General features: G+C 32.7%; 2 protein-coding genes across 4 annotated transcripts; both read right to left on the minus strand.

Moving 5' to 3' along the window:
* Positions 1-28,447: 28,447 nt before the first annotated feature.
* LOC127737824 (monocarboxylate transporter 12-like) lies at positions 28,448-42,372 on the minus strand. 3 transcript variants are annotated; one of them, XM_052248760.1, is made up of 6 exons: positions 42,226-42,372; positions 36,023-36,269; positions 34,393-34,536; positions 32,653-33,552; positions 31,760-31,885; positions 28,448-29,926 (listed from the first exon to the last, which is right to left on the minus strand). In XM_052248760.1, the coding sequence occupies exons 1-6, from the start codon at positions 42,271-42,273 to the stop codon at positions 29,754-29,756; spliced, it is 1,638 nt and encodes a 545-aa protein (XP_052104720.1). In that variant the 5' UTR covers positions 42,274-42,372; the 3' UTR covers positions 28,448-29,753. The 3 variants fall into 3 exon arrangements, with proteins under 3 accessions (XP_052104720.1, XP_052104722.1, XP_052104721.1); XM_052248762.1 differs by lacking the exon at positions 42,226-42,372 and adding an exon at positions 38,332-38,691; XM_052248761.1 differs by lacking the exon at positions 42,226-42,372 and adding an exon at positions 38,255-38,691.
* A 17,251-nt stretch (positions 42,373-59,623) lies between these two features.
* On the minus strand, positions 59,624-65,587 carry LOC127737840 (short-chain collagen C4-like). Its single transcript, XM_052248784.1, has 4 exons — positions 65,090-65,587; positions 64,708-64,834; positions 63,216-63,284; positions 59,624-60,255 (listed from the first exon to the last, which is right to left on the minus strand). The coding sequence occupies exons 1-4, from the start codon at positions 65,096-65,098 to the stop codon at positions 59,774-59,776; spliced, it is 687 nt and encodes a 228-aa protein (XP_052104744.1). The 5' UTR covers positions 65,099-65,587; the 3' UTR covers positions 59,624-59,773.
* Between the last annotated feature and the right edge of the window lie 6,502 nt (positions 65,588-72,089).

Genomic DNA, 72,089 nt, shown 5'->3' on the forward strand with positions numbered 1-72,089 from the left:
ATAGACATAAGAAAACTAGTTGAACCACAGCCTTAGGTTCATGTTCCAATTGAGAAACATCTCAGGTACACTTATAGTGGACTGTTGAATTTCTTTACGGCTTAATTTAAAGACCGGCGGCAATATAGAGCTAGACATGCCGGTACTGTGTACCCTCTCGTGATTTCTGTAAGACAATATGTTTACTCTATATGTTTTTTTTGTTTTAGTCGCTGGGCTGCTGTTTCTTGACATACCACAAAAACTTCCCTTTATTCATATTCTAATCTTATTCAAGAATTTCACATATATTCATAAAATTCAACTTTTATTCGGGTGAAAGATTGCAATTGAAGAAAACTTTACAATGAATTTGAAATTTTTCATATTTGTTTATCTAGCAAAATGATTGAATTTATATTTGAAAGACGGGACATGTTATCTATATTTTGGTTAAAGTGTCCTTTCTATTCATCTCTCAATTTGTTTTACTTTTCCCTGATGAGTCTTTTGTAGATGAAAAGCGCGTCTGACATACAAATTTTAAATCCTGGTATCTATGATGAGTTTATTTACAACCACTGGGTCGATGCCATTGCTGATGGAGTTTTTCTCCCCGAGGGTGTCACCATCCCAGTAGTCAGCACTTCTGTGTTGACATGAATTATCATTGATATGGTCATAATTATTATTAAACTGTTTACAAAACTTTGAATTTTTGAAATACTAAGGCTTTTCTACCTCATAAATATATTTCTTAAGCTGTATTTGGCAAAACTTTTAGAAATTTAGGGTCCTCATTGCTCTTCAACGTCGTACTTTATTTTGCCTGTTTAACGTTTTGTGATTCGAGCGTCATTGATAAGTTTTTTTAGACAAAACTCGCGTCTGGCGCACAAACTTTCAATCCTGGTATCTATGATGAGTTTATTTCGAATATCTACCAAAATTAAAGTTTAAAAGGAAGCCACTTAAAACATGTATAATATGTTAAGTTACTGTTCAGAAATACCACAAAACGTTGTAGAAACCTTACAGTATAGCTATGATGATTTTTGTACAGATTTAAAGACTTTTTAAACACCTTGCCCTATTTCTTATGGTTTTATACTATTATATTGGCATACTTTCTCCTCGTAATAACCAGTATTTCATATTTTTGGGGGGTAAACGATTCGTTAGTTAGTAAATAACTATATATATAATATTCGTACAGTGTAGGAAAATTGATTTGACGAGTTTAGAAACAGAAAGAAAAGAAAGGCTCGCCGAGCTTTTCTCCTGTTTTGTAGAGAGTACACATACATTCGATATATATATTTTCCTACAATGCACGAATATTGTGTTTATCCTGCAATTTAACATCGATCTTAAGCGTATAGTTTTTCCCATCCCAATCGTTGAATTAGTTTTTGAATGAAATCGACACGGACGCGGAGCGCAATGAGGACTACAATTTGAGCTGTGATGTAAACAGTAATTTAAATATAATTGTTCGTTTGCTACAGAAGTAGGATAACAGGACACTATAAATCTCTAGTATATGTTTATATCGTCCTAAACATGGATGAAATATAAGTCTGCATTTATAAGCACAAAGAAATACAACATGCTTGATCATCCATGTTAATGAAAATATTTTATCGTGCAAAATTGGGTCAGAAACGACTCAAAGGATTAGCATTGATCCACGTGCATTGGTTTTTATACTTAGATCATGTTTATAATTTCGGTCGAAGAAATCCGAGAAAAAAATGAAATAAACATTTTGATAATCATGTGTAACTATTTGTTTTGTAGCTACAAAAAGAAGAAGAAGCAATTTATTCACAAAGAGCATTTAACAATATAAGACATTATTTTAGACAAAAAAAAAAAAAAACCAAACAAAAAACAACAAACAAATAATCAAGTATGCATACAAAGAAAAAAAACCCCAGAAAAACTATATACCCTATTGACCATAATATTAAAAAATAATTAAACATTTTGAAACTATGTATTGGTGAGGTGACATACCCCTGAAAATTTCTGGATCCGCCCCTGTATAATCTGTACACCTGTATTAGTGTAGTAGAAAGATATATTTTTAAGAGGTATATCCTCGTTAATAATGGCGGCATACGATTATTACCGCGTCCTTTCATACTTGAGATAAATAAATTGAATAAAATGTTCCGTGTTCTTTTGAAATTTTGATGTTTTTATTTATACAAGGGATTACAATAATTAAACTGTATTTTTCCGCTATCAGAACTTTCGATATGATATTTTAAAGAACATTGGCACAAATTGATTCTGTCTTTTTTTGTGCTTGCCGAGATATGTCAATTTAAACATTATTTTCCTTAGATCTTTGAGAACAATTTTACATACTCAATTATTTAAAGTTTATTCATTTCTGAACATTTTGATATGTGAAATATGTCACAAATTCCATAACCTGTTGTCAAAAAATAAGGTAAAGCGTATATAATGCATGTCCGCCATTTGTTTTATAGAGTATACTCAATAGATAGAAATCTAAAACATGTTTTTTTTATTTTAAAGAAAAACGTTCACACTGTTTATTTGAAGCGGTCCCTTTTGTTTGATTGGAAATACTGAAAAAAAATGTTCCTTCGTAACAGTGATTGTACTTTCACTTTCAACTTTCACTTGCAGTGTTGATTCAATAAAACAATAAATAAAATAAATGGTATCTTATTCTGAATTTATGTTTGAATAAAGTTGTGTTGTTATAGTTCTTGTTGTTATTTAAGAGTTTTGCGTGAATAATTTGCGATATACAGATGTACGGCAAGCCATAACCACTTTGATTGATTAATCCTACTTTATCTCAGATAAACAAGGATTAATTCAGCTTAAGATGAGTAAGAATTGTATTTTACTTTCGAGTTGTTTTTTTCATTTTAATGTTGCTTGTGAGTTGAGACACCTATTCAGCGTATCGGTAAACCAATTCGTTATGGTGACCGTAAAACTTGTGAAGTGTTGATTTCTGTCGTTCTTCTGCCTTTTTTACTGTTGGAACAGTTTTTATGTCCTGCTAACAAATCAAAATTGACGGCGGCAAATCTTCAACTGCAGTACTGTTATTCCGATTCTAATGCATTACAAAAAAATAATATGATGGAGCTTGACAAAAAATCAAAAAGAAATTTGAAATTAAATAAAATACCGCAAATTTAATGAATGATTTTGATGCACAAACATGACATCCTACAGATGAAAATTACCACACTGAACGTTACTACGTTACTTTTACGATTCAAAGCGGCGTTTTTGGGGTAGGTTTTAATTAATTTTCGATTATGTCGAAGTTATCGAACATTTGTTGATCAAATCAATTCAATATAATAGCTCACTCCTTAGTTACGACATGTCAATTATGAATTTGACGGTACATTTTAGCCAATAAAAAAATTGTTTCATAAAAAATGAATTAGAATAGTCGTTCCCTAAGCAAGAAGAAATAAATAAATTAATCATTTCAAGTATCTTACTAAAATGTTATATTTAATGACGACGTAAATATATACAAGTGACCTTTCGACAGCATTAATTAATGTCATTCGACACAGAACCAAATGTTGACGGGGACCATGGAAAAAATTATACTTTCGAATGATGAAATCAGCTGTTCATAATGGTTGTTTATGATTTTCTGTGTCACCAACAAACGTGTATATATTCTGTGATTTTATAATCATATATTGTCCTACATTTCAATGTATCTCAAACAGAATGATTCAAAGTTACATTTAAATTAAAACGTAGACTATATATCCTGTCAAACAAACCAAAATAGCTGCATAGAATACACAAAGGCAAATAAAATCTAAAGCGTTTGCCACATCCTTCCCCGTTATGTTAAAATCCATTTCATCATTCTGTTTCTTGTGATCTTCAATTGGTAAAACAACATTACGTTTCTTCTTTAACCCCCATTTTGCTAATCTCTTCAATGGGGAGATGATTTCCTCTGCAGTTTCCTCAAAATAATATTTAGAAACAACTATGACACTCACCACGATAAGACCACTAAGTGAAATTATTGTTATCATGACAGCTAAAAGTATGCACATTGGATTGGAAGATGTTGGAATAGCGGCTGACACTAAAGTTAAAAATATGGCATAGGAAAGTAATATTGTCATTGCTAGAGAAACACGTTCACCTGATTCCACTGGAATAACGAAGACCAAGGGATTCAAGAGAGCAAACAACAGAGTTGGTAAAATCATCATTACGGCATAATACAAAGGTTGACGTTTGATTTTAATTTTTACGTTGAACGTGCTGAAATCGTTCTTGGTCTCAACAAATGTTGAATAATCCAAAAGGGTCCAATCCGAATTCGGGGTATACCAGTCTAACCTTGCTTGGTCAGACAAAGAAGAAAATGTTAACTTGGATGTTGATAATCCCCAGTTAAAAAACAATAAATTACATTCCTGTGTGTCAAAAGGAAATTTTGCAACATTTGTAGGACACTTCGCCCTCATTATTCCTCCTGGGCTTGTGTAAACATGTCCAGTGTACAGTAGAGTAGAATAAAACATAACTCCATTTCCAATAGGTTCCATTTCTTCTACTCCATTTGCAAGAAACATTTGAGGTGTCCAGATGTCAGATGGGTCTATCGTTATACTAAACAAGTTGTCAAAAGACCAATACTCCCACTGTAGTGCTGGGTCAGTCCAATTAAGTAACATAGCTCCCATAATAGAAATAGTTTCGTCAACTTCGTTCATGGATATGAAAGAATTTAAGTAAAATCCTACCCCAACCTCAAGTTGTAGAGAATGGTCAGCTAATGGCATTATCCTTTTGGTGTAGTTTGTTGACAAATGTGAATAAAGATTTTGAACAGTAACATGACTTTGACATTTTAATCCAGGAAGAACAATTAATAACACAACTAAGAATGTCATAGTCGTGCCCTTCATTATTCCGTGATAAATAAAAATTCACATAAACCAAATTTTCACTTTAGAATACTGCCCTGAAGTTTATCTCAGCTGATAAAATGTAGTTTGATAAATACCAATAGGGTATGTCAAATAGTAATTATCGTCCTCTTTTAATTATAATGGATGACTACAAAAGTCTGTAAACAATCCAAATGCATGCTTAATTTGTGTAAACAGTTCAAATGAATCGCTTCAATAACATTTTGAAATTATTTCATATTGAACTTTCAAATTCACTATTAAGAAAAATAACTAAGTACTTAATAAAGAAATCATCTCTTGACTGAAACAGTTAATTTCCTTTTATTATAAAATGTCACACTTATCACTTTACGATATCGAGTTCAAAGTATATAATGTCTTACTTGAAATAAGTTATTGTTTAAGCAATATTGAAAGGTCATATAGTGTAACGGATGACAAAAAAAGAAGCGAGTAAGCAGGGATGTATTTATTGTCCTCTACTTTGCTTGTGGATACTTTAATTCAAATACTTACGTAAATTATATAAGCCTATAACAGTCCATTCTGTAAAATATTGGACAGTTCTTAGGCCGCAGCTCTCACCCCATATGGAATTTACTGACCCCATATATATCGTATTAGGTTACTAGCACACTGTGCAAGGAAGTTTTCTTACCGTCTATCTAAACATGTGCTATTTAGACTAGTGTCCAAGTGATCAAGTCTTCAATATAAAGAGCATTCTTCCATTGGTCTATACAAAAACAAATGCCAGCAATAACAACTTGTAAGCTTCATCAATTCTTCGTCTGTTGTCCGGGCGAGACGTTTCAGATTTTTCCTCAACGCCGTGTTGTTTTTATAAAGTAACGTTACACCACTACTAACCCCATATTAAATATACACGGTCTCCACGCTGTCGTATTTAACCCTAGAAATATCTATGTCACAGATAACCATGAACAATTATGTTCCAACTATCGTAATTGTAATCCCGACCCTTTTCACTCAATCATGACATCACCATGAGAGTTATCACCAAATTGGTGGTAATCCGGACCACCTCAGATCGACCCAGATTTTGGCAGGATTCGTATAGTTCAGTATTTAGATTGTTATGTGATGTTTTGTGTACTTGTTTGTCTTTTCGTTGTTTTCGGTTTGTGTCATGGCGCTGTCAGTTTTTCTTTCAACTTATGAGCTTTGAATGTCCTCTTGGTACAAACTGTATCTTCTGCATCTTTTTGCTTTTTTTTTATTGTGGAAAACATAAACGAGGATCTGTCGAAGAAATTGTGAAGAAAGACATAGCTGTATTTGATATGGATTGATATGCCGCGCCTGCGATAAAGAAAGGAATATTGACTAAAGTTTTGTGCGACCGCACGTCAACTAGTCTGTTCCATATAAGAATAAACGTTTAGTTTAGAGTAGTCTGCAATAAAGATGTTCTTACATCAGCTGGAGTACCCATGATCATTCGTTATGTAAAAAAGAAATAAAAAATGCCAAGTTATATTTTTGAAAAAAGATTTCGCGGTTCATTAAACATTATAATACGATAGTGCGAGCGGGGCTTGGTGTCCTATTGATATTTATCATTTTTGAGAACTAGCTTTATTCTAAGTAAAATTGTTATTTTCCTTTTTTTTAACTTTCTGAAGAGGGACAGATCAAATCGAAGATTTTCCACTGACAAATTATTTGTCATTAAATCAGAGGATTATGATCGTTGTTTAGAAATGACTGTCAGTACAAAATATCATTAAGGTGGTTAAGACGACAACCATAACATATGAAAGCCTAAAAAATATGAAACAACAAAGCCTTACTGCCCCCTTTCTACCACATATATCTTCTTTCAGCAACCAGAATAAAGGTAAATGAGATAGACGAGATGTGGTTATCTTTTAAAAAACAATACGTAGAGATATCTAAATGTGATGGATTGAGTCAGGTCTTCACCAATTATTGTGTCTGAGCTACTATTGTTACTGTTCTAGGGCTATTTTCACAAAAAGGTCTTACGACCAAAAATCGATCGTAAGTTATACTGAAATGTTCATGACTTACGAGTATTTTTTCTCGTAAGAATTTTAGTGAAATGAGTCGCTTTATTAGTCAGGTGTACCAAATACAGATATCATGAGAATTACTAGTCAGAGGCAAGCTTGGAATATTACTACCCGGACTCCTCTGAGAAACAGAAGAGGTAGTATTTAGCAATTATTCTCCGCAATTCAGAAAATGGCAGAGATAAATCAGGGCCAATCACACCTGTGACTTTTTTTACACATCCGATTGCAATGCATTACATCCAAACCAAGTTCCAAGTTCTTTCAACACACACTACCTGAATTTGATTAATACAAACTCTTTCAATCTACTGTCGTTAACTGTTCAGTATAACAAGCAATTCGAGGTGTATAAGTCAATGATCCAAGTCTTAAATTATGACATCCACAGCCATATATTTTGTTGTTCACCCGCCTTAATCTTCGTCCGACATAAGTGCTCGGCCATGACACTGGCCTGATTTGTCTGAAAATATCTAATCCGATTTGACATAGAATTTAACTAGATAGCTTTTTGAATTTATTTTATTAATTGATTAATAATATTCTTGATATATTATTTCATTCTTTGAAATAAAATTATTTAAAACATATACTTAGAAAGATTAAATAGATAAATTTCATTTGTTGCGTTAAATTTCAGTTATACCCGTAGAGGGGTTAAAAAGAGCTAAATTCAAAATTACTTGCACGTATCCATTTAAACTGAAAGGCATGTTATATTGACTTATGTAAAGACTCCAAAGGTTGTTGATCTGTGTGTGTCAAGGACCGTGATGATGCTATTCTGTTTACAGGATACCTCTGTTTGGACGCTTATCTGCCGTTTCACACAGAAGCCATACCTTCCACACCATTGAGTGGTTCACGTTGCGTTGTCATTCTTATAATTTTGAAATATGTTGTAGTCTTAGGCGAGTTTGCACTTTTATATAAAAAAAAGTTAAGCAAAGTTATAAAAGTTTTAGAGTAGGTACACTTTGTCATAATTTGATAAGATTGGATGCATGCCATGATAAGTGAAATTAAGAGAAATAAATCCATATAAGAATAATAAGTTCATTATTCAAGCCATGCTTATAATCACGAGTAAGATGTTCAAAGTTGGATTTCTTTTTAATAAACTTTGAAATGTGATAATCGTGCGGTTCTTACAATGTCATGTTACTCATTTTTCTACATAAACTGCCTTTTGTCATGCCTCTCTTAAAATAGTTAATAAAAAATATATGTCATCATGATGGATTCAGAGATAAATCATATAAATACACAAAATTGCGTCCTCTTTGGTAACCTAAACGTTAGCACTAAAAATACACGACGTCGCTGGCTGACAATTTCGACGTCTCCTGCCAATTTTGCCTGCAAGGTTATCGGCGTTATTTTTCAGGTGTATATATATTGCTTTAATATTTCGACCTACCTTAGAAAAATAATATTGTTTCGGAAATGTGTATCATAAATATCCCTCTCTATTTATTCTTTTGTTTTGCTTTTTGCATATAACAATATAAGACATTATTTAGACACAAAACCTTGGATTTACAAAATTTCTATGTACACTTGTAATTTCCGTCATACCTTGTCGTTTCATGATAATTTCATAAACTACAAACTGTTCTGTTCAAGAACTATTATTGATGATAATTAAATGTGTTAAAAGAGAGGCGGAAGATACCAAAGGGACATTCAAACTCATTAGTCGAAAATAAACTGACAACGCCATGGCTTTAAAAGAAAAAGACAAACAAACAACAGTACACAAAACCCAACATAGAAAGCTAAACTTAATACATTTATCAGTAGTTACACATGAAAAAAGATCATTCAATCAAGATTCATAAATTACTGTCATAAAAGCTTATACCACTTTTCTTCGCATTAATAAAAGCACTATGCTTATATTTTCATTATGGGTGAAATTGAAATCCAAACTCTTTTTCTGAAGTATACATTATCATTCCATTGGAAGGTGTTAAGAATATTTTACAGCATTATAAGAGGTTTGTTTTGGTGTTTTTATATTTTATGCCTATAGTATAGTGTCAAGTGCTTTCCTTTATTCTTGTATTTATTCTATCATTCGTTCTTTTTTGTACAGTTATTTATTTTACTGTTGGAGATAACCAGAGAAGATGCCTCGGTTTGAGATAGACCTAGGAAAACTAGTTGACCCCAGCCATAGGTTCATATTCCAAGTGAGAAACATCTCAGGTACAGTTATTGTTGACTGTTTAATTTTTTATGGCTTGATTTAAAGATCAAATTATCCAAAAATCAAACTGTTATTCGGGTGATGATTACAGTTGAAGAACACTTTACAATGATTTTGGAATTTTTGATAATTTTTGATCCAGTAAAAATGATTAAATTTATATGTGAAAGACGTGACATGTTACCTGTTTTTCCCCATGATTTTGGTTTTGTTTTAAGTGTCCTTTTTATTCTTCTCTCAAATTTCCAATATCTACTAAAATAACAGTTTTAAAGCGAGCCACATAGAGCATTTTTAATATGGTTGGTGAATGTTCAGAAATACCACCAAGTGTTGTAGAAACCTTACAGTATAGCTATGATGATTTTCTCGTACAGATTTAAAGACCTTTTAAAAAGATTCGGTTAAAATCAGAATACTTTCCATGTAGCGTTATTTTGTAAGTAAATAACTATATATGCAATATTCGTACTGTGTAGGAAAATATAAAATGTATTGACGAGCTTTAGAAACAGGGAAAAACGAAAGTCTCGCCGAGCTTTTCTCCTGTTTCGTTGCGAGTACACATACATTTTATATTTTCGTACACTGTACGAATATTGTGTTTATCCTGCAATTCAACATCGATCTTAAGGTGGCTCGGCCCTTTAACAGTGCGCATATTTTAACGCATGTTTCTAACGACGAGCTCCTTGGAAACGGTCGCTTTGAGGGGTTTTCTCAAAAATAGTTTTGACGACATTTGAACGCGGGCGTGTATGAAAGCACCCTTTCCCGATATCAACAAACCATGCAAAACGTTCTACAAAACATGAAATACGTACGGTCAGAACTACAGAGTGGTTTGTTCATTTTTCACATAAAAAGGACAGAATTATACATGATATATTAAAGCATAACATTAAAAAAAAAGAAAATATAAATATTGACATGTACGACGGTATCTGGTGCGTATATATATATATATGAAAATATTTTGCCAATGACTCAACGTTTAACCGTAAATAAAGGATAGCGATCGATGTAAACAACTACATGTCACCTTACGGCTTCATTGGCGGATCCAACACTTTTTGTAAGGGGGGCCCACTGACTGACCTAAGGGGGGCCGCTCCAGTCATGCTTCAGTGATTCCCTATATAATCAATCAAATTTTTCCCACAAAAAGGGGGGGGGGGGGCCTCAGGACCTATGGATCCGCCTATGGGCTTTCAAAAACAAGTAAAACCCATATAGTATGCTATTATAGTATAAAGGCATCGGGGTTCATCTGCACGCTATAAATAATAAATAAATAAATAATAATAAATAAGCGTTTTTTAGAGTCGGCAGAGTATACAAATAGAGTCAACATGAGCTCTAATGAGCTTTTATCCGTTTTATCCGTTTAGCGTATTATAACATTTTGTTACTGTCATAAATTTCTTTTTTACTTGACATATCTTCATTTCCAAGTATTGGTGGGATCTTATTCTGGAGTATGTGAAATATTTTCCCACTGCAAAATTTTGATAATAGTTACGTATTTTTTATTTGCCAAAATTTTTTGAACATAACAATTCTGGAGTATGTGAAATATTTTAACACTGCAAAATTTTGATAATAGCTAAGTATTTTTTATTTTCCCCAAAAAAATTTTGGACATTACAATTTTCAAACAAAGACTAAATACTTGACAGTTACACATAACATTTTTATTTAAAGATTTATATACTTTATCAAATAATGGGCACGAAAAATATATCTAACAAATTTTCTCGTATCATGATTCTATGATTTTTGGAACTCTAGTCCTATAGCATGAGACCTCGGGGCCAATGTTTTCTATTTATGATATTTTCCATTTACTTATTTCCATATTTGTTAATTTGTTAATTTTGCATTTTCTGTTGTATCTTTCAATATGCCAACGGAGTTCGCATTAAAAAAAAAGAGGAAATATCAGCGTAAAATATTTGGTTTGACCAAGTCGGGATTTTGCCTAACACATCCACAGTCTACCTGTCAGTTCCAAACACTACCAGTTAAAAGACATTATATATAAACAAAATCTATACTACTTACTAGGTTCAAGAAAAGTTGGCATTGTAATTTTAAAACTCCGACCAGTACACAGGAACGCTATATTAGTCGGTGATATTGCCAAACTCTAACTTTTGTCTTACTTTTTGACATGAGTTTTTTTTCAAAAGGGAAGCTAATAAGGAAAGTTCTCGATTTAAAAAAAAAATAAAGTGCAGTGTGTCATATCGGCAAGAAATATGTATGATAACTTTTTTAATGATGTGTGAACACTGGTTTGACCCACCTGCTAGCTGCAAAGAAACGTAATTATCGGCCTATGATGATAATATGGAGATGACTTTTAAATTTGAACTTTGGTGGATAGTTGTCTCATTGGCAACCTTATTTTCATATCGCAGGGTACGGAAATATGACTTCCCTAATCTGACAGATAATCCCTTGCTATGACAGGGTGTTCATACATCTGGATGTATAAATACCTCGGGGGGGGGGGGGGGGGGGGGGGGGGGGGGATCACTTCAATGCCTAATTGATTAGGGGTGCCGCTGGGGACCACCTTTTTCATATAATTTATATTTCAAAAATGTATCACTTTTCATATATTGCGTAAGTAAAAATGTAACCTTTTCCCTATAATGCTTGGGTTTCATGTAGTGTAATGTAAGACTAGAATACCAAAATGTTACAAGAGAAAATTTGGTTGATAAAATCACACCCGGGAACACCAAGAAAGATGACAGACGAAGAAGTTATGGAAACTTTATTGACCTTATCATACATTTTTGATAGTTTTCCCGACCTATTCATATATTTTCAAGCTTGAAAAGGCGACCTATTCCAACGACACTTCCTATCACCTTGAATATAGGAAGTGATCCCCCCCCCTCCCCCCCCCCCCCCCCCCGAGATAAATACGCAGCCTCGTAGGGTAAAATGGAGGAACTTCGTCCATACCAAGCATGCATTGTCCATTCATTTTCTAGTGGCAGCAGTCCATATAATTTGTGTTAACAAGAGTGCACAAGCTGAAATGTCTCACCTGCTTCACTAATCATCATTCATGATTGGTTTTATGTTGATATTCCTAAAGATAAAGTTTTACTACAAGTATCAGAAAAAAATAATATTATCAATGATCATGAAAATGATCAGATAAACCAATCCAGGCCAGCCTAACATAATGGCGGAACCAGAATTTTTCATGAAACCAAGTAAACTAAACATTGACCAATGAACCATGAAAATGAGGTCAAGGTCAGACGAACCATGCTAGGCAGGCATGTACAGCTAACAATTCTTCCATACAACAAATATAGTTGACCTATTGCTTATAGTTTAAGAAAAATAGACCAAAACACAAAAACTTAACTATAACCACTGAACCATGAAAATGAGGTCAAGGTCAGATGACACCTGCCAGTTGGACATGTACACCTTACAGTCCTTCCATACACCGAATATACTACACCTATTGCTTATAGTATCTGAGATATGGACTTGACCACCAAAACTTAACCTTGTTCACTGATCCATGAAATGAGGTTGAGGTCAAGTGAAAACTGTCTGACGGGCATGAAGGCCTTGCAAGGTACGCACATACCAAATATAGTTATCCTATTACTTATAATAAGAGAGAATTTAACATTATAAAAAATCTTAACTTTTTTTTCAAGTAGTCACTGAACCATGAAAATGAGGTCAAGGACATTGGACATGTGACTGACGGAAACTTCGTAACATAAGGCATCCAGATCTTCCACCTTCTAAAATATACAGCTTTTAAGAAGTTAGCTAACGCCGCCGCCGGTTCACTATCCCTATCGGGCTATGTCGAGCTTTCTGCGACAAAAGTCGCAGGCTCAACAAAAACCATGAACATGAGGTTAAGTTCAGATAGACCCAGCAAGACAGGCATATTTGTTTTTCATTCATCATTTGTACATAAATCATGCCGCTAGTTTTCTCATTTGAATTATTTTAAATTGTACATTTGTCATTTGGAGGTCTTTTATACCCAACTATGCAGTATAGGTTTTACTCATTGTCGAAGGTCGTATGGTGACATTTAGTTGTTTATTTCTGTGTTATTTGGTCTCTTGTGGAGTGTCTTATTTACAATCATATCACATCTTTTTACTTCATATTTCAATATATACATTTAATAATCATACCATACACCAAATATAATAACCTATTGATTACACAATGTAGCATGTTAAAAGAGGACTTACCATTGACCAATGAACCTTGCAAATGAGGTCAATAACAACTGCCAGACAGACATGTACTCCTTACATTTGTGAATCATTGCATACCTATAGTTTATCTACTACATGTACTTTTAGTATTAGAAAAAACACAAAAACACAAAAACATGACATTTAAAAATGACCTATTGCTAACAGTATCTGATAAACAACCCTAATCAGGCAACTTTAACCTTGATCACTGATCCATGAAATGAGGTTGAGATCTTTGTAGCAATCTATATCATTTGAGTGCATATCTAAATTTACAAAACAATATTAATCTGGATCATTGTGATGCTGTAAATTTAGAAATTATTGTGAGGTTTTTATTAATGCAAAAGGTTGAATATCACAATAATAAGAACTTGCATTCTGAAAACTGAATTATAGATCTTTATGCAGATTTGTTTTTGTAATCGCAATAATTAAACTCGCAATTTAGTCCATTCGTCAAAAATCGCAATAATAAATGCATGCAATAATTTCTGAATTTACAGTAGGTAAAAATGTTGTCAGTTAATAGTGAGACACAAGTTTTCCCAGACAATATATAATTCTTTTGTTTTTTTGTTTGGTTGCTGTCTCATTGAACAAAACTGTATTTTATTTCTCCTTTTATCCAGAAAATATAACTTTTGAAATAGAAACTGAATAGCATATGGATGGAAAACAACTGCCAAATGTTGTAAAATAATTCAAGTTACAATTTAGGTCAGGGGTTGATGAGGTAAAAGATGAGGCAAAGACATGTTCATTTACCACAACTGCCACTTGGTATTATGTTTTCCAAAATTTACAAATCTCATAGCTACCTTCTGTATCAAAGACAACTGCATATATTGCAGTTTGCATATCATGAATTGTGTTTGCAGCAAAATTCACTACAGACAGCAAAAAAAATTAAAGTGACGCCACCAAAATTCAAACTTGATCTGTGTTTTATGATAATAAGCATTGTGTATAAGTTTCATAACATTTGGTTGAGGCAAAACTGAAGTTAGAGAACGGAAACTAAAAATTTTGCAATTTTTCCATTTATAAAGGGGCATAACTCTAGAACGGTTAAAGTGACGCTACCAAAATTCAAACTTGATCTGTGTTTTGTGGTAATAAGCATTGTGTATAAGTTTCATAATATTTGGTTGAGGCAAACTCAAGTTAGAGAACGGAAACATTTTGGGACATACGGACGGACGGACGTACGTACAGACAGACAAGGGTAAAACTTAATGCCCCCTCCGCTTCGGCGGGGGCATAAAAATTAATTCAGCTCTATTAAAATTAATTTTTTGAAACATTTTTTATTTTTATTCATCAAATGTCCATGAGATCAAATTTATAAAACATTTATTAGTATTGTTAATTTCAATATACTAGTAATTGTTGACATGAAGACATCATGTACATGTATAATTATTATCTGATCAGCTCTATATTTTCATTATTTTTATATCAATATTAATCTTCAGTGCTTTTTATAAGACTCAATAATCTGTACTCATCATTGGGACATACAGGTAGGTAAAGTAGGTCTTTTTGATCTTGGATTTTTTTTTATGAATTTTGACCGCACTAAACATGCTAAAGCATATAGTTCCAAATTATAATTGATCTTGGCTTCCTAAGTGGATTCTGACAACACATTGCAAATAGACACCAAGTGTAGATGATCTTGGGTTCTTTCATATGGATTCTGACAGTACTTTGATTATACATGTAGTTCCAAGTATTGTTGATCTTGGCTTCTAATGTTGGTTGTTCTTAAGTTTCAGCACTTTACATATAGTTCCCAATTGCAAGACAAGATGATACTGGCTTCTCCTGTAAATTCTATCAGTACTTTGCCAATAGTTTCCAAGTAAAGTTGAACATTCCAGGATCTTTCACAACAAATCACTCCTTCCTCTTACATGTACTTAAAGCCTGAAATTAAATGTCAGAGTAATTCTGCCAGAAATTCAACCATGATTGACATTTAAAAGCACAATCTAATTCATATTTTAAATATAAAATGGGGAATGTGTACATGGGACACAGATGATTCCCCCGCTTGCATATAAAGTTATAAAGGAACATAACTAAAGAAAGGTAAGAGTGACACTACCCAACTTTTTACTTGATCTGAGTTTTGTTGTAATAAGTAATGTGTTAAAGTTTCATAACATTTGGATGAAGCAAACTAAAGTTAGAGAATGGAAATAAAAAAATCAGCAATTTTTCCATTTGTAAAGGGGCATAGTTCTAGAACAGTAAAAGTGACACCACCAAAATGAAAAAAAATTCAAATTTGATCTGTGTTTGTTGGTAATAAGCATTTTGTATAAGTTTTATAACATTTGGTTGAGGCAAACTGAAGTTAGCGAGCGGAAACCAATTTTGGGACGTACGTAGACAGACAAGGGTAAAACTTAATGCCCCTCCGCTACGGCGTAAAAAAATGAAGAATTTGTGGCAACAATAATGAGCAAACAAAATAAAAGTACATGCACAGCAAGTGTAAATAGTGATTTTGTTTTTAAATGTTATATACAGACTTTTCGGGGCATGCTGTTTCGCTGCCAGGGACAAGTTATTTCTCTGCCTAAAAATTCTGAAATGCAGTGGAGCTACATTTGTACTCCTCGTCAACCAAATCATGCTGAGGTGTCTTGTACCTTGTTTGGAATATGGGATACACAAATTTTGTATTTAAAAATACTAAGCACAAAACAATAATGAATTTTTCAACTTAAATGTATGCGTTATTTGGTAAACAAGATAAGCCCTACGTGTATGCATGGTATGTTTAAACCTGATACTTAACGTTATGAAAATTTTTATACCAAAGAGAGACAAATTGTGATCAAGACAAATCCATCAATAAAATGTTTACAAATTAGGCCATTCATATTTTCAAAAAAACTAACGAAACAATCGAACCTCATGAGCGGGTGGACAGGGGTAAGGGAACATGGGAATGAGGGATCAAGAAGCGAGAAAAGGGGGTATTATATGCATGTCCGTTAGTAAGCCTGGTCTGAAGTGAAAATAAAAGTAACTAATTTGGTAGAAGTAAATCTAATACAAAAACCCTTTGATCTCGTGTGAGTCACTTTATTTTTTAACAATAAAAATAAACTTAATATATCTTTATTTTATTGTGTTATCGGTTATAGAACTATACTAACAAAAGCATGATTTACATGATTTAGATTAAAGGAAGGGTACAAACAGACTCAGGGTGCGAATGTAAAAGGGATGAACGTGAATTGGAGCGAACATGATTTTGGGTGAAAAGACAAGAATTCGAAAAGAGAGTGGGGGGATGAATAATCTGAGAAATATATTTTGCCATTTTTTTGCCTGGAGCAATGGGGATGGAAGTAGAAGTTAGGGGAGAAAATTTTAGAGTAAAAGGGAAGAGAAATAGAGGATGGGGAGTGGGAATCATGTTGGACTACATGAACCCCTGTCGGAGGGAAGTTATGCCTTTAATGCTTTATATGGGGTACACCATTTTACTAGTCATTAAACACGTTAACGATAAATATTTTACTCCATTTGACCCTAACGTGGCTATGAAATTAGATTTTACGAATGACGATATAAAATCAAGACTCATTTGACGCTAACGGTAGATGCTGAAAATCATGAAAATGACCATGCATCCCCTCCACTTTGTCTTTGACTGTTTGACACCGATATTTTTCAAAACAGCCTATACATGTTCAAAACTTGCCAGTTAACCAGTTAACAGGTTAAGGGTCAAGTAAACACATCAATAAGATACCAGCCATAACGATTATACATAGAACAGAAATTTAGCCCATGCAAGGTTTCAGCCGCAGTGATTTTCAACAGTAGCGAGTATTTTGAGATAACCCCGCACTTTGTATTTTTCGTGATACTGATAACATTTGGCTGTCTAATATATTAAAATCTATGTTTTCTTATGTAATGACTCTACCTTCATCGTTGTCTATTCGCCACTATGTCTGTTATTCATGCACATGGTCGTATTTAACAGTGCAGTGTGCTGCTCAGCAATGGCGACCCTGAAATTTCTGTTGTCCGATTATGGCGACAAATTAGAGGGAAGCAACTCGTGCCAGACAAAATTACCGTATTTCACCAAAATAATCAAAATTTCGCTTTTTTATAACAAACAGTAAAATGTTAATCACATTTATATTCAGCTATCGTTCATTGATATAATTACAAACATTATTTTATTCAAAGACATCAATAAAAATTCACAAGAAAGTAATAAATGGAGTGCATTGAAATCAGGCCTCATAGGGTAGAGGGGTTAAACAAAAGCTCGTAACTTTTTTAAAAGCCTGGTGACCCCCATTTTATTTTACCTTAAAATGCTCGAAAAGTTCATAGCTTTGACATATCCGTTTTTAAAAAAAATCTACCGGTGAAATTTTACGAAAAATCGATTTAACCAATATTTTTAGCCTTAAACTGAAATTAGAAAATGCCAAATTTAGACATAAATCTGAAAATAAAAGGATTTTAAAGTCTAAAACAACCAAGGTGAACGTTTACATTTCAAATTTAATTGTTTTTTCACATAATAATCATACTGACATGGTTCTAAAAGTCTTTGAATTTGATGTAGTCGTTATTGTTGTAAGGGTGGAAACGTTTGGAAATAGGGTCAAAATAGCACATTTCGCTTCCATTTGAGGGGAAAACGAGCCTGGTGACCCCCTTTTTTTTTGGATTCAGCATAAAAAAATCTACAAAATATGTGAAAATAAAAAAATTCTACCGGGGGTCCTTATTGGGGTGAGCCACCTTAAACGTATAGGTTTTTCCATCCAAATTTTTGAATTTGTTTTTGAATGAAATCAACATGGCTAAAACGCGGATCACAATGAGGACCCCAAATTGAGCTGTGATGTAAACAGTAATTTGAACAGGAATGAACGTTCGCAACAGAAGTAGGATAACAGGAGAGTAAAAACGTCTATTATACGTTTATATCGTTCTGAACATGGATGAACTATTTTCCATGGAACATATAGCAAACAATAATGAATTAATCACTGTCAAATTCAGTAGTTATCAGCCCAAAGAAATACAACAGGCTTGACCATCCATCTTAATGAAAATGTGTTTACGTGCAAAATTGGGTCAGAAACGACTCAATGGATTAGCATTGATGCACGTGCATTGTGGTTTATACTTAGATCATGTTGACAATTTCGGTCCAAGAAATCCAAGAAAAAAATGAAATAAGAATTTTGAAAATCATGTGCAACTAAAACTGAAAAACTTGCATACTGTTTATTTGAAGCAGTCCATGTTGTTTGATTTGAACTACTGGAAAAAATATGTTCCTTTATAACGGCGATTGTACTTTCACTTTCAACTCTCACATTGAGTGTTGATTCAAAACAACAATATTCTGAATATTCTGAATTTATGTTTGAATAAAGTTGTTTTGTTTATATTTCTTGTTTGATAGTTTTAGTTTTGCATGAATAGTTTGCCATATACAGATTATGGCACGCACTAACCACTTTAATCAATTATTCCTACTTCATCTCAGATAAACCAGGATTATCTCAGCTTAAAATGAGTAGGTTTTGTTTTAGCTGCTACCTTGTCTTTGCTTTGCTGCTGATTTATGTTTGGATTTTTGACAGAATTCATTTTACTTTCGACTTTTTATTGTTTTTTTTAATCTAAATGTTGGTAGTGAGTTGAGACACCTACACAGCGTATCGGTAAACCAATTCGTGATGTTGACCGTAAAACTTGTGAAGTGTTGATTTCTGACGTTCTTCTTCATATTTCTGTTAGAACAGTCATTGTGTAAAGAGCAAACCAAAGCTAACAAACCAAAATTGACGGCGGCAAATCTTCAAATGCATTTGAAAAAGAAATATGGGCTGTTTTTGACAATACAATGCACATGCATCAGGTACTAGCTTCATAAATTCATGCAAAATTACTGAAATCTTCACAATTTTAGCATTTGTGCTAATTTTAAGACGTTTTTGTCTAAAATGGAAGTGGCTGCATTTGTGTTCAGTCTTAATATTTAAATATATGTTGCATTTGATGATAATACATAATATATATAAAGGTTGAGACCGAACACAAATGCGGCCACTTACATTTAAGACAAAAACTATCTGAAAAGTGACGTTTTATGGCATATTTGATAGATTTTCCATATTAAAGCTTAAATGTGAGCGTCTTTAATGACCAAATCAGTTCAAATCTTTTACATAAACTAATGGAATCGACTGAAGTAGACACTTAAGTGTCTAAAAAATGTCAAAAATCTTTTATCAGATGTACTTCGAATTTGAGGCCAAAACTAGCTCTTACCGGACCTTCTCCTTTGAAATAAAATAAAATTCCGCGAAACTTCATGATTGATTTAGATTCATAAACGTCATGGCCAAACGTGACATCATACAGATGAAAACTACCACACTGAACGTTATTATCATACTTTTACGATTAAAAACGGCGTTCTTTGAAGTAGGTTTTGTTTTATTTTCGATTATATTGTAGTAATCGAACATTTGTTGGTCCAATCAATTCAATTTGACTGCTCACTCCTTAGTTACGATATGTCAATTATGGATTTGACGGAAAATTTTAGCCAATGAAAAAAAATGTTTCATAAAAATTGCATTAGAATGGTCGTTCCATAAGCAAGCAATATCAACAAATTTATCATTTAAAGTATCTTGCAATTCGTTTGATGTGTTTGAGCTTTTGATTTTGCCATTTGATAAAGGACTTTCCGTTTTGAATTTTACTGGCAATTTGGTGTTTTTGCTATTTTTACTTTTTGCTAAAACGTTATAAATAATGACGAGGTAAATTTATTCGTGTGACCTTTCGAAAGCGTTAATTAAGGTCATTTGACACAGAACCAAATGTTGACGGTGACCATAGAAAAGGATCAAATTTCAAATCATATATTGTCCTACATTTTCATCTATCTCTAACAGAATTATTCGAAGTTACATTTAAATTCAAATGTAGACGAAACATCCTGTCAAACAAACAAAAATAACGGCATAGAATACACACAGGCATATCAAATCTAAAGCATTTGCCATATCCTTCCCCGTTATGTTTACCTCTATTTCATCATTTATTTTCTTGTGGTCTTCCGTTAGAAATACAAGTTTACGTTTCTTCTTCAAACTCCATTTTGCCAATCTCTTCAATGGGGATATAATTTCCTCTGCAGGTTCCTCAAAATAATATTTAGACACAACTATGAAACTAACCACGATAAGACCACTAAGTGAAATGATTGTTATTATGACAGCTAAAAGTACGCACATTGGGTAGGAAGATGTTGGCATAGCGGCGGACACGAAAGTTAAAAATATGGCATAGGAAAGTAATATTGTCATTGCTAGAGATACACGTTCACCGGATTCCGCTGGAATAACGAAGGCCAAGGGATTCAAGACAGCAAACAACACCAACCATCATCCCTGCAAAGGCTGATGCTTGATTTTAATTTTACGTTGAACGTGCTAAAATCGTTCTTTGTCTCAACAAATGTTGAATAATCTAAAAGGGTCCAATCCGAATTCGGTGAATACCAGTCTAACCTTGCTTGGTTGGACAAAACATACATTGTTAACATTTGTAGGACACTTCGCCTTCATTATTCCTCCTGGACTTTAGTTAACCTGTTCAGTGTACAATAGAGTAGAGTAAAACATAACTTCAATTCCAATAGGTTCCATTTCATCCACCGCGTTTGCAAGAAACATAAGAAGTGTCCAGATGTCAGATGGGTCTATATGGTAATACCATACAAGTTGTCAAAAAAACAAGACTCCCATTGTAGTGCTGTGTCAGTCCAATTCAGAATCAGAGATCCCATAATGGAAATAGTTTCGTCAACTTCATTGATGGATATGTTAGAATTTAAGTAAAAGTCTACCCCGACATCAAACTGTTGAGAATGGTCAGCTTGTGGCATTAATCTTTGGGTGTAGTTTGTTAACAAATGTAAATAAAGATTTTGTACGGTAGCGTGACTTTGACATTGTATTCCAGAAAGAAAATATAATAACACAACTAAAGATGTCATAGACGTACCCCTCATTATTCCGTAATATATGAAAACAATTCGCCTAATCCAAATTTTCACTTGAGAATACTGCCCTGAAATTTATCTCAGCTGATAAATGCCTTCTTATGACTCTGAATTTTATCACCAAAGTCAACTTAGGAGCGCTGTGATTGGCTGTAAGGGTACAATATATTTTTTTTATTTATCTATGAATAACTGCAGTGTGTATATTTACAATATAAATTTTGAAACCCATCGTAATATTTTCTTGAGAATAATTCGAAAAGACTTAAAAAATTTCATAAATTTGATGTAAAATGACGGTGGGCATGGATAACATAAACAAGTTCCGTTGGAAGATGGTCATGATACTATTTGACTTCAATTTCTAAAACAGAATAATAAAGTACTAATACCACACATAACTGTCCAGGTTTTTATCATAAAAAGTGGTAAATTTAGAAAATGTTAGTATTGTCGCCTATGGCAGAATAAATACTACCGTTTTCCCTGGAATTGATCTCTTTTTTGTCGGGGCTTTTCAGACAGAAAGAGGTTGTTACCAAACGATTGTTCTTTATCCAAATATTTATAAATTTCAAGAATTAAGGAGCTCGAGTAACTATGTTGTTCTTGAAAAAATATGTAAATTTATAAAAAAATATAAATGTGAGGCTCGCTCCTCCTGGTTAGTTTGTAATTCAGTAGTAGCACTTTATATATATATGTCTATATTGTTCCCATGTGCCTTAATATTAATTTAATTGTTTATATATATATATATTATGTGTAACTATGTAATTTGTAGTTAATGAGTAAAAATATCGATTCATTCATCAATTTATTTTGATATGAAGTATTTCTACATAGTCTATCATGAAATGCGTTTGATATTTAATTAAGTTTAATTTATTGAATATTGACCCTTCGTGAATCGACTCTTTGGTGAACACTCACAAATACAGAAAGGAAGGCATATGAATGATGCGACAAATTGAACATACCTGTGATTATCTGTGGCAATATTTTCCTTTTACGTTCACTTAGTCATGATAGTTCCATAGTAATGATACTACATTATGTTTACTATTAATGACCCTTTGTTCAGTAGCTACATGTATTATAAGCATCATCACATTAGAATCAAAATATGAAGTCATCAAGTTATTCTCAATTATTCTACAAAATTGTGGTAATACAGTCAGCGTTGATAGATTAATTGATGTAGATGTAACGCGTCGTCGCATGCAGCGGCTGTGTCGAAACGAGATATAATTAATATAATATGATTAAATATAAAGCAAAAAGCCTATAAGTTATGTAAATTAAGGCGACTATATGTAGAATTATAAACAAATGACAGAAAGCTCATTAAAAAAAATTAAAACATAAAACAACAACTTGAGAAAGCAAACAGGTCTTTACGACGTGCAAGCGATTTTCAGATCTATCGGACAGTCACTTCTTGTTTTACAACACTTTTATCTTTATTTTTTATTCTCACTGCGCATGGAATTTTTCGTCTATGTCGAATACCGAATGAGGGTATACTTTGCACCATCTTTTTTTGTGCACCGTCTTGTTTTGCACAATAACATATAACGTATAAGAGTTTGTTTAATGCAACATTTTCCCTCACAATAATGGTCAGGTAAAGGTTGGGAACTATAGACCTTTTAGTATTTTTCCAGTGACGTCAACGTTTAGTTGTTCTTTTGGAGGGCAATAATACGGACAATATAAGAGCATGTTATAATGTACTTTTTGGCATATTTTTCATCTTCTCGTCAGCCTTCTACATCAGGATATCCAGGATTTGTTCGAAATACAGTTTTTATGATTCAACACTGGAGATAGCAATTGGTGACAGCATACTATCGTTGTTCTCTTGGACTACTTTGACTGCTGAATCATTATTTGCTATTGTTAAAATCTGAGGCATAGAGTTTGATAAAAATAAGAATTTGTGGTATGAGTGCTAATGAGACAAATCTCCATCCATGTCACTATGTATAAAAAGTTAACAATTATAGGTCAAAGTGCGGCCTTCAACACGGAGCATTGAATCTGCTTTAAAACTCATAGCATGGATGAAGGCCGTACTTTGACCTATAATGGTTTACTTTTACAAATTGTGACTTGGATAGAGAGTTGTCTCATTGGCACTCATACCACATCCTCTTATATCTATAAATACTAATCTGAAAACAAACAATGTGTAACATTAATTTAATACATTTTTGTACATGAAAAAGAAATACAATGTATTCTATGGACAGTGGTTGATAGTATTTTCTTATATGCTCCTTTTCAATTTAACTTTGATAGCGCAATGTTAAACTACACTGACAACATTGATTTGTGATAATTAAATTCAGGAGGAGGTTAATGTAAAAGAAAGTTTGATTTAATAAATTGGTTTTTCTCCACCAGATGAAACATAATTATGATATAATACAGGCAGTTGCCATAGGTTATAAAACAAAAAAACAAAATATTTGTTTCAATATGGATGGAAATTTAATATCAAATAAGAAGAGGACAAATTCAAAACTCTTGAATGTGCCTATTGGTAGGTAGCTTACGTTCACCAATGATAATTCTAATATAAATGTCAGCAATCAATGATCAAAGAAAATACGTAAAAACTAGTCCAAGTCCTCTCATAAATTTAATAAATAAATAGTTTGATAGTTTAAGAAGATGCGGCGCCGACAGATCTTAAATTTGAAACAGTTAAAGTCTCTTGTAATTTTAATGTTATCGAAATTATTGAACCACTGCATGTATATATACTAAACTAAGTCATGTATGCATGTTTTTTAATATCTATTATGAATCTATAACATATTATCGACAAATAATAGTTCACTCAGTGATTGTTGATTGCAAGCTAATAAACTTTCGAGTGTTTTGCCGCAGTTAACTGGATCGTGACATTGATAAGCAATCAACACAGAGCAAGGGCAGCACGTGACAAATAAGTGAGCTTGATTTTATTTATATTTTCCATGCGTTTCCATTTGATTCCTTAATAGTTGTTAAATGATTTGTTGTATGTAATTTTTTTTTAAGAATCAGTTATTACAATTTACCTTCAAGCGCACGTTTGTTTACATTCTCCCATCACGATTTCTAGCTCGCACTTGCGCTGTGCGGTGGCCAAAGTTCTAGCGAGAGGTCTTGTAGTTAAGGTCACTGCATACGGGAAAATATCGGCAAATTAGGTTACGGGAAGACAATAACTCAATAGCAATACATTTATGAAAATTTTGATAAGATAAAGGATTTTCTTTAACAAGAAAGTTCACGTACACTTGTTGTATAGTAAAACTTAGCCATTCAAGTATGTAAAACATATTCAACTTTTAAAAAAAAATTTAAGTTTCGTATGACTTTAACATATCCAGCTCAATAGTGATTTGACTTCATTTAATAACACCAATTTAGATGCCATGCATGCAATTAATGATTGCAGGTTAATGCTTCTATTGCTTTAAATATATGTGCCTGTATTTTCATGCTGATTGTAACATTTGTTTACTTTCGTGTGATTATATTTTGTGTAATGTATGTGAATGTCAGCATTGTTTGAATGGCATAACACATCTTTCTTCAATTCTCTATTCTATTTAGAAATTATCAAGAAACAAAACTATATGACAAAAGGGATTTCAGCTTCCGTATCGTGAACTTTCCATTTCTATGTAGCAACATTTCAGCAGTGCCATACAGTTGAAGCAATATTTTAGAGTTTGAGTTTCTTTACAAAGGGTTGCTGCTTACAAGGAAGCTATTAGATACAGGGTTTCAAGCAGTAAAGTGAAAGTCGTTCCTTCCAAAGATTTTCGGACGCCATCAATCTTGAGCCGGGTGACTACTTTGACTTATATCGAATATCTGTGTCACAGATAACAACGGATACGTTCCAACTATCGTGACTTTTTTCCTTGATTGTGACATAACCGTGAATTAAAACTTATCATCGAATTTGTAGTTACCATGATTTCTGCTTAACTTTCCTGAGCACCTGTGATCACCACCAGGTTTTGATGAGATTCGTGTTGCTCAGTATTCAGTGTTTATTTGGTGTTTTGTAGGCTTGTTTGTCTTCGTTGTTTTTCGTTTTGTGTCATGGCGCTGTCAGTTAGTCTTCGACAGCATATGCTTCAACAAAGTATTCAGAGAAAACTTGCAAAAGTAATTTGTCAAAATGCACTCCAGAAAAGGATTTTATGGAATAGAAATAGTAGTTCTTTATGGCAAAGAGATCATGATTGAAATATCAGCTGCATGAAAGCTGTCAAAATTAGGACAATGTAAATAGCTCTCCACCTTAATTGTTATTACACTACTTGTCTGAAATCTAACTTCATTACCAATACAGATCAATGAAATTTAACAATAGATATAAATCTATAAAATAATCTAGTACGAAATGAAATATAAACTTTTAAGTTAATTAATGAACAAAGTTTTCTTTAACATAACAATAGATTGCAAACCAATCTCATGAAACCTAGACAAGTTCATATATCATTATAATAATATTTCTTTATACGCAGTTAGTTTGTACAAAGTTTGTCAAAATAAGCTCTAAAACATCGCTTGTGTATTAATGACTTGTAAGAGAATAATGCGACTTCATGTGAATCCGTATTCGTGTGACAATTTTACCCGTTAGCTGAACTAGGCGTGTTCGTCTATTAAAAGGAAAAGAATGTCAACATTGAAAGTGTAAAAAGGATGAACCATTTCGTTGACAAAAAATCATTCTTATACAGGTAAAAACGATGATTAACTTTTTTTTAACCTATAACATTATATCAAACAGACCTAGAAAAATCCTATTGCACGTGGTCGCTATCTATTTATATTTATATTTATGTTTATATCGGGTTACATGACAGTCGGCAGTCTTCGGATTGCATCTTGATGATTTATAAGTTGTTAAAAAATATAAGATTATATAATCTTGCCGCGTCCGAATAATAATTCTTTCTCAACAACAATTTTTCTGTTTTAAATTGTCATTGGGTTGTAGTTTCATTGTCGAATACACATATTTCATATATTTATATAATTACATTACATGTATGTTTCACGAGAATCCGTTAGTTTGATTGGCTAACAACAATCGTGTCATTCAGAAATTAACCTTCATATCAAAATGAAATGTTACATTCGTGTTGACACGTGCTTCCATAAAAAAAGTGTATGTTATATTCGTGATGACACGTGCATCCACAAAAAAATGCACAGGTAAATAAAAGAAAAACTCGATAAAATTTTTTTATGGTCTTATTAGCATAAAAATGTAATTATAAGAAATGAATGCTTCTTTTTGTAATTTTATTCGGGTGTAAAGGTGTTGATCGTGCACACATATTTACAATGAAGCGTTTCCGTGCATTATACAAAATGTGCTTCGGTCAACACTTTTACACCCTAATAAAATTACAAAAAGACGCATTCATTTCTTAAATGAATATGAAAGGAATAAGACAACGTAGATCGAGTGGAGTAACTATTTTCACAAACATATTAATATGCATGTACATGTAATATGATGTCGGTGGTTGTCTTATTACCGATGTTAACTATATGGGACTGAATGTTGTCTACTTTGTTGTTCCTTCTTTCATTCGTCAACTAAGTCATTATGATTTGTAAAGAATAAGGAAAACAGCTAGTTTAGCAGCTTTAAAAGCAGACTCGTTCTGGTACTGTTATGCATCGCAGTTTATGACCAAACTCAGTATAGACTCGTCTAAAATTGCATTTAATTGATTAATTCAACAACACTTACCGTTACCTTGATATGTTTTCGTTAAATAATCCAGAATTTTCTTAATATACTGCCGAAATTTACCTAATTGAAAGGAACTAACTTTAAATAAATCAAATATAAACGGTATTAACTGTCTTTTCCTAGATTTTGATATTTCAGTTTTACACGGGAAACGCTACACAAAAATGTACGACAAAAGGAACGATTTTTCGTTCCCTATTGTTAGTTTTCCTGTTTTGGACGCTGATTTTCCTTTGGCACCATCTTACGGTGTTTATATATCACAACTTGTTCGCTATGCCTGTGTTTGGAGTGAAGTTTTGGATTTCAATGAACGTAATCTATGTATTACTAGTAAATTGTCAAGTCAGGTATTTCTTTACAACCAATCACTTAAAACCTTTAATAAATTCTTCCATGGATACAAAGATTTGGTTTGGAAGTTTGGCTGTACTTTTAGAAATTTGGATAAGATCCGTGTAAACGTATCGATCCTTTAGATAAACTTATTCTAAAAGGTTATCAATTCAACTAACTAGATCTTTGAATATTGTTTTTATTGGTATAAATATTGATTTTATTATCAGTAAATTAAAATCAAACTAAATAATATTGTTATACACTTAAGCACATTCATGGCTCTAAAGTCTGTCGATACTTGTTTCTTGGCATTGCACAAGGTCATGTTTTCTCGTACTGTAAATGACGTCTTTACACTAAATCCACTGGATGTTTGATGTGTACTGATTGATATTTTAGTTTAAGTCTAAGATGCATGATTTGTTTATTTGTTGTTATTGGCTTTGAACAAGCTGTCAATAACTGCGAGTACTCTCAGATCTGTACATAGTGTCTTTTTTTTGAGGGATGTTTAAATACCATCCCACGTCGAATCTGCGTTTTTTTTTGATGTTTTTCTGCTTTGTATCGATCTGATGAGTTAAGCTCGTTTCGACTGATTTTAATAGTTTGTTCTTATGTTGTATTGTTACCACTATCTCAGGTTAGGAGGAGGGTAACATCTCATTATTCTTAACAACCTTGATAAGACCTTTTCAGTTCACCATAGATTTTGTCCCCAAGGGAGGTGCCTAACACCCTTCATCTCATTAATTGTTAGTTATATTTAAATATATATATATATTTATTTAGAATCTACCCCTTTACAACGGGGGCACTTGCGGACGGGGTATCCACAAATGCGTCTAACATCATATGCAATGAATATATACAGACAAGTAAAAATATTCATATAACATTTTCAGAGTTAAAAATTGGTACATTGTAAAATAAGTTAATATCCCAACCCTTAACCATATGTATCCTCATGACAAAAACTTAACAATACACCATATATTTTGTCCCCGGGTGTCGTGTACTAGTACTTTACTTGAGCGAGTTCTTTGTGTGATATAGATAAAGCGGAGACATATGTTTAAGTACACGTAAAAAGTGCCACCTTTTCATTTTATAAATACATCATGTGTAGCAAAATAAGTAAACCTATTCAAAAGAATATAAATTTCCCAAAAAGCAACACCTCCTATACTATTGTGATTAAAGTATCAATATAAAAGACCCTGGTAATTATTTTTGTATTGCCTTTAATAGATTTCTCACAACAATTGATATAGAGTTTCAGATAAATATACTTGTGCAATAATGTCAAAAGAAAGTGATGAGAGGTTTTTAAATTAATCATACAGCAAAATCAGAAAACAGAATAATATACACATGTAGATTTACGTGGGGGTGTCTTAAATAATCTACATGTACTATTTCATATAAAGACAAAGCTATTTAATTCAAAACCAAGTTTTTTCGGCGAAGAGGGGGAGATGACACAAACTGAAGATCAGGATTAGTAAAAACCCTAAGCTTCGGAACAGCAGTTTTATTCCCGTGCTTGATATTAAAGTCACAACGAGACCTTCAACATGCAGACAGGTCTGGAGGAGATTTACAGAATGCAGAATAGTGACCTAAAAGATAAAATGAGGGAAAAATAAAATATAGAGAATAACGGGATGCAAAAGTATAAAGAATAACTGGGAAATAAAATAATCTGGTAATGCAATACTGATTACAGAAATGAACGATTTACAAAATTAATAAATCAGATGATTACAGTTCAATTTAATAGTAAAATAAGTTTCGTGATAATTTTACAGAATAAGCGTTATCTTTTAAAGATAAAGAAAAATGGCCCAAAAAATTTAAGAATACAGAAACGAAGAACTGCCATCCAGACCGTCATGCAGAAAAAGCTGAAAGGCTCGATTCTTACAAGACTTTAACATAGCTATTGAGGGTATCTTATGCGATAATTGTATTACTAAAAATATTACAAATGGCTGATCCGTACTTAATGTTCGATTTCGTTTTGACCTTTCATTCGAAGAAGAATCAGATAATTTCTGAAATTGTCAACAGTATGTTTTCTCTATAACCTCACACTCAGTATCAAGCATTAATGTTTGTTTGATGAAATATTTGCGTGCTACTGGTATAAGAGATACTAATAGTCCACCAAATATTAACACAGCGCCGATTGCATAGAAAGAAGTATTGTAATTCCCAGTTTTGCTGTAAAGCCACCCTGAAAAACAGAACTTTTTATCATTTATAAAGAATACAAAAAGAATGACCATTTATAAAGAACAAAATTAGTTTAGAGAGAATACTTCCACGTATATAAACAACACAATAGAACAACTTATATGATGAATAGAAAACAATTGTGAAACTCTTATTGCAAATTGGCTTTCCAATCGTTTGATGTCGACGAACGTGGTGAATGTCAATCCCTTTCTAATCGTTTGATGTCGACGAACGTGGTGAATGATAACCCAGAAACTCGTGCTGTGAAAACGGAAATCATTTATTGATAAATTTATAAATAAAAAATGTTGGTGTCTTTGAAAGATCTAAGACAGCGACAACATAGTGAATTTAGAGACAGAATCGTCGTAATGATCAACATGCAATTCCTGATGGTGACCGTTAAACTTCTGCATATATCCTTGTTTAAAATGTCGTCATCTGTATTCATGTCGTAATAACGTTTTTGTCCGTTACGGAATTCGGTGTTGATTTAAGATCTCCCATAGTCTCTGTTATATACATAGTTAATAGACCCAGGAAAAATTAAAGTTTATCATTTGTGTATTTTTGAAGACAGTATGTTGACCTTTATATGTCTTTTTGCGTATTTCTGTCGTTTCCTACTGACGTATATCTCGCGTCTCATTTTGTTCGTTTATAGGATCAAAGTAAAGAAACAAAAGTATTTGATCTTATCGCAAAAGTAGTTGCCTCTAGAACACCTCAAGGTTGTCTTAATAATTTCATTTAATGATAAACTCACTTTAATTGAAGAATACAAAATTAAATAAGGGTGAATGGATATATTTATATCCACTTGAGGATATTTTTTTATGAATGTGAAAAAAAATCAGAAACAACAAACCTCAACGGCAACACACAAAATAGATAATTACATCTGCAATTACAGGAAACTGCAGTAAAATAAAGATAAGATTTAAAAGGAACCACTTGTCAAGAACAACCCTTTCTTGTAAATTTATAGGAATTCATTAAGATGACATTAACACACATACACAAAGATTAAATATTGATAGAATAAAGCTAAAGTTACAGTAACTCACAGTATAATTCAGTGAATCTTTAAAAATGCACCACATGTCAAGAATAACCTTTCATTCAAAATTTGAAATAATACATTAAACGCACACACACACACACTGCAAATACTACATTTTTCAAAGCTTTAGTCATATGATACTTCAAATTTGAAGAAAATTTCTATGTTTTATATACTTGAATGGTTAAGTTTTAATATAAAACACGCGGACATGGACCTTCTTTTCTCTATCTTATCAAAGTCTTCAGATATGTACTGCTATTGAATTATTGCCTTCCAGATCTCTAATTCGCCGATAGCGTATCCGTATGCTGTGACCTTAACCATGCGATCCCTCATTAACATTTCGGGAACCACACAGAGCAAATGCAAGGGAAAAACGCATGGAAAAATATAGAAAAAAAATATACATCGCTCTAGAGTACATAAATTGTAAATCTTTTACTTATTTTCCACGCGCTCGATGATTCTGTGTTGATTTTTTATTTATTAAGGTCACGTTCGGTAAACGTCGGCAAAACAACACGAAAGTTAATTACAAGGGGAAGTTTTCACTGAATTTGATATTTTTGTCGATGATATGTAATGGATTCTTAATGAATTTAAAAAATCGTGCATAGAGGATTTATTTTAGTATATATACATGCATTGGTTCAATAATTTCCTTAACATTATAATTTTAAGGAACTCGTTTCATATGACTTTAAAAAAAAATAAACATTACAATAGTAGTGCATTTTTTGGTGAATTAAAATTTATTTAATTTACCTGCAGCTGGTGGTCCAATAAATGATGCTATTCCTTGCACCATTATGACAATTCCTAAAGCATTACTAAATTTCTCTAATCCTAATAAATCTATAAGTATTATAGCATACAAACAGACGAACACACCTGAAATAAAAATTGAATAGCTTGCAAACATGTGAAGAAGTGTAATTTGAATTGGATGAACATTGTAAAAGTGCAAGTACTCCGTATGATGAACATGTAACAAAATCCCATCCTTGTGGACTCTGTTGGATAGTTGTCTCATCGGCAATCATATTACAACTCCTTATTTCATTACATACATTTGTACATATATATACATGTGTTTAATAAGTCTCGTCATGCTCATTTGCAAATTAAAGTCATATAACAATCCATACATCGTACCGTATAAAAGTTAAATTTAATTTTTGATCGAATATTGCATGTTCTTATACTCTTTGACGTTTTATATCTTTGATATCAGTTTTAATTTTTTTGGTTTTATTTATTAACAGTTTGGTATAAATCGGGGCGGCCATTTGTGTTTCTATATCTGGTGTACACGCGTTTTCACAGTAGAACTCATTTTGTCCGTCTTTTTCTGTTGAGGTCTCACTATCGCATATGATTCAGATTGAACACATATAGGGTATATTGGATCCAGGGAAGCGTTTAAAACTCAGATTATTCAGTACATTTGATACAGGGAAGCATTTAGAACATAGAATATTTGGTATATTTGATTTATTTTCTTTATAGTGACTAACTGTTTAACATGAACAAAATATAAAGTTCCGATTTAAATAAAATTGTTACTTGCAATTATGTGAGATTAAAACCATTGATATATTGAGAAGAAAAAAAACATGTGATACTTTTTGAAGATTCACGGAACAAATAAATCTTACCACTAAAACATCCAAACAACGCTGAATAAACCATCAAATATTCCACACTGTCATTAAAAGGATTGATAATAGTAGCCAATCCACAAACCACCATTGAAGTGCTGTATAACAGCAGACGATTGACCCACTTTCGGTCTGCTAACCAGCCAATCACAATGCGACCAGCCATGTTTGCTATTCCAATAACGGATATAAAAAGGGCGCTGTCAGATTTACTAACACCCTTTTCCTGTGATCGATCAGGCAAGTATATGTATGGAGCATTCAAACCAAGCATTATAATGAAGTTAGAAAACAAAAAAATTATAAAGATAAAATTTTTGAATAAAGAAAAATCATAATATGATAACGCTGACTTAAGTATTCGTGTGAACGTATGTTCTTTTGGTACATTTTTAAAATCTCCCTCTTCCTTCGGACATAAATTACTTTTGCAAATAGCTGACAGCACTATTTGCTTATTAGCAAGAAATTTCTCTGTTTCTTCGAAAAGTTTTGCATCGTAAGTTTTAACAGTTAATAAATCAAAATCACAAGTTTTGCTTACCTCCGAAAAATTATTTGAACTGATATCATAGGCAACATTTTGAGGTACAGAATATAAATCTGGATCAGAAGTTTCCTCTGTATTTATACAAATGTATTTATCATTGTCAAAATGGTTTACATGCGGTCTCAATAACGAAGCGAACACTGCTAGGTTTAGAACTATTCCCCCAAGAATTAGAGTTGAACCTTTCCATCCATATTCATTTAGAAGTCCTTCCACAATCGGTGCAAATATAAAAGTTCCAACACCAGTTCCACAAACAGAAATACCCATTGCAAATGATTTCTTCTTTTCAAAATAGATACCAACAGAAACGACAAAAGGTAAATATACCAATCCAAATCCAATCCCTGTTGAAAAAAGTAAGGTCAGTGTAATGTATTAATATTATTAATTTAACCACATTTTAGTGACTATAAAATTTACTATAGGGTATTTGTTCATTGTTGAAGGTTGCTTAAATATACATCATTTGGACTCTGGTGGTGGATAGTTATCTCTGTGGAGGTCATACCATACATTTGTATCTCATTTTTTTTTTATACACATAGCATTGCAACGTGTTAAAGTTAATGAAGATGTGACAATAGATAAGATATGTTGGAACCATTTTAATCTTTTTGGAAGCTTTTGTTTTAAATGTGTACAATTAATTGTGCTGTTTTCGTGGTAGTCTTTCTCTTTTATTAAATATATTTCTGTTGATTCAATGCATTTCTTTTGCTTTCTTATTCGCATAGGAAAGGATATCTGGTTTAGTCATTTGATAACATTTACGGTACCAACTTCAACTTGTAAAACAACACACTAGTTCAAACAAAACGATCATAGAACTTGTAAAACACCACACTAGTTCAAACAAAACGATCATAGAACTTGTCAAACACAACACTAGTTCAAATGATCATAGAGATAAATCGGTAGAATGCTAGGATTTGTAATCCATAGCTTTGTTAAATTGTTCAACAGAGATTGACATTCCGATATCGATCCTTGCATACATGTACACTGAACACTAAAAAGAGTGTCGTGTGCAAAGCATGTTTACATTTACAGATATCCCAAACGGTTTATACTGTAGTTTGTTAAGTTTATTTTTGTGCCTTGTGGTTTTTATTTTTGGTTCAATACCTAGCTCATTACTTTCGAGCATTTTTATATGACTAATTACATGTAGTTTGGAAAAGTACCTGAAACAAGTCCAAGTGAGACATACAGAAAATAAATATTTTCAGTAAATCCACTAGATATAAACCCGATCCCAGCTATCAAAGATCCAATAATGCTAATCATCCGATTCCCATGCCGGGTTGACAATACACTTGATACTGGACCTATACACACACATGTATTTTTATACTTAAAACAAATTTAATATGTTAAATAATACCATAAAAACCAATTTAATAGGTTAAATAATACCATAAAAACAAATTTAATAGGTTCAATCATAATCTGTAATAATACTATAAAAAAGCAATATAATATTGCATATTCTCCAGTTTTTTTTATATCTAGAACATATGCAGGATAATTTATTGACAGTTTTTTCAACGACATTAAATCTTGTTTGTCTATAAACACAAATTCAACGTTATCAATGTTTGAACATTTTATTACAATGAACTTTTTAAATTTTTCAAATCCCTTTCACTTTTCTTTTCGATTGTCACATTGCCGAATGAGAAGGATTAAAGGATTTTACTTTCAAGAACATCACGACAGATGCCACACAGGAACTTCTTACTCTTCCGGAGTACATACGATCAACCTAATGTGCGTTCCTTTTATTCAATCTTGTGTAAAGTTTTGTTATTGTCTTTTTTTGCCCTGGTTTCATTGTTTTATTGTACTTATTGTTTAGAAGAGTCTTTGGTAGGCTAAACGCGCTACTAGCGTACATAATTATAAGCCTGATATCATTGATGAGATTTTATATGTCCAAAGAATTAAAAAAAAAAATGTTCTCCATTTATAAATAGCCGGAATAATATCACTATAACTGTGCGTTTTAATTCTAACAACCAGCAATTTATTACATTAAAAGTTTGAACATATTTATTCGTTTTGGTATTTTAATGTAAAATCAAGAGATATACAGAAATGACCAGTAAAACATACAGATAACAGACCCAAAGTTGTTTAAAATAAATAATAATTTAAGATAAAATGTTAATTCTAACGACAGATCGATAAATATATCAAATTTCGACCAGAGAACAACGCTTTTGTGAAATAAGTCTGTTTAGACATTTGTCTAACTTAGCAAGTAAACATAAATATAATATGTCTGGAAAATTATGACTTTGTCCATTGTATCTAATAAATGAAAATATTTGTGATTAATTGTTTTGAAAAAAAAAACTTGTGACGTTAACTAGCTGACATTTTAATGTGCCCTTTGGGTGTTTTAATATTTGTGTTTGTATCAGAAATGCTCCTATATTTTACAAGGAAATTTTATAACAATTTTGACAGCATTTGTTTGAGTTGTTTGTGTTGTTGATAAATTAATTTTTTTATTGTTAGTGAGTTTTTGCTTCGTGGTTATATTAATTTTAGATGAAGAACAGCAATAAAAATCCCGTACCTTTGGTTTGGATTTAGTTAAGAGTGCATGTAGGGATTATATGTCATGATTCATAAAAGATATATCAAAATTACCTGGATCGAACTTGATAACGCGATTTTATATAAATCAAAAATAGCAAATTTTCCAATGCCGCAAAGAGTAATTCCTTGTATCTTTGATGATGTTTTTTACAGAATAGTTGCACTTTTATATGATTTTTAATAACTAAATAAACAATAAGTATTTACTCGATACCATCAAAGTTCCAAAGGTTATTGAACTGATCCACGCAGTTGCTGCTTTTCCTGTCTGAAGTTCCTCTGACAATTCAACAAACAGTATTCCAAATGAGTTGAGTATTCCAAAAACAATAAAGTTCATCATGAACGCTGCAAAAACAATAACCCATCCGTATCTCCCATCTAGAGGCCTTGCAATACCAATTTCCACTTCTTTACTCGTTTTGTCGTCAGTGGGTACCATTATTCTCCTTATCTGTAAGATATTTCAACATAATCTCTTTTTCAAATCCTCACAAGTGTGAAAGCTATAATATACCATGTACATTTAACGTGAGGATACCCAAATTGCACCTATTTAGACACCTACATTTTTTTTTAAAAGAGACAAACGTTCATCTGGAGTGCATCACTTTTCTGAAGTTTTTATGTGTGAAGAAATAAATACACAAGAAGCAGTGTCAATCGAAATGTTAGTTGTCTGTTGGAAAATATTGACTTTGACCTGCTTTAAATTGTTATGTCTTTGAAGAAGTTGAGTCTCAAATACTTAAATTATGAAACTACGACTGTTAGTTAAACCTAATGACGTTCATAAATGTGGAATGTTAGGTGTCATAGATCTAAATTTGATTCACAACTTTTCCATGGAAATGCTTGTATACAGTATCATGAATTGTCTTTTCTTTTGGTTTATATTTTAAGTTATTTGGAGTCAAGTTAGGCTATTGATATTACCGTTGAGTTGAGAATAGTTACCTGTGTCTTTATCTATTCTTGGGTCATCAGAAATTACATTAAAATTTTACAATTGATTATAAAAGTAAAATATATTAAAATTATACATAAAAGTAGTATTGGGTATGTATGTCAATGACACAGTAACTAATCAACTAAATAGAACCCAACCCAGAATTTTAAATAAACCGGCAACATATATATATATATATATATGTAGGACTCTAAAATGCGAGGGTATCTAAAGTGCGATGGTCACGCTAAAGTGCGATGGTCTTTGATAAAGTGCGATGGTGTCTCACGCTAAAGTGCGATGGTTGTTTGTTTGCAAAAGTACGATCATGGTATTTCACTTAAGTGCGATGGACCAATAAGGTAAGGTTCGAGGGCTTGAAACGTTATAGTACATGGATGTTAAAAAATAGCATTTTTTTTTCAAAAGCTAGTATGCTCAGGTATAACATATGTGACGGCCTTTATAATTTACCGGTAGGCTTACGTAATTGTTTCCAAATTTAGAAGACCGACCAGGTAATAATTGCAAAAAAGTCATTTAGATGTCACAAAATACTATATTTCCTGTAAATGTTTTTTTTTAACAATTCGGGAGTATTACCGGGTAAATATTTGGATAATTGGTGTAGCAAGCCGTTCAAATAGTCTATCAATAATCTGAACACCTCCCCTTACAGTCGTCATTACAAATACAAAATTCGTTCATTGTCAGAATATACGTAACATTTTTTTGTAAAAGCTTTAATGTAAATGCGAGAGAAATGCGAAGTTCGCCGAGCTACATTTACCTCCTTTTTCGTAGCAAGTACAAATACATGTTATATTTTCCTACAATGTACAAACTATGTTATAATTTACGATTGAAAACATGAACCTTTATTTTACCGATGTTATTTTTCAATAAAATCGACAACATTTTAACGGGGACCGCAAAGTAAACTGATCTAAACTGCAACGTAAACAATGATTTAATCAAAAGTATTCGTTCGCTTCCAATAGAAGCAGGATACAGGAGACCTATGTGTATACTATTTTGTATCTATATAGTAAAATGGTCGACTGAAGGACACATTGTCAAGTCCTTCTTCCAGCACCCGAAAAAAAACCCAATTGCTTCAGCAGACAAAGCACAGTAAGGTTTGAAATAAAGTCATGGACATTTGGTTTAAAAGTAGTTAATCAAATATTTTTAATTTATCTTCCAGCATGTACATTTTTGGTTTGTATAAACGACTGTTAATGACCATCGTACTTTAGCGTCTCCATCGCACTTTAGAGTCCTACATATAAACCTAGTGAACGATCTTTCTTACGAGGGCGTTGGACCGCTATGAAAAACTTTACTGTACACAGTAAATAAATTATGCATACACCTAAAAAGTGTACAAAACAACACCAATATTAAAAAAAAAGGAAACGGTAAATATCAATTATAATATATATATGGTTAACTTTTAACATATCATTCGAGCTTTCTCTAGCACTTACCTCCTAAATACATGTTGTAAGTCTTCTTAAATGAAATATAAGTTGCTCAGTATGAACCCGTCTCTTTCTATACTTACACTAGTGGCTTTTAAAATGCGTATAAACTATTATGTATTATAATAATAAACTATTATTCCGAACCTCAGAGTGAATATAAATAAATTCACTGAAGGCATATTTAACTGCCCTAAAAGTGTTTACATCTTTTTGGTCCTTTATGCTCTGATGGCTAACTATCTTATTGACAATCCCGCATCAATTTACCACAATTACTCCTCGCACAATTTAAAATTGTTTAGTGACTGGAGTAAAGATATTTTTCGCCTATTCTACATGGATTTCTTGTTGTCTCTTTCATACGATGGCCGAAGTGAGCCGACAAAAATACTTTTTAAAACTTGTATAGTACTCTGTACAGAAAGTTTGTACATAGTCCGCATAAAAGATAGTACTCTGTACAGAAAGTTTGTACATAGTACTATCTTGTTGTTTTACTTCCGGATAAAAAGATAGTACTCTGTACAGAAAGTGTGTACATAGTACTATATTGTTGTTTTACTTCCGGATAAAAAGATACTACTCTGTACAGAAAGTTTGTACATAGTACTATCTTGTTGTTTTACTTCCGGATAAAAAGAAAGTACTCTGTACAGAAAGTTTGTACATAGTACTATCTTGTTGTTTTACTTCCGGATAAAAAGATAGTACTCTGTACAGAAAGTTGGTACATAGTACAACAAGTTATTTTACTTCCGGGTAAAAAGATAGTACTCGTTCAAACAGAAATTTTGTACAGCTTAATTCATTGTTTTAATTGGTTTTTTTTTTATTGAAAACAAATCGTTTGATTTATTCATTTAAAATAAATAGTGATATGTTTCATAAGATAAAAAATCAGTTATGCTTTGATAAAAGTCGTTAAAATTATTCCTGAGAACCCAACCTCACAAGAGCAGAGTTAGTTGAGCCTAGATATTTGATTTATCGACGTATTTTTATCTGGTTCTTTCATCATGTTCATTGACTTTCATGATAAATTGTAAGGGAATACCAGATATAAAACAGTCGGTAAATTATGGAACGCCATAGCTGTCTTATGTGGCATTTGCTATTAAATGCTGTGGATATTTCATTTTATGACGGTGCTTTTGTATTATATGATGGTGTTTTTTTTATTATGTGATGGTTCTTTCGTATTATACGATGGTGCTTTTTTATTATAAGATGGTGCTTTTGTATTATATGGTGGTGCTTTTTTATTATGTGACGGTGCTTTTGTATTATAAGATGGTGCTTTTTTATTATATGGTGGTGCTTTTTTATTATGTGATGGTGCTTTTGTATTATAAGATGGTGCTTTCTTATTATGTGATGGTGCCTTTTTTATTATATGATGGCGGTTCCGGTGATCAACGTGTGGCGTGTATTTGAAAACAGACACGGGTCAATTGCTAATAAAATATGAAAAAATCTTATATCAAGAAAATCAATTAAATCTTAAAAAGTTTTTAGGGATTATTATGTTTGAAATAAAAAAAATCAATTAAATATAATTGATAAATGAATTTATCAATATACCGGAATTGGACAACCCGCTGACCCGGCATTGTTTTCGGCGATATATCCGTAATAAAAATGGCGGGATCTACGAGCATGAGAAAAATATTAGAAGAGTTGAAGTTACACATTAGAACTTTACTTTATCATTAACTCTAGGTGTTTAAACTCATCAAACATACCGGGTTACTTGCACCAAGTAGTAGCAAATGTCAGCATTCCAGGAAGATTTTATGATGTCAAAACTCATCAAAAATACCGGGTTACTTGTACCAAGCAGTAACAAATGTCAGCATTACAGGAAGAAGACGTGATGTCAAAACTCAAAATAACATATTACGATCAAATTATATTAGTTATGTTTCGCAATTTTGTTTTAGTTTTATTGATGCACGTACAATTAAATTTCAAAGTAAAAGTTTTAAGCACAAACGACAAAAACAGACGAGACCTACAACCATTTATTTAACCTACCCCAAACATTATCAAATTTAAATACAATGCAATAAAACATACAAAACACATATTTACTCACTCAAATCGCTCTTGCTCAAAATATAGAATAGTGTTATTAAAAAAAGAAATACAGCGAAATATACAAAATCGTAAGCCCGGAAACCGCACAACTGCGATGACAATGAACAGGAAACCTGTAAGGATACACTTTAAATCAAAAACAATTTTGCTAAATGCCCAACTGAGTCCCTGATAGAGGAAAGAAGAAAATCATACGATAAAGGATGACGGAAAGAAACTACCTATCCATTATGGAAACAAATATAAACCTCAGACATAAAAAAAGATTGGTGTGATAGTTTTCAACATGGAAACTATCACATGTTTCAAACAAACCTAGAAAATTCAACTGAAAGAAGGATCATAAAATATACAATTTAAGGATCATATGAAATCAATTTGGCAAAATAACTTCAATGACGTCTAAGGATTACATATTACATATTTATATGGAAAAAAGTTGTTACCATCCAGCAAAACCATAAATGAAGCAATCAGGTCTGTGTATCCTGTCAAAATGAAGACCCACCCACGTTTAATAGATGTGACAAAAACAACCTTATTTGGCCATTTAAACTTTTTTTTATTACAGCGTCACTAATAAGTCTGTTGTAGTTGAAACGCGCGTCTTGCGTTCAAAATTTTATTCCTGGTTTGATGAGTTTAATTATATACAAGCGGACGGCATTTTTTATGAAATGCATGTATAAATTCAGCATGATCTTTGAATTTGTGTTTTAAAAAGTTATTTGAACCTTTGCATTCTTTTTTCAAATGTAAATGCAATAATAAATCACATTTTAGACCATCAAAAGTTGGTGTATTACTCGATTGATTGTTAGTGTTAAACATCACTTTCAGCACTACTGGCTTTATAGTAGCGGTCAGATTTTATTTTTCCGGAATGTCTGGAGAAAACCACCGACCTTCAGCAGGAAAAATGGCTATCCTAGTCAATTAAGATTAGAGTCGCACGCATCTGCCATGTGCGGAGTTCGAACTCACAACCTCAAGGTTGACAGGCTAGTGATACAATAGATGAGCTAGTTAAACCACGCGGCCAACAGGGCTTTTTTTTAAATTACAACATTAAACCTAGACTCTCCTAACCTAAAACATGCCCGTCATGGTCTGTTTTCGAAAGAACCTGCTAGGACATCTGAAAATAAATTTATTTGCAAAATGTGCTTTCTCATGCAATAAGACATAAACATAGATTCTATGAATGCATTTCCTTTGATTTGAACATTCGTATGTGTATAGAAAGGGTTTTATTCTATAATTTGAAATACCAACATTTGAAAGGCATATTTAACCTTAATCTCAAATAATAATTTCTCATCACAAATACTAACGTACATTAAATATGTATTTCTAGCTTCGGTTTAATGTCTTACTTGAAAAGAATATAAAAATAAGATGGTGTGGTATGATTATCAATGAGACACCTATGTCACCGTATGGCCTTCAAAAATAAACAAAATCCAATACCATATAGCAAGCTATAAAAGGCCCCGAAATGACAAATGTAAATGTAAAATAATTCAAACGAGAAAACTAACGGCCTGAGTTATGTACAAAACACTGTCTGTTTGTTTACATTTTACACCATACTTGCGCGAAAAAAAAACGTGATCACGATTGAAAAAACACAGGAAACCTGTTGTGTAAATAGCGTTTTTGTGTGCTGTATTTTCTTTATTTGTGACGTCTCATATACAGGTATTGAAAAGTCAGTTCATGTCTGTGAAATTAAATGACAAAACTATTTCCAATCTAATAATTTTGTTAATTGTCTAAAGAATACATATAAAAATAAGAAGATGTGGTATGATGACCAAGCGACGTAGAAGTTAATTAGCTTGCATGCTTTTCCATTTGAAATATACAGATCCTACCTGTAATGACCATTTCGTAGATAAAACAATGGAAGAGTAGAAGTACATCTATTATCAGCTAAAGTTCGGTAGACCCCTGAGACACACAAGTACATAATAAATTGTAATGTTGCGTGCACTGTACGTGTATTGATTATTACTACACTACATATGATTACAAGTATATAAATGAAGTAATTATAAATATACATTGAGTCTTATGTCTAAACAGTATGACGTGTACAAATTATTTGTAACGATTGATACAAAACTGTGTCAACGTAGTAGTGTAAATAAGTAATGTTATATTACACAATCAATTCAATCTTTGATCTATAACAGGTGATATTAATGCAATGAGCTATAGGTTACAATTTGTCAAAGATTCAGCTTTTGAAAAATTAGTTTGTTTGAAGAAAAACTCACAGCTCTTTCAGTCATACTTACATTTCATTGAGGTTCAATATAACCTCTGAACAAAAACTGCTGTTAAGGGAGCAACCATTTAACTTCCGGGGGTGGGTTACGGTTTTTTGTCTGAGTCAGAAAATTATTTTTTCTTCGAGTGATTCTCATATTTTTTAACTTATTTTACTGTTACTTACTACTAGTTTTTGTTATCGTAATTTTGAGGAAAAAATTGACATTCTCTAAGGTACTTCCGGCAAAACATGATTCTGATATTTTACAGGGCTAGCAGCAATATGAAAACACAGTAAAAAAATCAATATACTAATGCACCAAACCCTCCCCCTAATGTGAAAGGGGTCCCTTCGGGTATAAATAACATAGGAGACTTTCTAGAGTTCGGATGGTTTATTACCAGAGAATATAAACTCTGAAAAAACTAAATTATAAACATTAATAATAATCCAATATAACATAGAATATCTTATATAGAAATAAGAAGATGCATATATTATATCACAGACGATCATAATTTGGTTTAAACAATTTCTAATACCATAGTGTTACTATAAACATTAAGTACACATTTACTATAGAATGTTCATTCATTTAAGAATTGAATCCTCTTTTTGTAAATTTATTGGGGTGTAAAAGCGTTGACCGAAGTACATTTTCCGCGCTTCATTCTAAAAATGTGCGCACGGTCAACGCTTTAACTACCCTATAAAATTACTAAAAGAAGCATTCAATACTTATAATTACATTTTTTTGCTAGGATCATCAAAACACGATTTCTATCAAGTTTTTCTTTTATTTACCTTTGCACTTTATTGTGGAAGCTCATCATTTCATTTTGAAAGGAAGGTTAATTTCAGAATGACGCGAGATTGCCGTTAACCAATCAAACATTAAAACGTATTATAATGAACATACATGTGATGTAATTATACTTTAATAAACCGGTTTCTGTGACCGACATTTAAATAGACGTGTTAGGAAAGTCAATACGATTTTGACGCTGATGTTAAATACCAATACCACTACATGCTATAGTGGGGACCATCTCAAAAAGCACAGCTTATCATTCATTAAAGTTACCTGTATGGGTTTGTTTGATAATGCTGAGATGATTTTTAAACAATAAAATAATAACAATTTAATGATTCCGTGATACACCGAGGAGGCTCCAGCAAAACAACATGATCATTAATAATATTATTATCATTAAATTGCATTGTTTCATAGTAGTGATCGATTAAGTTTAAGATCGTTGTTCCCCCATTTCTTACTCTTTTGTTGAACGACTACAAGGATAATCCGCAAAGTGATCAAAAATAAATAAATAAAACAAAAACCGCTGCAATCACATCACATCCAAATCCGATTTTTTACTCTACATCAATCTTTGTATAAAATGTTCGTTTATTTGAAATTTATCAAAAATAAACTTTTCATGTCGGAGCCTTTGATAGCTTTTACGCGGGATGGGTTTTGCTCCTTGTTGAGGGTAATACGGTGACGTATAGTTGCAAACATTTACGTCATTTGGTTTCTGGTGGATATTTGTCTACTTTCGCAATCATACCATGTCTCCTTATTTTATATCATTTTCTAGAATGGGGAAATGTGTAGCTTTAAATTCTAATAAAAAAAAAACTAGAAATTTGTGTACTTGACAATTAAAAAAAAAGAATGAAACAAAAGCGTATCAATTTGATTATCTTTATCTTTTTATTTTATCTAGAAAGGTCAATCTGGCAATTTAATGTAACACTGAAAAGGGATAATACCTAAAACACGTTAAAATGTGTCAATCAATTATTCTAGTTTATTCTAGTTCACATTTAAACTGACATTTTCTTTCTATCAACTTTTGTCGGTTAGTTTTTCGGACAGAAGAGGTTATCGAATTTAGTTTTATAAGATTACCACATTTGGGCACTATTCAAGCTTGTTAAATTTACGTTTCAGTGAAGGATCGAAAGTTTTTTTCTCTTATTATCACGGCTTACTCCACCAACAAAACAGAACACTACGACTTTAAAATTAACATATTGTTGAAAGTGGCGTTTTGACGTTACGCACGATATTACGTCTCAACTGGTAACGTCCAAATTCGACGTTTTACACCGATAATCGAGGATATTGTTTATTCGTTGGTTTATATAACATGTTTCAAACATAATAAATTACACATCAAGCGTATGATCTAAGTAAATACTGACACAGCAGACCAAAGCCAATTAACTTATAAAACCTCAATGCGTTGACCTGAATAGACCAATTGATAAGAGAATTACTGGCGTGAACAATGATTAGAGATATACAACTAAATATAAATAAACCTTGACCGCAGATAATTGATAGCTATTAACGACCACTCTTATGAGAACGATCACAGACACTATACCATAATTACAAAAGTAGTTATTGTTGATATAAAGCCTGTAAACGTCCAGCAGGAAGTATTTCAAGATACCCAGTCTGATATTGTTGAAGTACTGAAAAAATATAAAACATGATAAAATAATTATTTTTATTATGCAAATATTTGGGCTTAAGGGCAACACGTTATGTTACAGAAAACTTCCTTGGCGTCATTGAATAAAAAGCGATGAATGTAAACTAACTGACGCCAACATTATACTTAACTATTCGAGCAGTGTGCGCGGCACACTGTGTGAATGCTTGAGGATATTTTTTCTCTAGTATCATGTAATTCACTCAGTTCTGTCATATTGTAAATCAAGAACAAAACAAATTACATGCTACCTGCAGTTGACACAAAGCACACAGTATGTACATAAAATGATAGTGTGTTCTCAGATAATTAAGGATAATTTGCCGCTAAAATACTGTGCCTGAGCTAGCCACATATCTTTGACAGAAATGCGTCACCATAGGGGTATTTGCATACACGTGTGTGTACGTCTACCAGTCTACTTGTCTCAGAGTACTTTAGCAAGCCGTTCCCGAGCGGTATAGCCTTACTTGATTTTCCACGTGGTACCGCATAAGAGTAAACCTTTGTGGGCATAGACCGACGTGAAATAGAGCTGTTGAGCAATCAAGATGAGACTATTCCTCGTTAAGGTACGTAGGCACCCTAACTACACAGAAAATGTTCATAAATGTCTGGCCTTAACATTTATAATAGTAACATAACGTGAACCATAAAGACACAACATCTTCGTAAAAATTCGGCGGTGTTGGGGCGGCTGGAGGGTTGATTTGAATTTTTGCACTGCTACTGCTACTAACTAATTAATGCAACTGACTGAATAAGCCTGACAAAGATTGAAAATTAACACGTGCACCAAGTTCATGAGACGGTTAAGAAAACATTGCCATCTCTACCACAGACGTCATAAAATTAGTAATAAAATGTGTATCTTCCACCTAAATAAAACAGAAGCCGATTCGGACAGAACATGAAACACTAATATAAACATCAATTAAAAATTTCTAATTTATATAACATGTTTCAAACATAATAAAATACACATCAAGCGTATGATCTAAGTAAATACTGACACAGCAGACCAAAGCCAATTAACTTATAAAACCTCAATGCGTTGACCTTAATAGACCAATTGATAAGAGAATTACTGGCGTGAACAATGATTAGAGATATACAACTAAATATAAATAAACCTTGACCGCAGATAATTGATAGCTATTAACGACCACTCTTATGAGAACGATCACAGACACTATACCATAATTACAAAAGTAGTTATTGTTGATATAAAGCCTGTAAACGTCCAGCAGGAAGTATTTCAAGATACCCAGTCTGATATTTTTGAAGTACTGAAAAAATATAAAACATGATAAAATAATTATTTTTATTATGCAAATATTTGGGCTTAAGGGCAACACGTTATGTTACAGAAAACTTCCTTGACGTCATTGAATAAAAAGCGATGAATGTAAACTAACTGACGCCAACATTATACTTAACTATCCGAGCAGTGTGCGCGGCACACTGTGTGAATGCTTGAGGATATTTTTTCTCTGGTATCATGTAATTCACTCAGTTCTGTCATATTGTAAATCAAGAACAAAACAAATTACATGCTACCTGCAGTTGACACAAAGCACACAGTATGTACATAAAATGATAGTGTGTTCTCAGATAATTAAGGATAATTTGCCGCTAAAATACTGTGCCTGATCTAACCACATATCTTTGACAGAAATGCCTCACCATAGGGGTATTTGCATACACGTGTGTGTACGTCTACCAGTCTATTTGTCTCAGAGTACTTTAGCAAGCCGTTCCCGAGCGGTATAGCCTTACTTGATTTTCCACGTGGTACCGCATAAGAGTAAATCTTTGTGGGCATAGACCGACGTGAAATAGAGCTGTTGAGCAATCAAGATGAGACTATTCCTCGTTAAGGTACGTAGGCACCCTAACTACTCAGAAAAATTTGGGGAACGATATTATATATGGCCAAAATAAAATATCATAGCCCAAAACGAAATATGTAACGTTATGTTGCCTGCCCAAGTTGCATATTGAGTAACCCCAAAATTTGAAGATGTTGTGCCTGATGAAGCCTTGTGTCTTGTTAAAATTAAAGTTGATCTAGAGAAAAATTAATGTCAATAAAAAAATCCTTAACCACAATATTGAGATCAACGTGAAAAGAAAAGACACAAGGCTAGGATGTAGGACATGTTACAAAGTTATAACCGATCGCGGATTTAATATCCGATTTAAATGTTCTACTGTAGCGTTTAAAACAATCTGATTTCCAACGTCCCAGTGATTGTATCATGCTGTCCTCAATACCTTTAGAACTAGCGCTAGTGGCCGCACCTGATCGAAAGGAATGTCCGCTATAATCCTTTTCACTATATCCTAATGCCATGAGGATTGTTTTAAGCTTGCTTATAAAATAGTTCCAGGAAACTGGGTTTCCGATTTCTTCAACAAAAAACGAATCATTGTGCTTTGCGTTTATAGATTTCGTCTAACACTCAGCAGCTGGAATAGCAATTTATACGAAAAAGCGATGTCATCAATCCTGAACAATGAAATTATAATACCTTGTCGGAAAATATCTGTGTAGCTTTTAAATTTATAGTTACTTCGCTTTCTGAAACAAAACATCTGAAATAGCAATTAATACGGACAAGCGATGCCATCAATCTTGAACAATGAAATTATAATGCTGCTAGCCGCGCCTGATTGAAAGGAATGTCCGCTAAACTCGTTTTGTCTAATTGTGTAACTGGACAAAATATCTCTATGCAGTCTAAATGGACTTCGGTCGGACAATAAATACTATTCTTGTAGTTGATACAATGTATTTGAAAAAATTACGTCGGTGAAATAGTAAGCTAACAATATGTCAAATGTAAATATAAACAGTGATGAAGATAATTGTCAGCAAAAGTTCTAAATTGCAGTTTTTCACACGATCGTATGTATTTAGGCCTCTTCAATAACTTCAGTTGATGTCAGTTCTTCACATAAATACGCTATAAGTATCACTTATCCAATTGGTTGAATGAACAACAGACAAAGAGCTTCTCCTCCATATTCCAAATATGAAATAAAGAAAACGAATGTAACTGTGTGCACAATATCTGGTATCATTTAACATACTAAACCTTACTATGTAATAATCAACCAAATTACAAAAAAAAAACAACTAATAGTAAGTAGTAAAATAAAATAATAGTTTCAATCAATCCAACCATTACATACACGTGTATCGTGACATCTGAACTTGTGATGAGTTAGATGTTTGCCCTATGTTGAAGTGTCAGTGTGACTTTGAGATAAAGGACGGCAATAAAAGCATATTGTGATATTGTGTCATGAATTGATATATACCATATCCTTTCTAACTTGCTCATAGTATGTAATCGTTGTCGAGGACAAATGTATATGAATTAGGATAAAACGTTAAGTTGCATGACTTGTCGATCATTCATTGTGTCATGGAACCTTAATTTCGTTAATTTTCCTAATCTGTAATCAAATTTACGTAGGTAAATTGATAAGGTCGTCGTTGTTGAGAACTTGAAGGTTAATTGTTTGATGAACTATAACAGACAGTCTGAATGACTGTTAGTTTAATGTACAAGCAGTTTGTGGACTAGAGGTAAACGATATTTGATGGGTGTTAGAAAGTGTCGAAAACTTTCATGAAGTGAATATAAATATATGACATGCGGGAGAGTCGAGTATGAATAGTTACAGCGAATGGACATTAAAGGAAGAGACCGATTTCATTAAGCCGCAACTCCTCTGAAACCGTACAAAGTCGGAAATATTTGTGAAATGACGTATAAATGTAGTGTTTTGTACTTCCTAAATTTGTCTTTGAAACAATCTTTTTCCACAGAAAACGCCAATTTTTTAGAAAATATCCAAATTCGGAGACCGTTATCGATCCGTGTCTTATACGCTTTCGCGCATTCTCAGTCAGTCAGGGGTTGATTCCTGATGAAGTACTATATATTTATTTTTTATCCGATTTCGATGGGATTTTTTTTTTGTCAACGGATTTGACGTAGCTCATACGGTTATTGAGTAAAAAAAAAAAAAAAAAAACTACTGAAAATCACACATTACCACACTTTTCTTGGGTATTAATTATCTTTATTTTCCCACCGAGATGAATGGGGTCTTTTGCATTATGTTCCTCATTTTCATCGTTTAAAAAAAATAGAATTAAATGCATTAACCGTGTCCAAGTCTTAACTGTGTCCACCTTATTACTGTGTCCACCTTATTACTGTGTCCACACTCTTTGTTTCAACACTTGCCCAATTGTACCGCGATTTCGCGGGCATCGCAGTCTAGTACCATATAATAAATGTGTTGTAGTCCGATGATTTTACTCTCATTCTCATGATTCTTGTGAATCCGCAGCATAGTGTCAAGTAAGAGCCTCTATGCAATAAACTGACCTGTCTAGAAGATAAATTTGTACCAGATTCTCAAGACACGTCTAAAATGTTGGTATACCAGTGCAATCTTATCTGCATGTAAGCCAATATCCACTCCCAGTCGTTAGCAGAAAATATCGGCATTGACCGAAACGCAAGCGTAAATAACAAACTAGTGAAAAATTCTGACGTACGTTTAGTGTTGTATACTAGATATATTTATATACATAGTTGTTACCATTTGAAATTTAGCATCCATTTTATATGAACAAATAATTGCATGCGTCTAATAGAACACATCACTTTTAATCAGCCAACTCGTTTCCAAGTAAATGTAATCTCACAAATTGCAAAATAAAGCATTTATTCCCATCCGGATCCGTTTCGACACAATCTAAAGTGTCAAATATCGAGTATAATTCTAAATCTTCATACCTCTTGTTGAAAATGTTGCGGGTGTATAATATAAACACAATAAGTATACTGTCGTAATTCGTATAGTTATGTTGGCATTGTAAGAATAGTTATGAAATAACCAAAAAAATTGATTTGAATTTTTGCACTGCTACTGCTACTAACTAATTAATGCAACTGACTGAATAAGCCTGACAAAGATTGAAAATTAACACGTGCACCAAGTTCATGAGACGGTTAAGAAAACATTGCCGTCTCTACTACAGACATCATAAAATTAGTAATAAAATGTGTATCTTCCACCTAAATAAATAATGGATTTTTACAGAAGCCGATTCGGACAGAACATGAAACACTAATATAAACATCAATTAAAAATTTCTAATAATTTTTTTTCTGATCAATATGGATACTTTTAAATGTTTGGTTGTACATATGCATGAAATATAAAGTGATCATGAGCCTGTCGAATTTGAAATACGCTCGTGACGAGGTTTGCTCGACTTCTATCTAAATTGACAATTATTGTCAAGTATCTAAAACCGAAGGTTGCCGGTTTTCCGACTTTCTCCACCAATGAATTCTGTCCGATATGATACAACCAAGGTCACTAAAACTGGCGTTTAACACCAAAACATAAAACAAACAATCATTTCGATTTGATTTTAAAAGAAATAAATATTTATAGCGTCCAGAATCGACAACGTTCTATTTTGTAATTCGTTGAGTGGAAAAACTTGCAAAACATTGGATTTGTTAAAAACTGAAGTCGTTTAGACTATGCAAATTGTCAAAAAGTATGTAACTGTATGGTTAAAGTACAATTACTGAAAAGCACTATTTTGTATGCAGCAAATTGATTTTTTTTTTAAACAACGTCGCAACTGACAATTTACTTGTAAAAAGCGGTGAAATTCGACATTGGACATTCTTGCAAGACATTTACCAGAAGCCGTTGTGTTTTTATTTGTGATGCTAGTGCTGTAAAAATCTATTTTTTAAATGGTCTATCTATGTACTTTTGTGAGCATAAATTATGAAAACAAAATTTCATATCATCTTATATTCTAAAAAAACCCATAAATTTTGTTAACTTACCATTTTCCGAAATCTGACAATGGTGAGGACTATTTATTATTGCAAAAAACAGCTTTGGTCGTTGCATCACGTAATGATGCTATACTTTATATATGAAGCATATCATTCATGCGAATTTTCTCGGATTTTTCACGAATTCGAAGAGCACAAACAACACTGTAAAAGTTATTATGCAAATAATTTGTTACGTCTGACATGCATATTTTTGAAGTTTTGCCAATATGTTTGCCCTTATTTTGAACTATTGTAAAAAGTTATAAAACAATATATTGATTTTTTTTGGAAACAGTAATACCTGCCTAGTCTGTGGATATAAATTCTATATAGTTTAACTGTTTTGATCATATAGAAAAGCTGTTTATGAGTGTGGACTGGTTGATTTCACGGTATTGACGCAATAACGTGCGTAACGTCTAAGCATTCATATGTAGAAGTTACCTCTCGCAAAGCCTGCTAAATTATATGTCGGGAAATTTTTTTCAATTTCATTCATTTTGTTTTGCCGAACATTCACTATTCACACCGCTTTCTCAATTGGAGGGTATATAGTGGATGGGTCCATCCGTCCGTTCTTTAGTGCGTCCGTCCTTCTGTACATTCACTGCATTCATACCCATGCAAATAGTAGTAGACAATACGAATCACATACGGATCGTGAAAAGTGGTTTTCTTGAACATTAAAACGATGCGCAGCAAGACAACCTTCTTCCAAGAATTGGCACTAGCTTGGAGTTAGATTTTCCTCCAAACTTTGTTATTTTAGGTGGTAAAATTTATGGGAATCGTCCACTAATTGTTACGCCATATAGGACAAAACCGCAAAGGAAAAAAAAGCCGGAAAATGCAAAAAAACTAAATAGAAGAATTTCAGCCTGAATGTCAAGTTTATGTCGAACGTAAATCAGACGTTTAAAAACATTTAGGGTTGTCAGAACGAATCAAATCAAATTGTTGAATTGTGTGCTAGAATTGTGGATAGACAAACTGAGTTATTTGACTATTAAACATATTCTACTCGTATCATTTAATGTATATATTTGGACTTGTGGCCGTAAAATCCGTCATTCCCATTCTTGACCCTTACATATATTTTTTTTAAGTTTTGTTTTGCTCCTAATTCAAACAAATACAAATGAATGTATGAAGATCTAAGAAAGGCTAATGCAAGTCTTAAAATTTGGAGTCGACGTTAACCGTTCGTTTACTATTGTATCAAACACACCAAAAGATAAACTATACTACGCCGGGATACTTTTCAATGCAATTGCATTTTGAGTCCACACTTAAATCTTATATCGGTATTGTTATTCAACATCAGCGCAGTATTTAAATCCCTTTCCTAACACGTCTATTAGCACAACATAAGAACAAACTATGCAAAACAATAAACGAAAAACAAATTTGAGAAACAGCAAAAATCGACAACCGTGACTCAGTTACAGGCTCCTGACAGACATAGAAATAGACATGTATAGAAAACGCTTTATAACCATAATACCTGTTGGTTCATGGTTCAATTTTTGAGAAAAGTGGGTGTCCATTAAACAAAAAAATCTCTAATGTCTCTTATACAATTTAATGAACTGAATAATGTATCAAAAGACTTGTTTTCATAGAGCAGGTAATTTAGACCTGTGATTGTTCTTGTTATCAGAGTTATGGCCCTTTGTAAACTTTTTTGTTGGTTTAAACTGAGTACACTGTCACTGTTCTTGATGGATTCTTAGTGTGATGAAAGAAAATATGTTTCAGGTATAAGAATTACACATTATGACTATAGTGAAAGAGTATCTGTGATGCAAAGATAGCCCATATGCGCTTGAAAAGTCGCATGTATGTATCATCTGGGAGAAATATCACCAGTCAATATGATATGCAGGCAGCAATCATGGATGGAACTGGAGTCAAAGCTTGACAGTGTGCAGTGGTAGACACAACAAAACACCATGACAAGTCACCGCATCAAAGGAATCAATCAGATTAATAACATAGCTTTTGATGGGGATCATATTTTTGTATGGCAAGTCTATAATGTAGGTATTGTAATAAAGATGCAAAGAAGTCAACTTTTGAAAAGTGAGCAAACTGATACAGGATTGAAGATTTTGTCAGATTTTATTGACCCTCACCAAATAGCTGGAAATATTACCAAGAAAAATAAGGAAAATACAACTGGTAATGCGGCTGAACATATAGAACAGTCAGTTTTTTACTGCACAGAACTCGGTTGTACAATGCAATTTTCCTCTTATCAAGGTTTACAGGACCACATAGATCTTGGTCGCCATTCTGATGAAAAGTTGTCTACCTATGATAAAATAAGACACCGTTGGGTTGCTAATTGTCAAGCAAATCTTATCTCGTCAAGGGACATTTTGAGGCCAATAACCCAGTAATTGAACAACATCACTCCCAAGACGATGACACAGGATATGGATTGGCTTTGAAGAAGGAGAAAAAATTGTGCGCTTCAAGAGCAGAGTGAAGGACTTTTTACAGAAGACATACCAGGACAGCGAGGTATCTGGTCGGAAGGCAAACCCATCAGATGATAGTAAAAGTATGAAGTCTTTGCGTAAAGACAATGGTGAGCGACAGTTTTTACCAGGTGAATGGCTGCAACCATCGCAGATAAATTCATACTTTGCACGTTTATCTATTTTACCAAGAAAGGACCAAAGCAAGAACATAGAAATTGTTGACGAGGACCTTGAATGCATTGTACAGGCTATCGAGGAAGAAGAAATTAGAATTCTTGTTGCAACTTCAGTTAGCGAATGAAAAAAATTACCAATTTATAAATGTGATATATATTTATAGAATATATATATCTTAGATTATTTTATTCCACCTGTAAATCTGTATTTCATTTTTTAAACAGGCTGGACCATTTTTAGTTAAGCCATGGAAAAATGAATGTTGGTTTCCCCTAACATGTGAAAATTATTAAGGCCAGGCAGGCAGGAAAAACATTTTATTATATTTTAAATTTTTTTGTGAAAAGTAAGCTTAAATTTTGCTCTACAAAGAATATTATTGTTAACCTGATAGTAAATTCTTGTTTTACATTCTATATTGTTGTATCAGCTTTGTGGAACTAAAGAAATGATAGTTCAGCAATGTTGAAACACTTTTAAGAGATAAACAGACATTTTTAAAAAGAATCATTGAAAATTGTGAAAAGAAACTAGAGCAACACTTTTTTTCATCCGCTAACAAAAAAAAAAAAAATAAAAAAAAATAATTGACCCGGCAGGGTTAGGGGAACAAACAATCATTTTTGCATGGCCTAATATCTCATGATTTAAGTTGAAATCTGAGTTCATAACTCAGAAAATTTGAGTGTTAGGATGATGTAATCTTGTATATAAATACATTTAGGGTTGACAGTCAGCATCCAGGCAGAGTAGATCACTGTGACCTATTTTTTACTCTTTATTGAATAAGGACTTGGTTTATGTCTGTAATTCAGAACCTATGAGAGGTAAAATGATATAGTCTGTTATAAATTAGAGATGCATTAGACATAGAAGTTCAGCATCTAGGCTAGAAAATTATGACTGTGACCTATATTGACTTTCATCTCAGTTTATATCTCAGCAACTATAAATTGTATAATATGGTACTCTTTTATATAGATATATCTGGTGTATTATATCATCTGCACAGCAATAGTGGATCACTGTGACCTATATTTTATGCTTTAATTACTTATAAGATAAGGTTAACATTATTGTTATGTTTAAGTTCATAACTATGTAGCCACAATTACCAAGTTTGTGTCATTTTGTATTTAGATATGCACCTAAGACAGTGGCGAAAACTACAAATTATTTCTTGACATACATAGCAAGGAAACTAGGCAAACTTTGTATTCAGTGATAACCTATGTTTGAGAACTAACTTTTCATATATTAAAATTTAATTTTTTCATTTTACATTGAAAAAAAATTAAAAAGCATGATATGATTTGTGGAATTGATTTTATTTACGACATGCTGTTCAAGTATTATTAATCATGGGGAACCAATTTTCTTGGGTCTGACAAACAACATAATTTAGAACCTGACTAAGATAAATTTCAGACTGAATTTCAATACTGTGGATTCATTATTATTCTTTGGATACCAATTTTCGTTGAATTCGTGGGTACAGGTCAGCCACCAATTTTAATAGTCAACAAATTACAAATTTTTTATCGGCTTGTATGCAGTCTTTGGCAAAACCAAGAAATTAAATATCCAGGAAAATTTGTACCAAGAAAATAAATGAATCCACAGTATGCACTTTGAACTGGTACTTAAGATTTTAAAAAAATCAAATAAGCAGTAAACTCTGTACTTTATAATACAACCGGTGTACCTTGGGCTTAAGGAGGAATAGGTGTTATACCCCACAGAATCCTTTGGTGTAGCGTAAAAATTCCTAATATTGTACATGTAGGCCACTGGCATGGATGGAATACACCGGTAAACTTAGCTTGCTGTAAATCAAATCATACATATTAACTGTTTGTTGTTTGAAAGAAAAACAAATTGGTGTCAAAGATAAATATGAATAAGACAATTCAATGATCTTAATACATATACATATATTTTTTTGGTATCGAAATATTAGTTTACCATTTTCTACAATTTGTTTCTTTTAATTACTGGTAGTCTTTCTTACAAAAAAAAATAGACAACCGAAGTGTTAGTCAAAAAGAAGGGCATACCCGACAATCAATGGAAAAAAATACAAACCCAGGAACGGAAACGACACACAATAAACACTTATCACTGAAAACTTTGAGAGAAGGAATGTCTGCTTTCATTTTGAGGTCAATAGTCAAAAAAATACAAGGCTGCGCTTTCTTTAAGATTTTGGTCTCAGGATGATCAAGCTTCCCTTCAGTGATTGAAATAAATATATGCATATGACAATTATTATTTTGGACTATAGTATTTGGCTTCCCGTCTATCAGTCCGTTATTTTTTCAGACAATATGTTATGGTGAAGAGGAAGAACCTATTGATTTTGAGTTCCGCAGGTCAAAGGTAGAGGTCACAATGTCTAAAAATAGATCCTTCACTGTAAAAATTGTTTTGGATGATAACTTCTGTTTACCATGGTAGTATTTGATGATTTTTACACAGAATTTAGATATGGCGACAAGGAAGAACCTTATTGATTTTGAGTTCAATAGATCAAAGGTCAAGGTTATGATTGCTAAAATAAATTTTTCATTATGAAAATTGTTTTCTGGGCAATAACTTACGTATGACTTGGTAACATTTGATGATACTCAGGCATATGCTATATATAAAATTGAGAATGGAAATGGGGAATATGTCAAAGAGACAACAACCCGACTAAAGAGCAGATAACAGCCGAAGGCCACCAATGGGTCTTCAACGTAGTCTTCAACGCAATGGTTACAAAGGTGGATGACCTTGAGCACTATTCTTATATTTTAATTTGAAGTCGTCAGATTAATAGTGTAGGTCACTGTTACTGAGAATAAAGATTATTAGGAGCAACCAAATTTCAGCATTTTATTAATTACACTGTCCTCCATCTACAATTTCTATGCCATACAATAACCCAATAACACCTTCATGGAGTCAAGAGTTGTGAGTTGTAAAATATAAAAAGAAATATAATGGCATGTTTGTTTTGGTTGAACAAAGCATGTTTAAAAAGTGTTGCAAAACAGATATATAAGTAAGTAATTAGCAGTTAGTATTGAAATGGTTTAAATCTTAACTTGTTTGTTTCCAAGGTAACCAAAGCAGAGTGAAATATTTATTTTCTAAACAAAAAAGAAGAAATTGATGAGTATAGAAATCAAACTCAACTAAATATATGTACTAAGTATTTAGTTTAATTAAATGAGTTCCATGTGCTTAATGTAAATTATGTTGGTCATTAAAGATTTCAGCTTTTTCATGTTGGTTGCTAAGACTTTTTTTTAGGTTGCTATGATCTTATTACAATATGTAGTAAAAAAAATCTATTTTTGTCTTTCTAAGCAAATATATTTTCGTTATTGTTTCCTGTTGAATTGCATTCACAGATCTAGTAGGCAAAATCTTCATAATGAACAAGTATTGTGTTCTTGTCATTTTTATGAAATTTGCACATTTTGGTTCCCATGGCAACAAAAAAAAACCAAAAAAAACCACAGATTTCTTTTTTCTGTTTTCAATTGTTCAAGATATGGAATTTAAGATGCAATCATATTGAAAAAAAAAATCATCTGCCCAATGTCTATTTTATTTGATTGAAAATGTCATTTTTGAGCCATTTCCAAAAAGTGTGAAAATACAGATTTTTTAGCAATTTTTTAAAAGACCATTTTAGCCATATCAAAAAAAAAAATTCATAGCCAAGACTCAAAAAATAAAAATTTCAAATAATGAAAAAAGATGTGATGAATTATTTTTTATGTTAATACTCTTAGTAAAAAAAAATTGCTGCAACCTAAAACGCATGCATTTTTCTTCTTTTCAATTACGATTTCATATTAAATCCTAAAAAAATGCCAGCATGTTTCCTTAGCAACCGTTCAATAAAATAAAAAAATAAGCTTGGAACTTTATTTTATCCGTAGCTGTCCACAATATAAAAGAATAAAGAAATTCTGAAACACACATGAATCACACCCTGCCTGGATCTTACAAATTGCTGTACTTAAAACTTTTTTCCAACAATTGTGCCTGTGCATTACCCTATCCCCGTTCTGTTGATGGACTCTGCCATGTTGCAAGTCAAACCTTTTCCCCCGAAATAGTGTATACTTTCCAAAAAGAATAATGACAACAATATAAAGAAAATAAAATTCGTAATACGGACTACGTCCTCTTTCACAGATAACACCTGCCTCATATTATAGATTATCGGTCGTCCCACTGTATGTAACGTGAGGGTACCCAAATTACACATATTCTGAGAGTTTTTTCACCTACGTTTATTCATGATCCGGACAAAAGTTTCCATTCTGTGTTTATTTTGTAGATGTATCCTTATTAACTATACAGTTCCACCAATTTAATTTTGAATCAATAGTGATTTATAGAAAAATGGGTTTGAACCGACCTGCAAACAATCAATTATTCTGTTATGAGGAGTACCCCAATTTCATCCATGCTTCAATTCACATCTGTACAAATGGAATAACTGATAAAGTAAGATGACTCTTGCTAGATTTACTGTTAAAGATCGATAACTGCTATCAGATCAGTATTTAAAAAGTAAGAGATACGGGGTAGAATTAAGAAATCGCTCGAAAAGAGATGCATGATAAAATTTTCTTTCAAGTCGGCCGCTTAGATATACAATAACTTGTTATCACGAAAAAGACTTGAACACCAAGGCGGAAAAATGTTGTTTTCAGAGGCTTGAAAAAGGCTTGACGGGAAAGCGACTGCTTTATGGTGTCCTAGTCACCATCTTTGTATATTTGAAAAAAAGTGTGGGAAATCCACTTTGATATCCATATGCTGCTTGTGCCATACTTCAATAAGCATAAGATACTGGTAAAATACTTACATAATTTTAACTGCTCAAATATGATGTCTAAAATTTTAACATTAAATCATAAATAGTGATTTTCTATTAATTTTTATTGACACAGGAACTATATATGCAAGTGTATTTATTGAAAATTTAGTATGTATACAAATTTAATATTTACAATGGACGAGAATGCGTAGTTATATATCCCAAATAAAACTACACATCCAGCGTGAATGGTTTGAACTGCACGAGGAGAACTACCTTTTCTTACCTATCCCATCTGGTGCCAACGTTTTTACCTATCTCATCCAAAATATTTCCCGAGTGATTCACTCTAAATCAAAATGTGTTGTTGTCAATGATTGTGGTAGTTAGTCAATTCAGAACTGACTTCCGGTTGGCAAAAATATCGCTTTCCATAAATCAAAACAATAAGTTATCAAAATGACAGAAAGACGGGTTTTAATTTATTCCTTGTTAAAACAATCATTGTCCATAACTCTTGAACGTCACGAGAAACAACAAATACAAGTTTAATCAAAATTTGAGCCAGCTCTCAATTGATTAACCGACATAAGTTGCCAATTTCTATTGAATTTATTTATAAACGACCATTATTGATAATTGACAAAAGTGAAAATCGACGATTCGTTAATACCGAACGGGAACTCCATTCTATCAAAAGTAACGACATATTAAAATTTGAAAAGCAATGGTTGAACGTTCTGAATTTATTGCACAAAAACAGTGGATCCACAGGTCCGCCATTCGTTTCCAAATAAATTATCGGATTTTAACGTTGGAAACTGTTACTCCAGCGTATATATTGCGATACACTATCATGTAAACGTGTGTTCATGAACCATGACGAGGTTAAAAAATGGCAATTTTATACCTTTCAACTTTCTGAAATCATAAACTCTAACATGCAAGCATATAAATTAAAGGTTTAAAATATTTGCCATATATATAATTGAAAATACACAGTTAGTGTATGTAAAGACAAACATATCTATTATTATGCCCAGTTCAAAGTACATGGTTATGAATGAGTACTATAACATTATCAGGGGGAAAATGATTATCAAACTGCAGCATTTTATTTTTTATTTAAATTATAACCATAATTAGTTTGTACATTGTGGGTCTATATAAAAGAAACACATACAGGCAGATATCAACAAATTTGAAAAAAAGTTTGCTAACATTGGATTGATTTTCTTAATGCCAAAAAAAATCCTTTCTACCTAGAACACACTACACAAGTCAGTTCTCGACCACTGAAATACTTGGAACAATCCAGAGAGCCGCATACTACTTCTACAGGTGCAATCCTAGCCTGGTTATCTTTAGCACTAGAGCCTGGGATTTGGACTGGCGAACCATCATAACAGATGTATTCAGATCTTTTTCTGTTCGATGTGGACATTTCTGACATGAGGTAGCCATTATACTGACTCGTCCACCCTTGTGGACACGTAAGCCGTGCTGGAACCATTAGAATCGATTTACTGTTAATGGTCTGGCAGACGACACAAGTGGAATCATGATCTTGCAAATACGAAGGGAAGGGTTTGCCAGAACTGGTTTCCATCTCCACACCAACTAGGACAGCTCTTTTGCTGTTAAATGCTTCAGAGTAGTCACCCCACTCCGGGTTGGTTGGTAAACAGAGATAATTGGATCCAGATCCACCGAAATTATGTTTTGGTCCAGCCATGTAACCTGTTATGTACAATACTAATGTTATCTAAGGCCAAGTGAATCGCATCTTTATATTTTGTCGTGTAATGATTTAAACTAAGAAAGCATCACTTATCGAAATTTTGCTATACATTATATAACAATGTCATACAAATAAATAAAACCCAATCATATTAGAAAATGTGGCCATGTTTAACAGAATTGTTAATGTTAAAGTCAGTCTTCCTAGCTTACATGGACTTAATTTGCTCGCACATGTGTACATACATATTTATAATTATAAATATATATATTTAAAATGTAGTTTTTCAAAGTAAAGTGCATTCAGTTATCAATTTAGAAAAAAAAACCACTTGACACTAGTTATTTCACATGAAATAAATGGAGAAATGGGTGCCCCCGCTTGCATGTAATGATATAAAGGGGAATAACTCAAAACGGTAAAAGTGACGCCATCCAAATTCGAGCTTGATCTGTGTTTTGTGGCAATAAGCATTGTGTATAAGTTTCATAACATTTGGTTGAGGTAAACTAAAGTAAGAGAACGGAAACCAATTTTGGGACGTGCGTACGGACGGACGGACAAGGTAACACTTAATTCCCCCTCCGGTGATGGCGGGGGCATAAACATAATTTACATAGGTGAATTCCCAAGGAATTTCATGTTTTTGTAACTGGTTAATTTTCTTAAAACAACCTCTCAGATCTGTTTCATTATTATAATCAAATATTATTGTAAGTACACACTGTGTGACATCACAATTAAGTTTGAACCATTTGAATTTAAAATTTATTCCACATTAAGTACATTTCTGGAAAGCTTCCAGACATTTCACTTGTGAGAATGGGACAATAGTTCCATACATATGTCACGGAATATAGTTTGGAAAAGGAGATGGAAAATAACAATAGTCCCTGCATTAGATGAGGAAAATAGTTTGGGTAGGGAGAGAAGAACAAGTCAATAGAACCTGTATATGGGGAAGGGAAGCTTCATGGTAGTATTATTTTGGTATTCATAAATAATTAAAAGTTTTGATTGTGTTCTGCGGAAATGGTTTCGACAAGCAAAAGCAAAAGAAAATTCCAGCGTTCAATTAACTGCGTTTTGATGTTGATGGGATATTGTTTAAAGCAAGTTTTTAACTTAAAATTTTCCCTTAAATATTATTTTATTAAAAATGATTTAACTCAAAAGGGGATAAAAATATATCTCCCAGCTGTTCAGTCGAACGTGAAAACTTTGCAACCATATGTACAAAAATGTAGCTGGAATTAGAACAACAAACAGGTGTAAGATAATTAAATCTGCTAACTTCCTGATGTCAAAAATATTAAATAATTAAACAGTTTTATGCCCAGTTCTCACAAAGGCTGGCAAGCTACTTTATAATTTCCAAGAATTGCTGAAAATAATTTTTAAACAATTTGGTGACTGAACTAATAATGCCATTCAAAACTTCTTTTTCTTTTTTTTTGTTGAAAACAAAATGTAAGTAATTGGATACCTAGTTTGTGGCACCAAAATAGCATTAAAATCCAAATAAAATCAGACGAGCATTTATATTTTATTAAATGTGAAGATTTTAATATATAAATAACACATAGCTGACAGGATGATAGAGCAGATTGTTACCCCCTCGAAAAGACAATGTCAACCTTTGCTTCGCCTCAGTTGACAATGTTTTCAATCTGCTCTATCACCCTCTCAGCTATGTGTTATTTATATAGTGTTCAACAGCATTAAGTAGCACTGAAGAAAAAACCCAGCTTTTTAATGTATTATACTGAATGTTTTTTGTTATTACAGTCTATTAAATTTCAAATTCAAAGTAATAAACTATGTCGTCTTGTACATAACAATCATCCGTATTTATTAAAGCGCACACTTCAGCAAGCGTCTCCGTGAAGGGTAATAGAGTACTTGCCATGGGATAGAGTAAATTGTCTCCCTCGTATTAACCAATCAAAATCTGGCATTTTGACATGAAGTATGATAAATCATATTGTATCGTTAACTAAAATGAATTAATTTGTATTAAGTGTAATCATATTTTATCAAAGAATTCGTTATGTATATATACAAGAGAAACTAAATACAAAATATATACGTAATTCAAAAATTGGGATTACGAAACAAGAACAGTGCTCTAAAGTGTCCTTCCATTTCATTTTTAAATGATTAGCACAAATTTTGACAATTGTATAAGAATTCTATTTTGAAACATCTTTTAGTATTTACGATTTGCCACGGTAGAATGTTCTAAAATACGCAAAAATGTTGTTAAAACTTCAAAGAACTTAAATGAATTTATAATGTAGCGAATTTGAGTAAAGATTGAAGGATGCTTCAAAAAACGGCCCATGCGTAAAATAAAATCAGGGGAAATTGACCTAACCTCTTTGAAATATTTAACCAAAGCTGCAACATTTTGGTAAAACTAGACAGTGTATCATCCCATCATAAAAAGTTTTAGACGAATACAGTTTAGATTTTATCAAACTAATTTCTGATGAACTATCTTAATGATTAGAAGTTGCATTGTATATTTTAAATTCCGTATTGTATAAAGATAAGGAGATGTCGTATGATTGTTAGTGAGACAACTATCCACCAGAGACCAAATGACGTAGGTATATGTGACTATAGGTTACCGTACGTACGGCCTTCAACAATGGTGTTCATTTTAGTGGTAAAATTGCTAACTTTTCTATATGAAAGAATAAGAAGAATTTTATGCTAAATATACATTTTTGAGGTAGACTTAATGTTATTTGTTTAAAAAAATTAAGATAGAACACACATTCAAAGCCACAATTCTTTAAAAAATGACTTAGAAATGACCAAAGACTGACACATTAAATTTCACTACTATATTTGTACATTGAAAGTACTAGTAAATGAAATGTCCTATGTTACATGGAGTAGCCTAGGCTTACAAAATGCATAGATGGAAAATCTTTATAGATGTAAAACCTACCGCTATAAACCTTTTCGCTCGTAGGTGGACACTCAGAACGACCCCATCTGATGAATGTAGGTCCATTACCTGTAATGAGTAAATACAGTAATTAAAAATTTACAAAGACTGGAGGGAAAAGGTGTATATGTTTGAAACAATATGTTTATTTATCTATATTGATGATCATAGTTTAAAGCAATCACAACAAGCAGGTGGTATTTGCCCTTTTATATTGTTACATAATTAAAACAATGTAAAGATAATATATATTTTTCATTGAGATTGATTCTTTCTAGAAAAATGGGGGGGGGGGGGGGGGGGGGGGGGGGGGACAATTTGCTCACACATTGTTGTCAATATTATGGAATTGAATTCTTTATGACCGTCTGGCAAGTGAGAGGTTTAGCTAGCTATAAGACCAGGTTTAATCCACCATTTTCTCCATAAGGAAATGCCTGTACCAAGTCAGGAATATGACAGTTGTTTTCCATTCGTTTGCTGTATTTGAGCTTTAGATTTTGCCATTTGATAAGGGACTTTCCGTTTTGAATTTTCCTTGGAGTTTTGTTATTTTACTTTTTGCTGATAAGTTGTTGATTGGTTTGACGACAATCTTTGTAATAGCACAAGATAGTGGAATAACAGTTACAAAATAGTGGATTTTTTTTTCGCAATATTTTTTGTAAACATGGATTTACTCGTTTCAACGGATTCTGTGGCGTAATTGCAGACAAAAATGTATGCCGATTATGTGTGAAAAATTCGCTTGTTGCAAAAATGCGTCCCATTGCGCCATAATTCGATTGCGCCAATGATACGTTTGCGCCACTAGTTTTCAAAATACCTAGTATCAGCTACGCCAAAAATAAAGTATACGATTGCGCCAATATAAAAAAAAAATCTTCATTCTTTATCTGGGCTTAAGACCGACAGTTTCCTATGCGGAGCTAAAACATTTTAAGTCATTCAAAAGTACATTTAAAACATATTACTATTTACAGTCAGACAACATAATTAGATTGAAAGCTTAATGCTCATGTTATAAACATAAATTCTACGGCTAAATTGTCCTCTTGTAAAATTCGGATACTTTTCTGAGTTGTGCTTGCTTCTAATTGCTGCTGCATTAGAATTGCGCAATTTAATGTAGGTAGTGGCTAGACATTTTACAATGTTGTCCAAAAATGAATACATGGATGGATGCGATGAATATATTAGTTCAAATCGATGAATTATTTATTCATGTTTTATGCGATAACATACTCATCATTCCTTTGATTTTTTAGCTCAATATTGCCATTTATTTCATAAATTATTCTTTTTAAGGTACCTAACTTTATCCATTATTATTATGTATGATAAATATATGTTCAAGTAAATTTGGGTAAATCAATTTTGCATATTGGCGCAAATGATACCTTTGAAAAATAATATTTGGCGCAAAATGATACATCTTGAAAATAACAATTGGCGCAAAAGGACAACAGCCAATTGGTTTGTATCTTATTACCTCTGAGCTGATAATCTGATCTGGATTCAATTTCTTCTAGAGCTTCCTCTAAATCATAACCGAGACATTCAGACGCCAACAATAGGCCAGTCCATAATACCAAACACTGGCGGAAATGTCGGAATACCTGAGGAAAATTTCATTAATTTCATGAGTACTTTATATTGCATGAGCGAGAGATGCTTGAACGTTTGAATAATGGACATCAAATAAAACTTCTATATATATATATGAAGTGGCTTGTATCTTTGACAAATTGTATTACTAAAACACCCCCCCCCCCCCCCAAAAAAAAACCCAAATTAAAACAAAACATACAAAAGAAAGAAAGAAAGATATGTAACAAAAAAACAACTCCTTCATAAATATAAAATAGTATTACCTTCTCCATTTGATGAAAATATTTATCTGTTGGACCTGTATAGTTAAGTCTGTAGTTCAAAATGCTTCAGGCAAAAACAAAATTTAATTATTGTTCAGATATCATCTGTTTTATGGATGGATAGCTGCAACAGACTCGCACCAATTGATTTATTGACGATATTTACATTACATTACATGTATGTTCCATAAGAATCCATACTTTTGATTAACCGACAACAATCGAGAGGCATTTGAAAATTAGATATGGTTTCCCAATAAAATGCAAAATTCATGAAAAGACGTGCTTCCCGTTACAACGTCCCAGCGATGCAAAGGAAAAGACTAGAATAATTTGATATAACGGTTTTGACATAAAAATATAATTATAAGAATTGAATGGTTCTTTTTTAAATTTCACAGTTTTAAGGTGTTGATCGTGCGCACACTAAGTCTTATAGTATGAATGCTTCGGACAATGCTTTAACACCACAACAAAATTACAAAAAGAAGCATTCTTAAATAAATTGTTTACATTACTGTATTAAATTTAGTTCAACATCTTATTATTTTAAGATTGAGAGATTAAAAAAAAAATAACGGTTTTCCGGCAGATGTAGGGAGGAGAAACTTTCCCTTATATCCGCCAACGCAATTTTTTGGCCAACAAACTGCACGTCTCTTCACAAAAAACATAATACACACTCAATTATTTTTTAATTTAAAAAAACAAAAAAAACAAAAACAAAATCAATGTTAAAAAACCTTATTCAAAGATCTTACTACGCTGTTAAATTAATAACCTTTGAGAATAAGTTTATTCGGTTTAGGTTAAACATATTTTTATTTGCAAAAGTAGCATAAAAGATTGGACACAATTTATAACAACATTAATGACGTCCTCTCCCTATACAAATATAACATATATTACATTTGATAATGACGAAACCAAATAGGAATGTATGTAATAACAAAAGAAAAAATATAAACAAAAAAACAAAAATACAATATAATATGAAATTTAAGTCAAGAAAGGTCTGGACTGAAGTGTGAATCTAGGTGTTATTCTGATATTAGATTGTACAGACTAAAATAAATCTATATTTTACTGAAAGTTAAGGCCACCATCACCAGCCGATAGAAGCTAAATTGATATAGGATATCTTTTTAATTCTAAACACAATGTTTCTCTTATTTCATTGTGAAAAGGTCAAGAAGACAATCCTCAACAGGATGACTACATGCATCTGCATGCGGGATGAGGTTTAATATTAACACATTACAGATCTGCATTTAAAAAAACTGCACGTTCTTCTCAAACGTGTATGAATAATATTTAGTTTCTATCACCACAACTAGAAATAGAAGGGTGGCTGTATCAATTTAGTTTTCATCTTTAGTATGAATATATTTATATTGCGGGAAGTTTATTCAAATAATGAATGACGATTTCTTTAGTCCTTTGTTATTCAAATGTTGTTTTTTTTTTTTTTATAAAAGATGAGTACATGTACGAGATATTAGGTGTGTTTTTATCACTACATGAATCGTGTTGATGTGAATATGTCACTGATAAGAAAATTACAAGTATGTTTGTAATGTCTTTTGTGTCAGAGATATAAAAGCAAAAGGTAAGTTTTATATTCAAATATACTGTGCGAAAAAAGAATGTAGAAATATTTGACTCATTAATTATGCTCATACATCAAAAACGTAGACATAAAAAGCTTCATTTTGATTCAACATGTACAATTGAAACAGTTTTATAAAAAAATAAAACACATTTATAAAATTATAAAAGAAGCCGTGTAATGTTTAAATGACCTTTCAACAATTCATATCTTCATTGTTTTTATTAGGTTATTGATTTTCATATATTTTGGCCTAAAATATCCCTGAAGCGACAATAACTGTCGAATTGCGGAATTTGAGAGTTAAACATAGACCCGTTTATATTAGACGTATTAGGAAAGGGATTTAAATACTGCACTGATCTTAAATACCAATACCGATACAAGATTTAAGCGTGGACTTTCTCAAAATGCAATTGCATTGAAAAGTATCCCGGCGTAGCATAGTTTAGCTTTGTGGTGTGTTTGATACAATATGAAGCGAACGGTTAACGTCGACTCCAAATTTTAAGACTAGCATTGGCCTCTCGTAGATCTTCATACATTCATTTGTATTTATTTGATTTAGGAGTGCAAAACAAAATTTAAAAAAAAATATATGTAAGCTAAAGGGTCAAGAATGGGAATGACGGATTTTTACGGCCACAAGTCGAAATATATACATTAAATGATATGAGTAGAATATGTTTAATAGTCATATAACCCAATTTGCCTCTCCACAAGTCCAGCACACAATTCTACAATTTAACTTGATTCGTGTCTTGGATGTCTCCACAAAGTTCCGACAACCCTAAATGTTTCAAACGTCCGATGGCGTGTTCGACATAAACTAGACATTCTGAAACTTTTCTATTTAGTTCTTTGCATTTTCTTTTTTCCTTTTTCGGTTTTGTCTTATTTTGTGTCTCCTATATGGCGAAACAATTGGTGGAAGGTTCGCATAAATCTTATCACATAAATTAACACAGTTTGGAGGGAAAACCAATTCCAAGTTGTTGCCAATTCTTGGAAGAAGGATGTCTTGCTGCGCATCGTTTTAATGTTCAAGAAAACCTCTTTTCATGAGCAATATGTGATTCGTATCGTCTATTACTATCTGGGTTTGAAACAATGAATGGACAGATAGACGAAAGAACGGACGGATGGACCCATTCATCTACCACTATATACCGTCCAATTTAGAAAGCGGAGTGTATAGTGAATATTAGGCAAAACAAAATGAAGGAAATCGAAAAAAAAAATTGCCCGATATATAATTTAGCAGTCTTTGCAAGAGGTGAAAATGAATATTCCATTTTCAAAATATCATCCTGACCCAAAGATAATAAAATTAACTTCTCCATATGAAAGTTTAACGCCACTTTCAACAATATCTCAATTTAATCGTGGTGTCCTGTTTGTTGGTGGAGCAAGCCGCGATACCAATAAAAAGAAACTCCCAACCCTTCACCGAAACGTAAATTTAACATGTTTGAATAGTGCCCGAATGTGGTAATCTTTTAAAACTTAATTCGATAACCTCTTTTGTCCGAAAAACTAACTGACAAAAGTTGATAGAAAGTTAAAATATAAATGAAAATAAATTAATTCACACATTGTAACGTTTTTTTTTAAGGTATTGTCTCTTTTCAGCATTACATTAAATTACCAGAGTGACCTTTCTAGATAAAATAAAAAGATAAAGATAATCAAATTGAATACATCTTTGTTTCATTCTTTTATTTGCTTTAATTGTCAAGTACACAAATTTCTAGTTTTTTTTTATTAGAATTTTAAGCTACACATTTCTCTATTCTAGAAAATGATATGAAATAAGGAGATGTGGTATAATTGCCAAAGTAGACAACTATCTACCAGTGACCAAATGACGTAAATGTTTGCAAGTATAGGTCATCGTATGGCCCCCAACAGGGAGCAAAACCCGTCCGGCATAAAAGCTGAAAAGCCCCGACATGAAAAGTATATTTTAGATAAATTTCAAATGAACGAACATTTTGAACAAAGATTGATGTAGAGTAAAAAATCTGATTCGGATGTGATTTGATTGCAGTGTTTTTTTTTAATTCATTTATTTTGATCACTTTGCAGATTTTCCTTGTAGTCGTTCAACAAAAAAGTAAGAAATATGGGAACAACGATCTTTAACTTAATCGATCGCTATGAAATAATAAAATTTTATGATAATAATATTAATAATGATTTTGTTGTTTTGCTGGATCCTCGCCCGTGTATTGCGAAATAAATTATTATTATTTTATTGTTTAAAAATCATCTCAGTATTATAAAACAAACTCATACAAGTAACTTTAATGAATGATAAGCTGTGCTTTTTGAGATGGTCCCCACTATAGCCTGTAGTGGTATTGGTATTTAACATCAGCGTCAAAATCGTATTGACTTTCCTAACACGTCTATTTATTCAATCATTTTGATCGCCCAGTATCTGTAATGCTGAAGCAAATTGCATTAAGCGAGTTTTGATTGAGCACTAACAAAGAAAACCATTAAAAAAACCCCAAAAAATCGTTATTTTTATGACACTGTTTAACATATTATAAAGAATAGCATTACTTTTGCTCATTACAATGAATTAATATAAAAAAGAAGATGTGGTATGAGTGCCAATGAGACAACTCTCCATCCAAGTCACAATGTATAAAAAGTTAACAATTCTAGGTCAAAGTACGGCCATCAACATAGAAGCATAGAAGGGTTAAAAATATAAGAGAACAATCTATTATCGTCCTTTTCTGGATTTCGATCCTTTTGTTTCACACGGGAAACTGTGAATTTACAAAAAATAACGAAAAAGAGAGACAATTTTTCGTTTCCAATTGCCAACTTTCCCTTTCTAGATGGTGATGTTCATTTGGCCATATCTTCCGGGTTGTATATTTCTTAGCTCATTCCCAATTCCCGTGTCTGCAGTAACGTTTTAAAATTTCAATGGACTTAATCTATGTATAACTGGTAGATTATTAAGTCAGGGATTTCGTTACCACAAATTACTTGAAACTTTAACTTAATTATGTTAAAGATGCAATTAATACAAATATTTGGTTTGAGAGTTTGGCTACACTGTAGAATTCTTATTACAAACGTGATACCACATCTTTGATTTTGCAGTAGCATTGTTTATAGAGCTCGTAAATGTAGGTACATCCATGTAAACTCGTTGATCCTTTGAATAAACTTACTCTTAAAGATTATCACTTTAACACCATAGTAAGCTCTTGTGTGAATATTGTTTTTATCGTTACCAAAACTGATTTTGTTTTTGATAAATTAAAACATAAGTAAATACCGGTTGCTATACAGTTATCAAATCCTATGGTCCTACATCCTGTCAATGCTATGTACCTCTATTTTTGGCATTTAACCAGGGCACGCTTTTCTCAGACTGTTTATGATTGATTGATTGATTTTTGGTGTTTTAACGCCACTTTCAAGCACCGCTTTTGGGCTATTTAGTGGCGGCAAGTTTTTATTGGTGGAGGAAGCCGGAGTGCCCGGAGAAAACCACCGACCTTCGATAGGAAAACTGACAATCCTAGTCAATTAAGATTGGAGTCGAGTGCACCCGCACGAGCGGGGTTCGAACTCACAACCTCAGTGTTGACTGGCTAAGTGATTACAGTAGTAACTACTTAGACCACTCGGCCACCGAGACCACGACTGTTTATGACATCTTTACACTAAATATATTGGATGAGTATTGATTGATACTTTAGTCTGGGAGAATATGATATATATTGAATTTTAAAGAGTCAAAATACGATGAACGGATTATATAAACCGGAGGGAAAATATAATACAAGCCCAAACGAAATACATATTAATATATATATATATATATATATAATTCGTCTAAACAACAGCCCAACAATGTTAGATCTGCAAATTTGTGGAAGCAAATTTTTGTTCTTCCCTCGCCGGGATTCGAACTCATGCTCCGGAAACTCTCCATGTCACTTTAGATGTCACCTCATTGTATACCAACATACCTCATGATGACGGACTACAATCGTGTAATGAAATATGGGACTCGTGCAACACTTTAGAACCACCTACCAATGTTTAGTCCAGCTGCTTACTCTGGTTCTGAAATGCAACAATTTCACCTTTAATGGTGAACATTACCTTCAGATAAACGGGACAGCGATGGGGACGAAAATGGCACTGTCTTACGCCAATATTTTCATGGGCAAATTAGAGAAACAAATCATTTCAACATCTTTATCCAAACCTCTATCTTGGTTCCGTTTCATCGATGATGTTGACATGAAATAGATTGAATCCAAACAAAAATTGGATGATTTTATCAGACATGCAAACAACGCCTACCAGTCAATTAAATTTACATATATGAAATTTCCGACTCTAAAATATCTTTCTTAGACACAACTAAATCTATAAAGGACGGTGTCATATCAACAGACATCTACTGTAAACCTACAGATAAACATCAGTACCTTTCTCCCCAAAGCTGTCACCCCAAACACTGTACAAAAAGTATCCCGTACAGTCAAGCTCTCAGAGTAAAGCGGATTTGCTCCTCTGCGGAGGCTGTCACTAAACGGTTACAGGAACTTCGCGGATTTTTGACCAAACGAGGTTATAAGAAATAGGACATGGATAAGGGGTTTGCGCGTGCTAACAATAACAGCCGCAATGACCTATTACAGTACAAACAGAAGAGGCACAGTAAAATAGTTCCGTTTGTTTTAACATACAATCCCGCCTTTACTAACCTTTCACGTTTGATCCGTGCCAATTGGCATATTATTACCAAGCACCCAAAATTATCCAAGATCTTTCCCAAACCTCCTGTCTTAGCTTTTCGGAGACCAGCAAGTCTGAAAGACTTATTTGTGAGAGCTGACGTCTCCTCTAATAAAAGCGGTTCAATTGCAGTATGGTGCAAGTCGTGTGGTAACAGACGATGTCTGACTTGCCAACAAATACTGAATGCTCAAACATTTACTTGCCACTCCACTGGGTCTGTGTACACTATATTTTGCAATGTAACTTGCAAAACCCAGAATGTTGTATACCTTCTTCATTCAACAAACGCATGAATGGCCATCGAAGTGACTACACCTGCAAGCCCGACCTCCCCGTAAGTCGTCATTTGAGATCACCTGGGCACGCCCAAGCTGAACTCAAAAACCTTACCATCACAACCATAGACCACAACGAGGGTTGGTCAAGGACCGACAGACTCGCTCGGGAAAGGCGCAGTTTCCCCAGAGGGCATAAATGAAAAAACATAGAATGAGTCACTCATTTTCCCTACTATCACTCATTTTCCTACCATCACTTGTTTCCAGTAACTCAGGCTTCCGTACTGGACTCTTACAGTTTTAACGAATTTTTTAATTATACCAGTTT

The sequence above is a fragment of the Mytilus californianus genome, unplaced genomic scaffold, assembly GCF_021869535.1.
Source record: "Mytilus californianus isolate M0D057914Y unplaced genomic scaffold, xbMytCali1.0.p SCAF_4, whole genome shotgun sequence".
Classification (NCBI taxonomy): domain Eukaryota; kingdom Metazoa; phylum Mollusca; class Bivalvia; order Mytilida; family Mytilidae; genus Mytilus; species Mytilus californianus.

Bases quoted from the DNA above. Each gene is read 5' to 3' on its own strand.
- LOC127737824 (XM_052248760.1), bottom strand. From the start codon at position 42,273: ATGTACTTCTACTCTTCCATTGTTTTATCTACGAAATGGTCATTACAG. The intron at 33,553-34,392 runs GTACTTTTCCAA...TTTTTTCAACAG, and splicing joins CTCACTTGGACTTGTTTCAG to GGATTGGATTTGGATTGGTA. The intron at 31,886-32,652 runs GTAAGATTTATT...TTTTTATTTCAG, and splicing joins GTTGTTTGGATGTTTTAGTG to GTGTGTTCGTCTGTTTGTAT.
- LOC127737840 (XM_052248784.1), bottom strand. The intron at 63,285-64,707 runs GTAATAAGATAC...TACTCATTACAG, and splicing joins ATCAGATTATCAGCTCAGAG to GTAATGGACCTACATTCATC. The intron at 60,256-63,215 runs GTAGGTTTTACA...TGTACATAACAG, and splicing joins GAGCGAAAAGGTTTATAGCG to GTTACATGGCTGGACCAAAA.